Source organism: Aptenodytes forsteri, unplaced genomic scaffold (genome assembly GCF_000699145.1).
Source record: "Aptenodytes forsteri isolate BGI_AS27 unplaced genomic scaffold, ASM69914v1 Scaffold166, whole genome shotgun sequence".
Classification (NCBI taxonomy): Eukaryota; Metazoa; Chordata; class Aves; order Sphenisciformes; family Spheniscidae; genus Aptenodytes; species Aptenodytes forsteri.
Window position 1 is genome coordinate 8414507 of NW_008796110.1, and position 56628 is coordinate 8471134.

General features: G+C 39.3%; 1 protein-coding gene across 1 annotated transcript; it reads left to right on the forward strand.

Moving 5' to 3' along the window:
- The first annotated feature begins 23407 nt into the window (after positions 1–23407).
- Positions 23408–51082, forward strand: PPP1R3A (protein phosphatase 1 regulatory subunit 3A). The gene is made up of 4 exons (XM_009286825.1): positions 23408–24262; positions 45233–45291; positions 45402–45538; positions 47767–51082. Exons 1-4 carry the CDS (start codon positions 23469–23471, stop codon positions 50314–50316), a joined length of 3540 nt encoding a protein of 1179 aa, XP_009285100.1. The 5' UTR covers positions 23408–23468; the 3' UTR covers positions 50317–51082.
- Positions 51083–56628: the final 5546 nt, after the last annotated feature.

Below are 56628 nucleotides of genomic sequence, written 5' to 3' on the forward strand. Positions count from 1 at the left end.
GAGACGCGCAGGGAAAGATTCCAGGACTGAATGGCACTTAACAAGAAAATTCTTTGGGTTTTTTTCGTGTAGAGTTACATAAAAACTTTGAAGAGCGGGGCCTGCTAATGCCAGAGGAGGAGATGTGCTGGCTGCCGGTAATTGGATTGCAGCTTTGCTTCAGCTGTGGTTGAAGCACAGATGGGGTCATTGTGCAGCCCCACGATAACGCACCGCTCTCTGCGCGCAGATGATCCACTACCAGCAGTCGTGTTTCGAGTGGAGGTTTGGGGTGGCCTGTCATTCCTGGGGTGCAGCAGACTGAAGCGTCTTCTTTGTCTACTTTTTGTAAAATATATATTCTCATTTTTTGCAAGCTATATATTCTCAGGGTGCATCTTTTAGAATCATTGGGTGCAATGTTTCTCCTAACATTGCGACAGAAATTGCTTGTAAAATGTTATAAAACTAGAGAACCAGGGAGAAATCTCAGGGTAAATTTTGACTTCTGGAATTGGAAGAGTCTTGAGGTGAATCAGTCATGTGCCGCCTCGTGTTCCATCTGGAAGCCCTGAGCCTAATTTGGAGAGCATGTTAAAGGTGGTGTAGTTTGGGCTGTTTCTCTCCACCCCATTTATTGCGATAAGCAATGTCTGAATAAAGTCCAACAGAGAAACTAGGAGTAAGCATAATGCTTGCTGGGGAAAGAAGAGTGACCACTAATTTTATGATGCACCTGTACAAAGAGTAGCAAAAGCTTCTCATAGTGCAGCCATTTACCTATTTGGCCCAGCTCTTTCCCTTCCTTCATGGCAATTAGTGTCTGAGGAGCGGTATCAACCTTCTCTTTGCAGTTAGGGCATGCAGAAAATCCTGTGGGCAACTGGTTGAAGGACTATGCGGGCCCTGAATACTCTTTATTACAGACTTCATTCTTGGACCTTTAGAGTTGAAACTTAAAGTCTGGGTTCCTGCTGCTGAAAGTATATTTCAAGTGTTACTTGCTGTGTGCAAATATTTAGAATGTTAAGCGTAACTCAAGGCTGCCTTTCCTGGATTTTTTAGGCTTTTTTTTTTCTTTGGAAAAAATCGCTTTGCTTCTGAGCCATATTTTGTGACTATGATCTAAATTTAAGAAAACAGACTGTAAGGCTAAATCCAATAGTACAAAGTAAGACTTGCTGTGAGTTCAGTGGCAAATTTCATTTGTGCACAGGAAATTCTGGTCTCATTGAAGGCAATGACAGAAGTTCTAGTTTCAAGAGTGCAAGAATTTCCTGCTATCCTTTGTTTGTTTAAGAGAGTATTTAAGAGAGAGCCCAGAGAGAGTGACAAACATTGCAGCGTTTCAGAGTTATTTCTGGAAATAAATTCACCAGAAATTCACAGGTGTTATGTATGCTCCTGTGTATTATTTCAACATGTGAATCAGTTTTGGGACTGAAGAAAAAGGCTCTATGTGCCTTATTCTCAGGTTAAAGTTAATGTATAGTAGTGTAAAGGTTATATACTGTCTCAATCCATATGTACATCTTCTAGTCTATGAACAAAGCTGCTTGTTCATAGCATTGGAAAAATGCATAGAAAGATTCATATTGAAAAAAATGCAGACACTGCAAGCCAAGAGAGAAAGATACCAATGCCATGTATTGCCTCCAAGAGGAAAGCCAGGACCCATCGTATACGGGAATTCAGCGATGACCCATCTTGCGTATCTGAACGTCTCCACGCTACTTAGCGTTGGCATTAGCTGAGTCACTTGCTACTTTCAGTTATAGCTCCCTCATAGAGAAGGTATATTGGAAAAATCAATAGAAAAATCGATACATTTTAGCCAAGTTATCAGATGTGCTCCAGATGCTTAAGTTGCTAAATAGCATTTGATTCAAATAAAACGTATCTCACATCCTTTGTATTAAAGTGAGAGTTGGCATATACTTCTCTTCCCTCCCTCTCCATTCCCAGTTGAGTAGCATTTGCACTCTGGCACCAATTTATGTGGAATTTCAATGTGTTTTTGAAATAAAATTGATTAGCATTTTCTCTCCTGAAAAACTGTCTTAACATCATCCCAACAATTATGGGGAATTAGGTTGTATAAAAATACTTTTTAGTTTTATTTCCCAAATAAAGAAATAATGCAACATAATGAAGGGTTGTACAAGAGAGCTCTAGGAGTACTTTGAAAAAGCAACAGTCAGTGAAGTGGAAAAATGAGGGAACAAAGACTGGATTTCACAGTATACTGTTTCCATTGGATTTCATCTCTAGATATTACATTGATATTTTATGTGCATACAAATTATATTCCATTGGAACACTACGGGGTAAATTAACAGTGCATTGCACATAGATTAGACATGCAAATGACAAAAATGGGAGGTAAGCATGTAGAAAATGTATCCCTAAATCAGCATGTACTTAAGTCATCGACAAACAGGAGCATCAGGAAAGCATTTTAAGACATACTACATTTTGCAGGAAGGTGCATAGCTTTTGGTAAAGATGTTGGTAATGCTCTTCTCAAATTCTCTCACAACAGCATTAGTCTTTAATGCAAGACTGATAAGCACTTCTTTTGGCAAGCTGATTCTTACAGTAAATCTATGAAAAAAGCCAAATCCAGGGCTGCATGGTTTCATGGTGATAATAGGACACAGGGCCTCTCATCTGTAGGTTAGAATCACACCCTGGTGCCCCGTTAGTGAACTTCCAGTGACATGGGAATTTCAGTTATTTCCAAAGCTTAATAACCATGTCACCAAAGAAACCCACCGCTGCAATTTGCCATGATCTGCCTTGCTGACAGATCTAACCAAATGACCAACATTTGAAGGAATGGGAACACTGAAACTATGAAAGTCTGGGGGAAAGGAGGAGGTTATCTACATGTGTAGGTCACCCATGCAGTATGAGTTGCGTCTGTTTAAACAGACTTGCATCCATGCAGTATAATTGCAGTGATGTAGCTAGCAGATTACTCTCGTGGTTTTGCTCCATTGGAGTCATCAGAGATTTCATCTTACAGCAAGTTAGCCAGTACTGATGATTTCTGAGGCTAGTATTCACTGTAAACTCTTGTCCTGACTTGACCAGCTGGTCTGCTTACCTGAACGATCTTTACTACTCCAGCATCATGGCGGCCAGAAGTTACATCTCATTAAGTGCTGGCTCGTATTTGTATGTCATATCTATATTTATGCTTCCGGTGAGACCTCTGTGAGCACCTTGAAGGTCCTCAATTTCTTTGTAAAAGTAGAGACAAGGAATTCATAGAGTTCAGAGGTAGTCACTCAAACATTTTGGAGGAAGTTGCTAAGAAAATGGCAGTGCAAAGTCTTCACTGCAATGTCATATAGAGCTCTACTGAAACAAAGGGTATGAAGATGTTCTCAGAGAAAGCTAAGGACTTTTCATGTTTGAGCAGTTAGTTAGACTGTTGTTGACACAGACTGCCAGCATCAACCAGTATCTTGTTTCAGACCGGTCAATGCACAAAAGGATTGTGTCTCCTGACTCAGCCTTTTGTGTCAGTCTTGTGTCACTTGCCTCCATGACAAAGACCGATATCAGGCACGATTTGGGATACCAGGATGCTATTGATTCCCCCAGACCCAACCGGGAGCTCAGAAAGATTGACCTAGCACCCTCCCTTCAGACCCATTGCCAACCAGCCTTCTGCCTCTGAAAATATCTCGTTTTGAGCTGAATATCACTGCTGAGAGGACTGAAGAGCATGATTGCACATGCTTTAATTAAAGGTCACAGGTCTGGCAGGCTGTGACGTTATCTAATATCCAGCTTTTCCTTTAGAGCTGCAGAACACCGCTTTGTGAGCCAGTACTTTTTCTGAGCACTGTCCCCAGTTCCCTGACTCACACTGTTGACATGATGGGCCCAAAGTAGTGATGAAACTTTGAGAATGCGGTAGCTCAGCTCCTGCCTGTGCCAGGTCACTGCCAGTCTTCTCTTTTCTCCTGTCCTTCTGACTGAACAAGGTTTTCAAGAGGCAGCTGGAGTCTGTGATAAGCTAGAGAGTGAGCAAACTCGCTGATTTGGGAATGGACAGACTTTCTGCCAGAGCTATCCCTCTTCACCCCATTTCCTCTCTTCTCCCCACTGAACAAGTGTCCTCATCCCTGCCACAGGCTCAGTGCAGTGGCCCCATCTGTATAAAATCTTGTTTGTCAGAAGTCCTGTTCTTGGTTCCCTCAATTCCCCTTACACTGACCATGCTGTACACCTATGTGATAACTGCAAAATATTAAAAAAGAGAAAAACAATAGAAGCTCGTGGAGGCTTCTGAATCCAAGTCCAAAGTGAAGAGAAATTCTCAAAGACAACAATTCAAAGGACATAGAAGGAGGAAGGAGGAAAGAGGAAGGAGGAAGGAGGAAGGAGGAAAGGCTTTTCCCCTTTCCAGGGCCTCTTTGTGGGCAGGTAGCTGCCAGGGAAAGGATGCACTGCAGCCAGGACTGGAGTCCTGCCATGGCACAGGAAAAATGCCACAAATGGCCAGAAAGATGCTAACGCAGCTGGTGAGATAAAATACAGGGAAACTTTACTGAGGAACATGAACCCGCGTGCTGCTGTTGTCCTCTGCGTCTCTTCACTTCAGCATCCCTGGAAAGTCACATCAACCTCGACCCTCACTGGCTCCTATTCTACAAACTTGGGAGCATTTCTTTTGTTATCAGCCTTCAGTGCACATGCTGTTCGTTCTTCTGTTTCTCTCATGACATGCCTCCTTTTGACTCCTCTAATCAATCAGTGTCATTCCGAGCCATTTCAAGATTCTGGCCAGATCTGAAACATCTCCAGGAGGCTGGGACAATAAACATCTGTGAGATGATCTGCACTGAACCAGGGCTAAAGCATTTTGAATCCTTCTTTTATTCAAAATGATGGAGTTGGCACTTTCAGGAAAATGGAGATGGTTTGTTTCAAGTGTCAGATCATGTATTTGCCAAAAAGCCAGGTATATTGCATGTGTTGAATACGTCTCTGCCACACAGTTAAGAAAGTATACAGTTCTACATAGCAGGTACAGCAAACCCTTCATTTAGTCTCTCTCCTCTTGTAAGTCACAGAACATAAAAATTCATAAAAGTATATTTGAAACTGGTGTCTTCACTCACATAGCCACGGAGGCCCAGACTTTGTGTCATCACTGACATACACCCTTTAGTAAAATCCCAGACGCCCTTATTTTACAGTAGGTTTGCATATGTACTTTGCCTGGAAGAGTGACTCCCTAATGTGGAACAGTCTTAGGTACTTTGTTAAGGTACTATAGAGAAGTTTGCCATCCTGCAGACAAAGGGGTAATTTTGCTTTTCAGAGTAGCTGCTGTAACAATTTCCAGAAGAAGAAAAAATTTGCTTTTAAAGAACAAAGTTCTGTTTTCCAGTAGAATTAAAATTTTGTTTCTTATTTTAGTATTTGTCCACTGTAAGTTACTATTTAAATCACAGCATAAATTCACAGCAACATCCGCTAGCCATGTTAGGCCATATTTCTTCTTTGGTCTTTCAAGTGAGAGTATTCTATTGAAATACAGTTAGAAAAATTAGCCTTTCCAGTTGCTTTTCACATGTATATGTCAAACTGCCATTCTAGGAAACAATTCATTGGCCTGGAATGTTGGATCTTAGAAACTTGTCTTTGCTTTTGTTTGCTAACAGATTACTTTGTTAATTCCAAAGGTTTAGCGAGCACCTTGTTTTTTCCAGCAGAATTTCATTCATCTGTTCTTGTTGTATATGAATAGATGTCTTCTGGTCGCTGAGAGATAGGACTTTGCTCTCACATTCAAACATTTTCCCCTGGCTAATTGTTTGAAATGTTTGATACCCCAGATATACAAACAGTCTTTGGCCTCTGTGGAGTTTGTCAGACTGCACATTGGCAATGGATTTAAAAAATGCATTTAGACATGTTTTGAATCTGTAAAACAATGTATTCACTGTAATACACTGGGCCTGTTCTCTACTGCCCTTCACAGTCATTCACATTGGCACAAAAATCAGAGCTGACTTCCATGAATTAAGGATCAGGCTATTAAGGAAAAAAAGAAAAAAACAATATATTTGACAAGTGGACTCCTGGGTTGTATTCTCAGAGTTATCATGACCAGAGTTTTTTGTTTTGTTTTTTAATTTTCTGTTGCTTAGATTCTTTTCTTAACATGCTACAGTGCTACTGGCAATCTCAAACATTCTTAAGTCAGGTCCCCCCAGAAGACCAGAAGATTGTCTTGAATATGATCCATTTTGACTATAGTCTGAAACAATCAAAGAGGAAAGAGAATTGGAGAAAGTATAAGAACAAGTGAGAATCTGGCTTTGTGAGTATGGTTATGAAACTCCTTTGAGAAGCAGAGAGAAGATGTCTTCTCCAGATCCTTACCTACTGTGTATTTGGAGTAAATAGTGAAGGATGTGCTGCAGCAGGGACTGCATCTCGGAATTCCCTCCTTGCAGGAAGCTGCCCCGTGCCACTGGGCTGTGGGAACATACAATATCTAGTTAAGCTCTTACTGATTGTGTGTTGCGTAGCTTTGCAATGCAAAGGAGGAGCTTCAGCAGGAAAATCGGTGTGCCTGGGAAATATCCCATGACCTGTTGGGTGGTGCATGTTCCTCTAAACTGAGGTTCAAATCTTCCAGAGATACTAAGAATGCAGTTAAATGCTTTGAAATCGGTAGAAACCAAATTTTGATTTTTAATTTAAATAAATACACACCAAAAAATATCACTATTTTCTCAGCTTTAAGGTACAGCAGGTTTACCTAAGTCTCTATGCTTGTGATGCACAGTAGTCATCAGGCTGGCTGCTGAATTATTTCCTTATAAGATCATTTAACTTCAAAACTTCATGTTATACAGGTCACATGTTCTGGTGATATTCAGAAGGGAATTGTCACTTTCAGACAACTAATATCAGTCATTCTTCTATCTATATTTGGATTGCAGGCTCAGGAAAGTGTGATGGCAGTTATTAACTGCTCTCAAGAAATCCACTTGCAAGATGGATTTATTTCTTGATTAATGATGGAGATTATTCAAGTATTAATTCCAGTTTTTTATATCGCAAACTTGATATCATCCTTGTTCTCTCCACCCTTAAAATTACTATGATTACTCTAATTGTTAGAAAGCTATTATTTGATTCAGATTTGCAAAGTAATTATCAGCTAGTAGCACATCTGCCATTTCTTACTAAATTTTGGTATGTATTGTTGTATCTCAATTAACAAAAGAGCTACTAACTGAAGCATTGCTGTATGAATTCTAGTAAGGCTTTCAAGCATGACATAAATTTTGTCCTGATTGATTCTGACTCTTACTGTGTGCTGCTTAATTTGTTGCTTTGCATTTCAGAATTGTTCTGTGAACCCAGTGCTTGATGTTTTATACAATGATTTCTTCATCTGCAGCAATCAGATGTACATCTAGAGGTTTTAACTGATGGAGCATCCTTTATGACATTATTTTTACTTCTGCTTTGCGAGTTGTATTCTCATTACCTTTTTTCTTTGATTGTGTCACAGGCTACAGGGATTAAATAGAATTATAGTTTTTAATCTCATCTTTGAGATGGTACTGCTAACATAATGGGATAATTATCTCCACATGTCTAGCTTCTCTTTCATGAGTATGAGGAGCAGTGAAGGCAGCAAACACACCAGCTATTAATACTCAAGCATCATCGATTTGCTTTTTACTTCTTATATAAAGTTGTTCAACTTGTTGCAAAATTATAAACCATTTAAGAATGAGATTTTGAGCATTCATAAATAAGCACACATGGTTATGTACACAACCAGACACACACATATACTGCAAATATCTGTGAACATTTCCATATTAGAGAAACAATTTCAAAAACTTACTACTGAGCTGGTTGAAATGTGTCGTGTACAGGTAATATAAGAATAGTTCAGTTCAAGTGCAATGTTGCTTTCTTAACACTGTAAACTCTTCTGGATTATGAAGTTCAGCTTATGTATGTTTTCTGTAAAAATACTTTCACGACCTTTTTTAGAAGCTATTATCAGACAAAATCCATTTCAAAGTGTCTGCAGGCTTTTCTCAAACTCCTTCTACAGTCTCCAGATTTAGAACAATCTCTGATTACAATGGTTTCCCTTTACAGCTTCTTCTTATTTCAATAATTTTACTTACTGGTTTTACACATAACAATAGCCATGAAAATATTAATAGAAAGTTGAAAGTTAGAAAGAAAATTAATTTAATTTGTGGAATCCATATGTAGGTTGGGAAGAGTGGAATATATGCTGTTTCAGTTGCATTTAATGGCTGCTTTACTTGCTTATTTAGGTAATTTTATTGTCCTTAGTATTTACATGTATTACTGTCATACCAGGAACCCTAGCATGTTGCTTGTGTATTAGAATGACTAAATAATTCTGAAACCCTTGAACAGACTGGATTGTGATCCACAGCTTCAGAATGTTTATGGAAGAGGACCAAGAAGTATAGTAAAATTTTCTCTTATAATGGAGCTGTATATTCCAGGCTATAGAGATATAGGTATTTTTTGAATTGGTATCTAACCTTATCTAACCTTTTTATAATTTCTTGGGTTTTGAAGCAGTACAGTATTCTAGTTATATATTTTGATTTTTAACATGCTTATTTTAAAAATTGAATTGCATTTTCTATTATTAAAAAATCCAGTCTGAGCACATATGGTTAAGTCTAATCTGTTTACAGTACAGAAATACATACATATCTGTCAACATCAATAATAGAAGAGTGGAGTATTTGAATTGCTTAGAGTAGAATGCTGTAACACTAATTATTTCCTTTTAGACTTGCTGTGGAATTGGCTTCTACAACAGCAAAATGCTTCAATTACATGTTAAATCAGTTTATTTAGGGTGAAATTCACTTATCACATTGCTGTTTCTCATGTCCAAAATTCTGGTGTGTAGCTGTTTGGAAGAGGAACTGTGCTCTCCTGGGCATGGAGAGCTGGACTCTCCTAGGAAAGGCCAGCATGGGGGAGAGCACTGAGGGTCAGGAGTCTTTGATTTCATAGTCCTGCACAACATTCAAGAGCTGCAGCTTCTGTTACAAATTAGGTGGCCCTCTATTCCCTTCCCTCTTGCAAGTCGGAAAATCGAGTATATACTAACTGATACATAGGGCTTTCCTTTTTTTTTTTTTTTTTTGATTCTGGCTTTGTTAAGTGTCGTATCTTTACTAAAGTTTTCTCTTACACCCATTTGGACAGCATGGAAACATGAAAACACTTTTCCAGCAGGCAGATTAATGTCTTTTTTCTTACTAATGAAAGTGGGGAAGCTGTTCTGTTGCAACTCACTGCTTAAAAAGGCAAATGTCTCATTCTCCAAAACAAAACCAATATTCTTTAAAAGAAGCCTATTCTCAGGCTATTTTTCACTACAAGTTCAAATTTATCTGATGTTTTTTCCTGGTGCTGAGGATTCCCCCATTATTCTACTCCTTCACTTGGAGAGAGGCAGCCATTTAAAAATCCAGCAGGCCTGGCGCTTTGTCTTGTTTCTACCTGATCAGATGTTCATTCTCAGCTCCAGACATACCAGACTTTAGACACACTAACACTTCACAAGTGTAGTGTAAACCATGTACTCTCTTCAAAGGACACAAGTAGGTAAGCTCTATGTGCTGAAAATGCAGTACTAAAATAAATGTTAAAACAGTTAAATAAAAATGCTAAGTGTTGAAAGCTCCAAAGGGTTTTTGAATAGCTGACAGATCTATCTGGAGACAAGAACTTCCCAGGAGCAAGTCCTTTAACTGAGACTTTGCTTGCTGAGCTATCAGGTTGAGTCAAATCTACTACAGATTGTGATGAGAAATCTGTCGGGTGCACAGGAGAATTAGTACAGTATGATAGAAATAAAGTCCGCAAGCCTGAGTTTTACTAACTTTATGCACTGTTGCTTCCAGTGAAATTAGTTCTTGTTTCCATGGTTGTTGGTAGGGTCAGAATCAGGCCCTATATAATCTTTTTACATTGTTCTTACAGGAGTTGTTAAAGTCTTATTCCAGTATGTTGACATAAGTTTAGTTCTATCTCTGATGAACTGGGAATTTTGGGATCCAGGGTTCCGCTTTGACAGTGTTGGCTGAGCCATACATAAGAAGGTAACAGAGTAGGGCCACAGGAAAACTTGAAGTGGGAAATTCACATTGGAACTGGAAGACAGCAAAGTGAACGCAGACACAGAAGGACAGAGTGAACGCTGGAGGAGGAGGAGGAAGAGAGGATGAAATAATTAACACAGCTGGCCAGGTCCTCAGTTATACTGGGAAGAGGTAAGATGCAGAGGAGCCATTCATGGACGTTATATCCAATTTCCTACCTAAACATAGTGTAAACACAGACTAAAACAGCCTTAAAGATCACAGAAGAGTCTGACCTCCAGCTTCTTTCAGCCACATCCTCTATGCCAAAGTACCATTGAGGCAAGGTGGTACATGGGTGCTACGGTGGCTTTCTGCCATTTAAGACAGCCCTTCCAGGGCATTTCTCAGGTGCTTGGATGTACCTGGTCAGGAGTCTGTGTTGGCAAAAAGGTTCAAAACTTGGTTTATGGTACAAAAATTGCGTAGTTTGACCCATGTCCACATGATCCATTTGGCACGACACTACACCTTCCTAATACAGATGGAATTAAATTTGCAAGTAATTATCACTATTTGGCGTATAATGTAGATTAGGGATGTTACAATTGTTGCATAGTTTTAACATACACAGGCCAGATAATACAAACCTGGGAAGGTCCTGGTTAAAATTACACTTGAAAAAAATTCAAAGGTTTAGGTACAGGAGGGCACATTTAAATCAATCAGCCACAGCTGTGTCCTATAGTGATGCTATATTGTTCCCGTGTGATTGGGGCATTTTCGTAATCTCATTTCCGATTACACCAACTCTCAAAGAGGCTTTGAGTGTTTCCTTTTTTTTCTTTTTTTCCCTCATGGTGTCACTACAGGCCAAACCTGACATATCCCCATGCATCCATGTACACAAGCCTCACCATGCTGGAAGAGGTGTTTGTGCTCTGCTGCCTCCTAAGGGGAGAGTTGTCTTCCATGACCTGTTGCAGGGAGTACAAGAAATGGATAACTGTTGGGTGAGCATAAATTAGTGTGCATAATTTTCAGTGGCTATACAGCTTGGAGGCTTCTTTTTCTGCAAAGCTTTTATTTGTGCCCCCAGACAGTGGTTATTTTCAGTATGAAAGAAGACAAGTCTCAGAGTCAGCAGTGGTGCCAGGCAGCAAATGTATCAGAAATTAAACTGTATACTAACTTTCTGGGCTTCATAGGCTGAGACATTTTATCCAACTTTTAGAATAAATATTTGTATAAACTGGTGAAGGTCAACTGCAAAGGCAATGTTATTATCTGGCTTAAAATTATTACCTGTAAAGTGTTGTTAATAAAAGGTTCTCGTGTTCAGACCTAGTTCTCTTACTGCTCGTCATTAAGATACAGTTTATTGAAAGTGTTAGCAAATGTATGGTTCAAACATAATTTCATTATGCTGAAGTCATTCTCTTTAGTGCAAAAAGAAGAGGAGAGCAATTGGCAGTATTTATTTATGAGAGCATATGTGACCTCCATTTCAGCTATTTATGTCATACACTGGCATTTCATCTGTGTACTCCCAAAGTAGATCTGCTGTAAAAAGATGACTTCTGTCTTATTTATGGGCAAAACAGAGGTGACAATGGTCAAACTGCTGAGATTCTGACTTCCTGACATTTTTATCAACCCCGGTAATGCATTTCAGCTGGAAAATGCTGAACTTGTCAACATGCAGTTTTTGGATATTGTGTTCATGTCAGATTTTCTGTAATTCAGCATTTGTAACTGTTGTTTTTACTTCTAAGGAGTCTCTTACACCACATGTACTGCCTCAGACATTCCTGTACAAGCATGTAATTCATCCATTTAATTTTCAAGAACATTTCTGTCTTCTCATTAAATGGTAATTTCCTGTATCAGAAATTTAATGTCCTCTCTAGTTGTAGGATGATATTTCAAGATCAGAAAATTATTTATTTTTATATGCTAAGTGGATTTAGGGGTTTGGAAATCAGGTAGAATGCATAACTTGATTTGTTTCTTATTGCTTTTAAATTTTTACTTCAGGTTGTTTGCAAATTAGTACTTTGACATTTTCATCACAAAATGACATACTAACCCTACCCCTTCAGCTGTGATGAAAAACATTATTAAGATTGCAATGTCAAGCTTTCAGAAGCTAGGGGGAAAAAATGGCATCTTGCCTAAATTGTGCATTCCTAACTTGGCCCTTACCTCAGTTGAAGGCATTTACAATATTGCCTTTAATTATATGAAAAAGTCTATTTTTCCCTTGCCTTATTTAATATCCAAAGTAGACCTGTTTTGTAGATTAGTTAGAATTGCATAATGAAGAAGTGCTGGGTTTTGTTGCAGAAGTTGGGAGGTATTTAGTGAACTCGGTTGGGGATTGCAGGAAGAAAAAGGGTTGTCTCTATTATGGCAGTTGAATTTTGCCTAAAAGAGATGGATTCCTCTCTCTCATCTGCTGCAGTATTTCTGGACAGCTTATTGAAATCAAACTTTTCACAGATGGTCACTGATTTGCTTGTTGCTTGGGGTCATTGGAGATGTTCTGAACACTTAAAGCTGAAAGCCAGGGCAATGGAAGGTGGGCTTTGAGCACATAAAATGCTATACAATGATTTCACAAACATGATGTCCAAAGTGAGCATGTAATTTTGACCTCAGACTTTTAAACCTATGTTTCAAGATGTTCCTCATCTCAGGATATTTTGAAAGTAAATTATATTATGGCTTTCAAGGATAATAATAAAATAGCGATTGGGTAATTTTGTCTTCAGAGCAGTGTTTGAACCATGCACAGTAAGAAAGCCACAGATACCCACTGAATGATGAGGACAAAATAAATAGTTGCTCATTACATGAAAAGAATCCTCCTGCACTGCAGCATGCAGGTGCTATACAGACAAACAAAAAATTAAAACACATTGAAAAAAACCCTAAGAAAGCATACTGACAGCTACATAATCAGACTGGAATTATCTAAGATGGTAGTTCTCAGGCTACGGTATGTGTACCACTAGTGGTATGAAAACTGTTTCAAAGTGGTCTTCAAATAAAATCTGAGCATCTGAGCAGAAGAATGTCTCCTCCTGCATGTAAGTTCCTCTTATCGCATTCCCACAGGAAACTGGGACGAAGATCTGGAAGCATGTGTATGGTTTGGTACATGCCACATTTCCACCACCGTCACTAATCCGGTAAAATGCAATTCTTTTTTCAGAACAAACTAAAATGGTTACTCCAGGCTTAAAGGATGTCCTGTTAAGTGATAGGTCACACTACCTCAAGCAAAGTGCCATGTTATACACTTACTCCCCTCCTCCAACTCTTAATTAGCAGGGAAGATGAAGTCAAATGGCATTGTGTCCTTCTAGGAATATCCTCAGGTGCACTTCACAAGCTTTTGCCAAGTAAGCTAATGGAGCCAGTGAGAACAAACAGGAGTAACTTGTTGTCTTGTGTAATTTTAAAGTAATTTGCTGACAGCTAAAGAACTGTGAGTATTAAATTCCATCCCAGGCATTCTAGTACATAAACTATAGCAGGCAGACACTTTCCCCACCTGCTACTCCTTAAACCTGCCCTGACTCTTCTTATCCCTAGCTTTCATTTTCATCTGATTATAATTGCCTGGCATTCACAGTTTGTATTCCTCAGGCTTCTCACAGCTCCTTGTTCCAGCCCCAGTTCTCTCTGTCGTTTCCTCAGCCCAGTCTCCCCATCCGGCCGGCCCCTGAACCCCGCCTTCCCCCATCTTTGTCCAAGTCTCAGGTTTTCTCCACACGCTAGGGCTCTTTGTGACTGAGGCACAGCAGAGTCTTTAGGGCTTTAGTACTCAAATCTACGTTTTCAGTGAGCAAATATTTCAAAGCAAGTTTTTCTGAAAGTTTATAACGTGGCAAAAGCTGGATGTTTTCACTGGAATGCTTGCTACACTTTCCTGATTAAAAGTTCCTGTTACAATGAGGTTGCTGGATAGATGCATACATTTAACAAATATATTTAAGTGAGTGCTTTACTCATCGTATACTCTGTAACTATGTCAGCAACCAGGTACATACATATGACTATGTAAACTAAAAGCATAGATATAAGCTTAAGCAATTTTGCGTAGGTGACATCATCTGAAAAATGAAAATTTCTTAAATGGCTTATGTCAGACTAATGGATAAACTCGTAATTAGTCATGCTGTCATTAACTAATCATTTAAGTAGGTTAATTAATATGTGGCTATGCATTTAAGAACCAGATTTGAACTCAAACCCATATTAAAGATAATATTGCAATCCTATTTAACTTGAAATATTTATTCATCTGAACATTTATTCAAACAGAAGCAAGTATCCGCTTTATGCTAAAGATACATCAATGTACAGTGATTTTTGGATCAATACAATGCACTGGAATTAATAGCGCCAAGTGAGTCCTAACCAACATATAAAATTAAATTATTAGAATAACTCACTTAGTATTTCCAACAGTATGGGAGGTGACAAGTAGCATTTCAAAGACATTCACAACTGTCAAAGGAAAAACGTATTAATGCTTCCTACTCAACAGAATATAAAAGTAAATATATGGGTGTACATGTTTGAATATATAGTTATAAGTACACATACATGTGTATTAATTTGAATCTAATAGGGCAGTAGTATACAGTAATATGATTAATACAAGACAATTTAAAAATTATTTTATTGGGCAATCAGTGCTAATGGATTTACTCTTATACTAAATAGTCTATGCACTGCCACTGACGAGTAGCATTATTAAAAACAGTATTCATTGTTGTCATTTCAAAGCTAATACACTTAGGTAATAATCATTGGTAACCACTGGCTTACATAAGTAAGTAAGCTCTTTTGCTGTCTTTAAACATACACAAATGTTCAAACCTGAGCAGTATACATTAATATATTGTATCTTGACAGAGTCCCAGACAGATCTGCCTGTGAAGTTACTGCACTTCAAGTACTTTCTAGTACTTACAGATGTGTCTGAATGCTTCACTTTGTTGCTGCTGTTGAGAAGAGAAGGGAATTAGGGAAAGCCTGTTGAATATTTAGGAAAATATTCTGCTGCATAACTGAAGTAGCAGGAGATCCATAAAACCAGTCCACAGAAATGCTCTGTGGTTTATCAGTCTGTAGCGGAGGTGAAAACTTCCCCATGATTAAATCACTGTTTACATTCCATTTTTGATATTCATGCACAAACTGCAGTCTGTCAGCATACAGCATTTTCCACAGAGGATCCATAAAATAATGTGTTTGGTAAAGCCAGTTTGGTGCTGGGTAGGGGGGATAGTGTTCCCATGGCATGAAATAATTCACAGCAAGGCAATGCTCTAGCTCCTTTTGACGCCCTCGCTTTCGTGACCTTCGAGGTTGCCTGAAGTCCCCGTGAACAAAGTCATTTAAATTTGATGGGTGGATACTCCAGTAGTTTCCTTTGCCATCCTCACATCTTCCCACCTTGATGAAACAATCATTTAGTGAAAGGTTGTGCCTTACACTGTTTCTCCAGCCTCGACCTTTGTTCCTATAGAAAGGAAAATTATCTTCAATATATTTGTAGATAGCAGCTAAATTCAGTTTATTTGTAGGGGAAGAAAGAATTGCCTTTGCAATTAAGGCTATGTAAGATAGGGGTGGTTTTTCCAGAAATCTTGCTTCATCCACACTCACAGAAAGACCATTTTTGGCATCTATGTGAGAGCTGGGAATTCGGGGTGGAATCCTGTAAACCAGTTTTCCTTCTTCTCCTCCTACTGTATGGATATCTGGACTTCCTTCATTGTTTTCAGAAAAGTCTTCACTCATTATAGCAGCATGAAGTCTAGCATTTATTTTAAGCGTCCTGATGTTTTACTGCAAGTAGTCAGTTGAATAATAATTCAGTAGTCCGCTGAATATAACCAGCAGGAGAAATGAAAGTTAGACTTTAAATGTGCTGCTCTCACATATCCAGATTCCTATTTTATACTCTGTTAAGTCAACATCCTTAACAATGAAAACTGAACTGCCTATGTTTACAAAAGTCAAGGTGCAAGTCCTAGCTGAATGAAAAAAAAACAAAATAATTATACTATGTTAAGTATGAAGATAAACAGACCATGACGTTAGCCTCTCACTTCATTATAATCTGAGAAAACACCCTTCAGTGTTCCCCATTGAAACATAATGATTACTGAAAAATTGATGGTGGCTAGATAGAGTTGTGAAAGGATTAGACCCTCCAGTGATATGCAGAACAAATTGAAACCAACATGTTGGTTCCTGTGTTCTACACTTAGTCAAACATGTTGTATTTAGTACAGTAAACATTTGTTTTACGTGCTAAAAGAAAGTGCTGTGTGAAATGAAACTTGCTATCAAATTTTGTAGCTGCAGGTTACCTATTCTTGGTGAAATTGAATTAAAGCACAAAACCCCCACAGATTGCTCCCCATTTTTCTTATTAACTCTTTGATCCCAATTGTGCAACTAGTTTTCATGCTGAGTATGCATGTGACTGGTCCTGCTGACCCAGGAAACCACTTGAGGGAGGAAGTACCACTCAGAGGAAGCGAGTGTTGTGCTCTGCCACCCTCAAAGCATGAACTGTCGCTTGAACTTCGGCATCGCCCTCAGCCTCCTGAGGTATGACACTATTAAGGACAAGGTAGTCATGTGATTAGTCAAGGAAGGTAGTTAAATACGTTTAAATATGTTCTAAAGCAAAACATACGGTAGAAGCTTTGAAAGAAGACGTATTGTCTTCTTTTGGGTTACTTTTGATGTTCAAAATATGTATTCCCAAATGAGATTCCATGTTTCAAGGCATCAACAACAGCCTCAAAGATTCAACCTTATGAGGCTGAAGTTGATGATGTTGTTCAGGCTCTGATGGGTTCTGAAAATAACCCTTGGTTGCGTCCTTCAGATGCTAATTCTGGCAAAGAGAGAGAGAAAGAGAGACACTAGGGCACCCATTAAACTGATCTCTTTCCCTCTGAGCTTGAAGTTCACAGCCTGGCTGTTCGTCTTGATTGGGCACTTGCAAGCCTTTTCTCAGGCTTTCCAATCCACGAGCTTATGTTTCAAATGGTAGCCACAATGTTTTTAGATCAGAAACAAGACTCGCAATGTAATGCTGTAGTTTACATGGGTTATCCAGCATTTCTGTGTCAGGGCAGAATTGCCACCTACTTGCTTGCAAGATTTAATAGAGGACTTTTCCACTAACCATTGTGAATGGGATGTACCTGGTATTTCAACAGCCTTGGCTGTTCAAAAATCCTAGTGATGACATGATAAGCTACTAATTGTTTTTCCTGGGTCTGAAGTCTTAACAATGACTTCTTTTAAAGGCATTCATTTGACCTGCTCTGTCCCTACCAACAATTCCCTGCCTGGCACATCCCAAATTTGCCATCATCCTCCTATTACTGGTGGCTTTTCATAACCTTCTGATGACTACTTTACCCTGTTTGTTCTCCTCCTCTCTTATTTGCAGCTGAACGGTTGCCAGATCATAGCAGAAATTATTGAGATTAGCTCCGAAATGTGTGATATGGCACTTCAGACTATTTATTACAAATCATCCCATTTCTGTTGCTGCAACTGTAAGCAGGTCATGCCTAAAGGGGTTCCTACAATAACAACATCAAAAGTTTGATTTCAATCCAAAATATTGGATTCACGATAGATTTTTAGGTTATTTCTACTGAGATTTGTGTTTTTATGGAACACTGCAGTTGCAGACTGGAGAAAAAATGCTGCTCACATGACAAGGACTATATATTCCTTCCTCCATATCCCCAACAAAGAAACACAGAATCAACCACATGTTCTGCTATTTTAGTAACCACTTTGTAAATGGAGAGGATTTTAAAGAAGGACTGGGCACAGAGACTAGACTTTGAGTGCCTACAAATACCCAAATTAAATTAAGAATAAGCAAAACCATATTATTGAGGTTTTCAATTTTAAGGGCAGGTTTTCAGAAACTGAGGAAACTGGGGTTATTAAAGGGAGCCAGACTGAAGAGTTCAGAAATTTAAATGTAGTAAATGCCCAGAAGTCAAAAGCATGAAATGAACTCAAATCCTAAGCAAGAAGAAAAAATGTGTAAGAAAGGGCTCCTTACTTGAAAAGATGATCAGTCCTTTCAGTAAGTAAAGGAAGATTCTACAGGGAATGAAAGATAAAAGGGTGAGCAAAAAGAGCTACATTTGGAAGGGCTGAAAGCCCTGATCTTTGAGATAAAGATTTTTTTTTTTCCCCCAGATATGCCCTCAAGGAAAATATTCATCCCATACTTCTGGGCATCTTGCTTGTTCCTCCTTTCTCCACATTATTTCTGGAATTAACTTTTGTTTTCCTCTGAATCCTATCTTTAAAGGTGAAAGGGTGAAAATCTCTCTCTTTCCCCAAATTATGGTTCCTTCTAAAAAATGTAAGGCGAATTCCCTGTTTGATCCTTATTCTTTGTGGGAATCTTCTTGTCACTGCCTGAAATGTCTGCAAAACTTTCACATTAGAGGGAGAACCACCCTCACTGGCTCAATGGCTGAAGAATCAGAGGCAGGGAAAGCATACTGCCCACTCTTACTATACAGACTTTTTCCAAATCAGGGAAGCAGATTCTTCTTCAAATATTCACACACACCTTATTAAAGCAGCATTTTTGTTACTGCATTCTCTACAGTGCTGCTAAAACATTGGATGGTTAGAAATCTGAGATTTCCCACAAAACACCATAACAAAGATGGGGCTATCTTTATCAGCCAGACTAGTTAAATTGTTTGTAATTTTGATTTGTCAATAAATGAAATGTTCTTGAAAAGATGAATGAGGAAACCAGAGTATTTGGAAATTCTGTTGCAGTCATGCAATCTGTTCAGAATTTTCACTGTGCAAAGATTGTCTTTTCCTTCATCAGTGTTTGGCTCTCTATCATCAATTTAGGATAAAGAGAGTTTTGTCAGTGACTTAGCTGTGATTGTATGAATCTGGGCTATCCCCTTACAATAATTCTAATGTTTCTTTTTTATGTATTTACAAAGACTGCAATTTTTCTGCTTGGCGCTCTGAAAACAGCACAAATTTTAAAGAGTGAGCTGGTTTCTACTCTGGGTCACAGAGTAGACCAGTTGCAGTCATAGGACAAAGTTTTGTAAAAAAATTCTGACAGTGCATACAATCTGTAACTAAGAGCAGAAAACAATGGAGGGCAGCCTTTGTCCTCGCTCATCCTTTATTACTGACATTTAACTTCAATCATGTGTAATTTAGAGAGAAAACCTTGCTTAAGTGAAATGCTGTGCTTTCTTCTTAGCTGTACATACTTTAAGAATGAATTGCTGTTTCAAAGTACCTCTCGCAATATGCCAGCAATGTTTTTTTCTAAAGGATATAACCTTTAAAATCTTTCTTCTACCTCTTGTTCAGCACTTTTGACCATTCAACAGTCAGCTAGAATAGTGTTCTCTGCAAGGAGAAAATGTTTTTATGCCTTATCCTAATAGATGTATTTAATAGCAGTGAAGTAAGTAATACATCTCATACTCTCAGCTGAAGAAGTGCAGTTTTCTAGGGCATCAGGGAATACACTGTTAGGAAGCCAAGTGGAACCAGATTTTATACTGCTCATCTTTAGTCCATGCTTAAGACACAATTGTTTTTCAGTTGACACAGAAAGGTATATTCTCTCTCCTTCCAGTTAAGGCCAAGAAAGATCAGCTGGCCAGTGCTAAAGTAGGTATGCCAAAAACATAGGCAGGCGCAAATATTTTTTAATTAAAGGTCTATTTGGCTATTGCTTTTGTTGCTCTGCTGTGTGTTTAATTAAGCCCCAAGCCTGCTAAGTCTGTGACATTCTTCCCTGTAATGTTTACTATGCTGTTCAATAGAGAAGCTATCCCATATAGAGCCGTCTTATTTTCTACACAGTCTTCCTCAATTCTACATTTTGTTTCCACTGTTACTTAAATAGTATTTAAGAACACCTGGAAACCATTTGTCTTGATTCAACATTTGAATTTGGTGTGTTTAAAAAACAGTGAGGAAGATGAGGCTTTAGAAAAGAAGTGATTAGAGAAGTTGTCCCATTAAAATGTTCTAAAATTACCTGTTGCTGTTACAGTCTGAAAGGAAATAGTTCCTCTGTTGCCTCATTTAAATATTTTTGGGCACCATTTTGCAAGATGCAGAGAACAAATGATATTATTTTTCATTACAATATTTTCACAGTGTTAATGCAATTCTTATATGTATAACTATGCTTGCTTTGGTGTTACTCTATATACATGTTTGATAAAATACTTGCACTGTCATGAAAAGTTTAACCCAGTACAAACTGTCCAGGCAAGTCCTAAATCAGGTGGAGAACAGACGTATACCTCTACCCCTCTGTACTGGAGATGAAGCTTGTGGATAGGAAATTGCTTTCCACGAGAGTGTGGCCTTCCTCTGTTCTCAGCTATGTTTGTTGGTCTCAACCCTTATAACTACTGATATTTCTTTCTTGTGTGAAGGCAGAATCTTCTCCCTCTTTTATATTCTTTATAACATATATCGCTTATAAACATTTTTCTGTTTCTTATTTTAACTGACCTTACTAGGTACATGCTACTTCTCTCACTAGATAATGGCACGGGACTGAAGACTTTGTCGCTCAGTGGTAGCACTTAGGCTAAACTGCTAAATAACCCTTTGGTTCCCAGCTCCCATGTTTCTTTACATCCAGGACAGAGGTAAAGGATTTGAACTCAATGAATGGCAAGACAGTTACAGGTGCACAGAATAATCGGAGCCAATTATAGTCACTGATATTACTTGGTTTAAAAAATAAATATTTGAATACATCTTTGTTTTCAGAACATCCTGCAGCCCTTGTCATGACATGTAGGGATTTGATGGCTTGGGCAGATTGTCTAACCTAGTACCTGCTGAAGCCAATGGAAAGGGTCTCCTTGACTGAACTGGTGCTCGACTAGACCAAGACAAGTCACTGTTTGGTTTCAGCGAGCATTAAGAAAACAAAAATTACAACAAAAAATAATGAACAGATCAAAACCCTCTTTAACTGGACTTTAACCTATTTTCATACAGTCTAGCAGCAATACTAGTTTCCATGGTTTTTCTTTTTCTGCTTTTCTCCTTCCATTTTCAACTAAAAATGAACCCATTCTCAAAGCATGCCTTGGCCTGAGAGACACTCTTCTTTCCCCCGAGCACAGTCGGTGGGCAGCCCTCCTCCTTCCTGCACCTCTTACCTCTGTGACCCACCAGAGTCCACCGGGGAAGTTACCTTCCCATTTGCATTTGTCTGTGCAGCTTTTTGTAAAGAAACATACAGAATGAAAAAGGGGAAATGGCTTTTCGCAAAAATATGTGTAACCCTTAGGGTAACAGTGTCATAAATAAGTTCTTCCTGTTTGTATAATTACTACAGTAGTATTTTCTTAGATTATGTTGACAGAAGAAATTGAGTTGCCATTAGAGCAAGAAGCCTCATTTCCCAAAATGTACCTAATTCACACAGTACAAAGCCAAAATGTGCATGCGGCAAATCAGCTCTGCAGCTATGTACAGAGCAGTAAGCGGGAGCAGGCAGAAGTGATGCTTCTGGGATCCCACTGAGAAAAACTCTGGACTCTTCCCTGGGGGGAGCTCTGGAGATCTCACTCCTTTCTTAGACACTCATGAATACATGGCTGGATAGCACTACTGTCTATCTTTAAACAAGAAATCTTGAATGCTTTTACCGTTGGCCCTTGTTGAAAAATACAGCATTGTACAGTACTGGTTCAAAATCACTAATATCCCAGAAGTTTATGGGCTGAGGTATGGGTTTATGTAGTTTATGGTAGAAAGCTATTTTATCTCTCCTTATATGCTGTTGTCTCCAAGTATGATGGTGCTAGGGGAGTATGAATGTTTTTACAGTAGCAGGTGGGATGGCTATTGAGAGGTTAAGATGGAGAAGCATTGGTAAGACCTGGAGATGCTCTCATGGTGTGGGAGGATGCCTCATCAGAAAAGGGGATTCATGGTAAGGTGTGGTTTACTTTGTCGTCTGGTGATAGACATACCCAGGTCAGCTTTAAAGCTACCAGTGACACTGTAACAACAGGGAGAGGGATTCAAAGTGGCCTGCAAGACCTGAGCCATTTGGAAATGTGAACGAAGAGTTAGGTTTCTAGCCTGCACTGAGATCTGTGATGATGCCGCTAATTCTGTCAGTCTCTGACGTGGCTAATTCCAGGCAACTCCTGTTATATTTATTAGCTCGTACTGCACCATTAGATTATAGTGTAGGCTTACCCTTTGAGACAGACACAGGGGAAACAGGAGAGGTTAAGCAATACGAAAGAAAAAGGCGACATGTTGAGTTCATGACCTTTGTCCCATAAAGACTGCGTCTTTCCATGCGTGGAACACCATAAAAGTAAAAGCCAAATGCTAACTGATTAAGCTGATTGAGAAGCCACGGTATCATTTCGTATCATGGGAAGATGTCCTGCACAAAGGTTGAAAACCCTTTAAACAGTGTTTCTTCCTCCTGTTTATAGCTGTGTGGCACAGGGTTTGTGTTTCAGGGTTGGTTGCACAAGTTAATTCTGCAAGTTGCCTTTCTCCCCGTTTGGCTGGATGATGCTAAATGCAGTCTAGCACTAGATGATTTCATAATCTAATTAGTGGTGAATTCAGTCATATTTACAACGATGCATTACAAGTTCATCTCCAGTGTACTCGCTTCAATGTTTTATAGCATTTCTGGTTCATTTAGGTTGTGATGGCTAATCCTTGGCTAGAAAAAGCTGGCATAGTCCTAGGATCTGGCCCACTGAGTTAGCATGGTACAGAGCCAGGGCAGAATGTGACATTGCACTTTTATATTGGAAAACATTGTAAAAAAATGGCCTTGAAAATATATGCAGGAATAGTTTACAATATAGAAAATATTTACCTGGTGAAGTATACATCCTAATCAGACATGAATAGCTCTTCATTTGAGCAATGTGATGAATTTGTTGTGCAACATAAGTTGATCGTCTAAAAATAGCTCCATTTGTGCAGTTTAACAATGAAGTTAGTTTTTAAATACTGTTTTTCTTCTTAGCACGTAGAGTCACATAAAAATAGGGAATGCAATATTTGAAATGTATCGTTGAAATTATAATACCTAATACTGTCAGATGGAGGACAGGCCAACATAGCTCACACACCATAGCATCTATTAATAGGCCTGACTCCCTTTTGCAATGTCAACTGTAACATTAATCCTTGTTTTAAATCACAGTGTCTCAAATATCAGCTGCTACTAGTTGTACAGTTCTCTTTCAGTGTATATCAGAGAGCCCAATGGAGTCTTTTGAAGGACCTAGTCGGGTTAGCAGGGCTAACTTATTAGAAGTCCCCACTGTAAACGATTTCTCTTCAGAGGACGAAGATGTTAAACCTGACATTAAACATCGTTTCTCTCCACTTCCCCGAAGGCGGAATTCTGCTTCTTCAGAGGAAGAGGAGGCAGATGCCCCCACCACCGTTGCAAGAAAAGTTTCATTTGCTGATGCATTTGGGTTTGATCTTGTGTCTGTTAAAGAGTTTGATACCTGGGAAATTCCAAATACAGGACAAAATGATGACATAGAAGATGAAATTTTCCCTCAGGAGGAATATTTTTTCTCTCAACTGTTTACGTTACCTGCTTCACAAGAAGAACTTTTGCAAAAAGTACGAGAGCAGAAAGTACTGTTGGAGTCAATCGTGTTCCTGCCTGGGATTACCTGTATGAACGGCATTATACGAGTCCTCAATGTATCCTTTGAAAAACTGGTGTATGTTCGAATGACACTGAATAACTGGCTCAGTTATTATGATATCCTCGCAGAGTTCATGCCTAATTCTTGTGGTAGTGAAACCGATCAGTTCTGCTTTAAGATTTCTTTGGTGCCTCCTTACCAGAAAGATGGAGCTAAAGTGGAGTTCTGTATACGCTACCAGACATCAGTTGGTACCTTCTGGGCAAACAATGATGACAAAAATTACACACTGATTTGTCACAAGAAAGAAACTGTGCCCAAGGTGGATAACAAACCACACAAAGAGGTCACTGATAAACATCTTAAAGGCTGCTTAAAGACGACACAAAGCAGGTGAGGTTACACCTTAACTTTTGGTAATTTACAATATAGGTGGCTAATGCTAACTTTCTAAGTGTGCTTGCTGGAGCTAAGACTGCCCATGCTGGTTTTTTCTATTGTTTTTTTTTTTTAATGATAAATTAGACCTAGACTTGTTTTCAGTAAAGCTCTTGTATATATCAGCCAGTAGTTTTCTGCAGACAGATTAGTGGGGATCATAGTTTTAATATACGGCATGCATGCCACTCATTTGAAAAGTAGTGTGAGGGTCTATAAATTATGGGCTGTGTACCAATTTTGATCTCTGTAGGATATAAATTGAGCTGACATCAGTAAGAGCTTTGCTCCAGACTGAGGTAGCTGTACAGTTAAAACACTTTACATCACTTCCTTGGTAAGTCAACAAAAATTTAAAAGCAAAACAAGTCCTGGGTTTTCACATGATTTATTTCCTATTGCATTCTCTACATGCAATTATTAAAACAGAAATGGCACTGGTGGTTCAGGAAGCTGATAACTCAGGGAACAATCCTATTGCAATTTGAAGAGCTGGTACAAATTTTCTGCAAGTTGTTGGGCTATACTGCAAGTTGTATATTAGGGTAATAATTCCTTTTTCCTACTACTGGTTGATGTTTCTGTTTCACAAATAGTTAAATGAACAATGATTTATAAGGCAGAATTGGTAATATATTAAAGAAAAAAGATATATAGAATTTATCGCATATATATTATTCTAATTAAATGTACTATGTTAATTATAGAGTAAAGTGGCACTGGTTAACTTATAACAACCCCACATAAAGAGAGACACTCAGGTATAGTAACTTTTGGCTTCCTACTCTGTTTTTAATTCCTCTTCTTTCTGTAAGCAAAACAATGTTGCCCGCAAAAATCTAATTCTCAATTTTTTTCTCACCAAATTTGCTATAAATCAGTTGGAGTTCTGCAGAACCAAATCTATATTTTACCTGCAGCGTCCTTTGCAATACTTAGATCCCAGAACTGATTTCATGTTGAGTTTTTAGCTCCTATACTCTTTCCAAGTAACACAGTGCTGTTTGATTTCCCTGGTGGTCTTCCACCGGACCGAACTGGTGAAGAAGGGGGAACAAAACCGCAGCAGTGATGGGAGCTTAAGGAGAAGGGAGACAGCCAGGGCTTCCCCTGTGCGGAACCTCTCTTCCCAAAACCCAGACTCGCTGCGCTGAGAGCCTCTGCCAGCCCTAATCGCACGTCAGCCCTGTGAGGAGAGGCGTGCAATACCGCTTAGTGCCTGCATCAACACCATGTGTAATGGTGTAAGAGCAGCCCGGGGCTAACCTGAGGCCCGATTCATAGCCAGTCCACAAAGCTCTCCTGATAAGCGTCCCTTGGGCCAACTCTGGGGCCACCACGATGATGCTTCCACGGGGGTACGTCAGAGCAGAGGGAACGATGCCTTTACCTGCCATGTGGTCAGACCCTGACATTTGTGCCTGGTTCTGTACATCGTATCTGTCCTTCCAGAAGTATCACACAACCCATTCTGGGTAAATAAGATAGCCCGAGGTCCCCTGCAGAAGGCCTGTGATATCAAATACCGCAGGCATATGCAGGCAGTGTGACTTCAGCCTGAGTTCAGGTAGCCCACATGGAGCAGATGATGGACGCGGTGAGCTGAGTCTTAGTTTAGTGAGCCCTGGTCTTCCAGATGCTTTCAGGACTGATCTGCAAATTTAGATAAAATTGGGCATCTGAGGTCGAATGACTCCTAAGAGTTTAATTCCCTGAAGTCTCCTGTGACATACCTAGTGCTAGCATAAGTTGTAGAAGCGTTTCTTCTGGGTGATCCTCTTTTACATGTATATGCTAAATGTATTATACGTAAGTCAGACAGAGGTATTTTAAAAAAATGGGAAAGGAGATAACATGTCTACTCCTTAACATAAAACTACCTTGTTTCTAATCGGGGTGTAAAGTTGTCTCCCTCCATATCAGGCTGCAGAGGAATGTATATATGTATATATGTGTGTCTGTGTGTATACATATATATAGGTATATATACACATATGTATATATTTGTTCATATATACACATACACACATGTATATCTGTAATATTAAACCCAAAGTGGTCAGATTCTTGTTTACATTAAGATCTGTTACACATTTTTGGCAAACACTTAACTAATGTGCACTTTCAAGACCCTCTTTAGTGGCAGAAGGATGTAAAGAGACCTCACAGTAAATGCAAAAATAAGCTGAAAGTATTTTTGGAATATGGTTTCAGTGGTCATCAAGGCTTCTGAAAGACAGTTCTGGCAGATTGTAATCCAGGACCAATTTTATGCTGCAGGAACTTCATTGACTTCACAGGAGTTACAGCTTTCACCAGTGTAAATGAGGTCAGCATCAGGGCCTTCCGTTTCAAAAGAACTAAGATGCCAACCTCCATTGCTCACTTCTTTTTCAAAGTGTCTTTGTACATGTTGCCCCTTTGAGTGAGGAGGAACACCCTGCGGACATCTGCAAAAGTACCTCATTATTCTCCTTCAGACCCTCATTAAAACTCCTTTGCTTTGATGTCTAGAAAAAAGCACAAGAAAAACAAACCCCCCAAAATTGGCAAAGTGAGGCTGCTGATGTGCTATGACTCCTTCATATCACGTTGAACAGTGCTGCCTGTTTCCCTGCCCTCCTCCACCAGCCCGTCTCTCTCTCGCCTCTTGTTTTCTCTTCAGATGATGAACTCTGCAGCACTTATATATAGAATCATAGAATCATAGAATCATAGAATCATCTCCTCTGGACACGCTCGAGCACCTCGATGTCCTTCTTGTAGTGAGGGGCCCAAAACTGAACACAGTATTCGAGGTGCGGCCTCACCAGGGCCGAGTACAGGGGCACGATCACTTCCCTACTCCTGCTGGCCACGCTATTTCTGATACAGGCCAGGATGCCATCCATGCTGTGCTGGATGTTTATAGAACATTTAGCAAAGTGGGGGTCCTGGACCATAACTAGCTTGTCTGAGGAGCTGCAGCAATGCAAACAGATATACACAGAAGTAATAACAATTTTACCTATGGTTCACACAATAAATACACAGGTAAGGAATATTGCTATCCATGCCCAGGAGCTGGACATCTTAAATTAAAGATTTCTTTATAGCAATTTGAATAGAAGGATATTTTAACAGGACGCTTATTTCAAATTTAGAAACCTGTTATAACTTTTTTTTTTTTAAATCTTGGCTCTGAGATATTTATACTTTCTCTTAAAATGTGCAATTTACCTCTTCAGTTAAAAAATAGGACTGTTAAAGAATTATGTTTTTTAAGCAGGGAGTCTGATCCACTCTAGGGCATACTTGTGTGGCTCATTAAATGTCATTAGCGAGGATTAGTTGCGTCAGTTAAGTGAAAGGAATAATATGCACTTTCAGAGGAAGTTACTGAGGAAACACAATATGACTGTATCATGTTACCCTTAAGAATACGAGCCAGGACAAAGTTGTGTGAATGAGGGCAATGGGGTGGCTTCTGACACCATTATTAAGAAATAAAATAAAAATGGACTTAACCCTCAAAAGTTGCACCTGAAAAAAATGATAGTGAAAAGCAAAACTGTATGGAATAATTAATGCTGAAAACTGTCTAGATTTGGATATTCAGAACCACATGACTTAAAATCCTCCCTATTCATTACATGTTTCATTTGCTTTTGCTTCTATATCTAGGCATAAACAAATAGTCTTCTCTTAAAATTTCATAAAGTATATGCTTCTACCTGTATTTTTCCAATTTAAAAATCTTTCCAATATTTTAGCAATTTTTGCATTTTTCTAAAATCTTGAAAGGATTCACAGGCACAAAATATAGTTTGAAAAAATAACATTTGAATGAATTAGTTTATGTTTACCTGGAAGTGTGCATTTAACTTATACATACTTATAAATATACTTTGGGGAAAAAAATTGACTCCTAAAATTTGAAGGCTGTCATTGGAAAAGAGAGCGCTTCTGTCAGTAAACAACCCTGATTTCTATCATATATATACACATCTAAACATTCAGAAAAATGTAAATTAATTGTATCAGCTCCACTCTTTTCTCTTTTTGTTTGACTCTTGTGCTTTTGGGACATGGATAATGATTCTGAACACAAATTTCTCCTGGTCCTCAGGTGTGGACCACATGATTTTGTTGTGGACCCCAGGCTCCTGCATCGGTCTGATCAGACAGGAGCTGGTTGTGTGTTGCATGAGGCAAACTCCTGTAGATCATGCTGCACGGCGCAGTGATAACTACCTGCAAACCATTCCCCCGGTCACTGGTGAGGCTGCACCCCATTTCTGTGCTTGGTCCTGGTTTGCCATCTGTCAAGAGAGCAGTGGGAGCAAGAGCACAAGGAAAATGGTTGATAAGCATGAGAAATGTTTTACAAAAGTGTAAAATGCGTATTTAGACTCCTGTCCTCCGACAAGGAAGGGGGAGGCTAGTATTTTTATCATAACTATTAGACTTATCCCCCTCTTACCTCTCTGAGCGCACAAGTGTATCACTCTGAACTGATGTTGGTCCTGTGCTTTTTTTCATAATTGCCAGACTGTACCTTTCTTTGAATGGTAGTACACCAATTCACTTCCCTCCGCGATGCCACTTTAAAACAGAACACAAAATAGGGCGATGTCTTGTACAAGACCTGCCCTATGTACCATGCGCGATGAGAAGGAAGAGATTAAAAACCCCGAGTCTGTGGGCTGCCAGTGCCAACTTCAGCAGCATAAATACTGAATGGTTTTAAAGCAATTGCCAGTGAGAAAATTTCTTCTGAGCATGAGTACTCTCCCGTCTTCAGCTGCTGTCTCATCCCCTTCCTGATGGAAGGCGAAGCTGCTGAAGATCCATCCTGGCAGGACTGCACTGTGCTCAGTCAGTCTTCCCCAGGCAGATGGCAGACCAGCGCCTAGGTTGCCTCGAGAAATGCAGTTCTGCATCAGCTCCTCTCGGCCTTTCCCACAAACCCATGATGTGATTAAAAAATCAAAGACTTCTAAGGAAGATGTTTGGAAATAGCTTCGCATATACTTTGCTATGAGGAACAACTGTACTATTCCCAGCTGGTCCATTTAAAATATGGCATTTAAATTATGTTCCCTTTTAATCCTTGTTCTTTTGATTATTGCACATCATAATCGGAAAGGGAAAAGGAGAGCAGAAAAGGTGTTAAAACACACGTCTTCTTTGTGTACTGCTATTTAATCTCAAGGTTGTTTCTGGCATCTCAAGTCACAAGTTACACCTTCATCAGCATACAGATATGGGATTTAACTAAAGTTTATTGCTATTATTAGGAAGTGACTGCAGTCACTGTTTTTACCAGGAGAGCAGCTGCTAGAGAAGCTATCCATTCACAGGGAGCCAGCTAAAAGCAGCACTCCTCTGCTGTTCAATCTGACCTAGTATTCCCAGCCCTTCTCTTGCCTCCTGGTCATTGCCAGTCTTTGCCAGTTGTAGAAGTAGGTAGCACTGGCACCAAAATAAGACTTCTCCAGGTACTTGAAGACCGTGGTTATCAGGGACACAGGATAATTTTTTAAGCTGGTCTAAAATATATTATTCAGACAAGTAGGGTAAAAGCAAGCTGTGGAACTGAGGCTGAGTATTAGGACATGCTTCTCAATAGCGACTCGAGTTATCTTTTAGGGAAATTGCTGCAGCCTTACTCTCCAAAGTAATTTAAAATAAGTTAAGATAAACCACTTGAAAAATGTTCTACAGGTAACAATCCTACTTGGCCAGGAACTACGCTCAATGGTCTTTTTTCTATCTGTCTAATCATAATATTTAAAAATCCTGGCATACTTACTATATTTGAATTATGAAATACATTAAAGACCCTAAAGATAGATATCTAAGTTAACGGCATAAGGCTCTGAATGCTATCACAGAAATGCTGAAGAAACAGGTGGAGGTTATGGATGAGAATGGCATGCACAGAGCAAATAGACACTTGCTAACCATACTTGTGGTCTCCTAATTGGAGAGTACCTGCAGACTGAAAAACTGTCTCATTTTTGCTTTCGGTGATTGTGAACTGTGCCATCCATTTGTTGCACTGGAAATACTAAAATAAGCTTCTAAACTTTTAGGTAACAACATATGAAAATAATACGTTGCTTTGCTGGCGATCTTAGTGTAGTATTTACTCTGGATCTTATTAGTATCAGTGGTTTCTCACTCACTTCCATGATCTACCTTAGAAACTGCTCTCACCAATGTTACAAAACAGAAATGTGTGCTCTAATATATGGGAAATACTGGCTGCTATAAAGCTTTTTTGCTTGTTTGCATAAAACCATATAAAACTGATGCTTTGTGATCTGAGTATCATTTCTCAACCATATGATAAGTAAGTACTTGTAATTATACATGCATTGCTTGGCTTTACACTTGTAAGATTTTTTTTTTGCAGTTGCTACAATTTCATCAGTTTATTTAAATATGCCAATACTGTAACACTATTACAACTGACTCTTAGAGCTCTTTAAGGCAGCAACTGGCTTGATCCTGCAATAGGCACAATAAATAATTTAATGTACATCAAGAGTCTCACTGAGCTTGGTAGAACTCTGCATGTGTAAAACTATCCTTGAATGTTAATATTTACAGGACCAGAGCTTATTTCTGTGCTCTTTCAGACCACCGATTAAGGACCTTTGGACAAACAGAAATATATTGCTAAAGAAACTCCTGTATTACATTGTTCAATGACTCTTTTGTTTAGTGAGATATCTGTTTTGCAAATTGAACCAGGCTGCTAATGAACATTTCAATACTCTGTCTGCTGTCCACTGTTCAGGTATCACAGTTCATAAATGTTCAGTTGGAAAAAAATTGTTCCATTACATTCACCTTGACTTGGCTAAATGTTAGTACTGAAAAGATGTTTAAAGTCAGTGAAACATTAACTGAGAGCACTGGAGTCATATTTAATCAATGCATTCACTAGCAGTGTCATCTGAGCTGTTTATTCTGATTATGAACTTTAAGCCATGATCCAGCTACAGCACTGCAGCTCTGAAATGGAAGCAATTGATTCAGCTACAGTGTAAGTCCAGAGAACCAATCGCCCATCGTACTTTTAAGATAAAATGTGTATTATCTTCTCAGTTACAAAAGGTAGAAAAAATGGTCCAACCAAATACTTTGCAAGTTAAATGCAGTCCCTGCCTTAGGGCAAAGGAAGAGATAAGAACTTTTAAAGACCGCGGGAGCATGTTAGAAGTGCCTATGTGATCCCTAGGCCTTCAGCGACACACAAGAAAATATTAGTTGATATGCCAAAGCATAATGAGGGGCTTGGTTTTCTGACTGTCTCTCCACTCTCCTCCTGATCTGTGGAACCAGCTGGTACTCTGACACTAAACCCAAAGATTTATTCCTGCTGGTTACAACTAGCAGTCCTAAAGACAACTGAAGAGCACCGAGCTACACAAGTGAATGTGAACTAGGTAAAGCTGTCAGGTTTTTCTTACCTTACACTTAGGTGCGCCAAGTGGATTTGCATTTACATTTTGCTTTGATGCATAATAATTGTCCCGGCAATAATGTTTATGGCTGTTGGACGATAAGCATAAGATGTTGAAGCCTGGATCACTTCATGTTGTGGTAGAGGGTTGGGGAGTTTGTCAGTCTTTCTCCCTCCCCAGCTACTCTAGTAAATCCGCACCAGTGTCTCCTAGGTTATATTCCAGGTCTTCTTGATAGAAATATTGATACGTATCACACAGCTGCCTTCTTGCTGTGTGGTAGTAAGATAGCATGTGGAAAAAAAAAAGGTTATAAAAGTCTCTTCTTGTCATGCTAACACATGGGAATTTTATCCTCTTGAGATACTTATTGAATTTACAATTGCTTTCCAAGATTTAGATCATAGTTGTCCTTTCTCAGGAATGACTAGCTAAGTCTTTTTGTGGTCACCCATTCTGTTCTCCTCCCCGGGGGTGGTATCTGTGTCTTAGTCTCACCTGACTGCCATCTATCTATCTACAGTCTCTCCAAGGCATCTGTCACCTTCTTGCATACATGCCTCAGCATATTGCAGTCAGCCTCTAGGAAATTACTCTCTTCTGACGTGCCAGTAGGGGACTGCTCCTTCTCTATTTTTTTCCACATGAGATCCAGGGAAAGACCAGGTGCCACATAGACTAAGGTCTTTTTCCTCTCAGATGTATCCAAAATAGATACAGTTTGGGAGAAGTGCAAGACCTGTTGATGGTACTTGGTTTACTCTCCTTCCATCTTTTAAAACAGTGGGAGAAAGAAGCAAGAGAAGAACAGAGGGGTTCTACCCCCAACTCCTTTCTACAACACCATTTTGATATTTGGCCATGGGCCTTCCAGGCAAAAGAGCAACCTAAGAAGTGTCTCCTCTGACCTCAGGCCAAGCTTAGCCCTTAGGAAACTTGACTCCTAAGTCATCTTTTCAGTAGCCTGGCCCTGGAAATAGGCATCCCAATAGTAAGGTGCTGCATTAATAATTCACAATGGAGCTGTCAATAGATCTTCTGACCTTGTCCAGGGAAGTCTTTCCTAAAGAATTTCCTTGTTTCTCAAATAGTTAACCCATTCTGTTGAGGGATTTATGCAATTTTCTGACCAATCTGTGTACAAAGCAGCTGTGTAAAAAGACTTCTGAACTGGTTTATTTTCAACATTGTTATGTGCATATCATAAGGTACAACAATCATGACAGAGCTATAAAAGGGTCTGATAAAAGTTGCACTCTTCCTGTTCATACTTTCTGTAGCTTAATTTGAGATATAACTGACTTATTATGCATGGCTTTTTCTGCAGTCTTCATACCTATAGGCATGAGAACTGGGGATAGACAGGGCTATATTAAAGGTTTGAGCCTGGCACGAAATTGATGTTGGGCTCCTGGTTCAGACTGTATGGAACTAAAATCTTCAAATGGACAGATATACATCTATAGTTTTAAAAAAATTGTACTAATGTTTTGCCATTAAAACTCAAGGTCTTTTTTAATGAGCTAGAAAATAAAGACTAATTTCTTGGGACTCTGCTTGCTTTGAGGCTATGATTATTCTCATCCCAAACCAGACCAATGCATTTTGTTCTGTGCCACCTATGTCCCTGCTTCAATCATAAACTAAGACTGAAAAATGAAAATGTTAGTAATTGGAAAATATAATCCCCTGGATAGCACCAATCCAATAATCTTAATAAAAATAGGTTTATTACAAACATTGCCTGAATCCTACGGGGAATTATCTTTTCAGAAAAAACACTCAAATTCCCTTACAGCTGCTCTCTTGATCAATTGTCCCCCTCGATACTATTAATCATCATACTATATACTGCTTATTCTGAGCATCTTTTTCCACTTTGCTTTCCAAACTTCCTTTCCAATTTCTCTTTGTTTAGAATCTACTGACAGTCCTTCATTGTCCTTTTGCCTTTCCTCCTATTCTGGTGTCAGCCCCTTTTCTTAGAGGAGATGACCAAAACTAAGGAGTATTTCCTCAAGGTGGGGAAATACCACAGATTAATATTTTCTTCCTCAGATTTCAAATACTTAAGTAGAGTTTCCTTGTGGCTCTATTTTTGTGCACAATGCTTGTGAAGGTTGTTAGGCTGGCTCTCCTGATAATGCAGTCTTCTATTCACAGCATAGTATCAAAATGGTAGCTGCAGTGCAAACCTTCATTGCCATGCCAGCGTGCGAATATCCTCACCTACTGCTCTAATGATGAGTGGGTCACTCCATCTCTGTGCCTCTATCCTCTGTGTCCTGACTATCAACAAGGGAGCTAATTAGTGTCAGTCCTGTTTGTTTGGTGACACCTATTTACTAAGAACTAGATTGAGCCTTCTCTAACACCGCTGGTGGTTGAAGGTCATATAAGAAAATCAATCATTAAGGTTGCAAAAGACTTCTAAGATCATCGAGATTGAGAAATCTTGCCTAGATTTGTAATAAGGGCTCTGATTTTATGTACAGCTTAATTCTAATAGGATCACTTGTAATGGCATAATATTTTAAAATATTTTTCAGTAATTTCTAATTAATGTTCGCACAGCTATTCATTTATGGCTGTTGATTTTCTTTGCAGCTTTTGCTTTAATTTCTGAATCTTTTCCTGTGTGGTCCCAATCAGTTTGGAATCTAACAACGTAATTTGAATTTTCTGCATTGTTTAAATAAAATTATTTTTCTGTTGTGCTTCTATTTTTTAAATACCTCCTGAAAAAGACTTAAACATATAAACAGAAGGCAATGATACTGGGACACGTGACATGCAGTAGCAATGTCGTGGTTCAGGCACACATAACATGACATCTCCACCAGGAGGGATCATTTGAAGCTGAAATGCTCTTAGGTAGGAATTAGCCGTATATTCAGGTAAAGCCATCTGGCAAGTAGAAATTCAGGTGTGTGCGTTAGGAGCCCAGAACTGAGGAACGGTGCTCGCTGAGCTTCAGTCGCCCTCTGCTTTGTTGTCAGCACGGACAGCAATGCTCCACGCCGCGCTCACACCGCTCTCTGCAGTTTCTTGGTCTGTCTGTAATTTGTGCAGCTGTTGGTTTCTGCTCTACCTAAGGTCTAGTTCCCTGGACTCTGCCTCGGGTTTTTGTAGGAGGCAGTTATTTCAGGCTGAGGACAGCCAGCTGCCCAGGCCCGCAGCCCAGCCACCTCCTGAGCTCTGCTCCCCAACACCTCCCTGAACTTCGGTCAGGCGCCATCGGTTTCCAACACAGCTGTGACGCCCCTACCTAGCATTAAGAGCAGCTTCTCTTAACAGTATGTAAAAGCCTGCAAACAGCTTAGAGCATTTCCCTGAAAGGTGGTACAGCTGAGTACTTAGTTTTCTTGCAACTTTCTTTCAAAGCCACTTTACTGCTTTCCCCCCCCCCAGTAATGGATTTGGTAATTCAGAGCTTACACATGCTGCAGTGTCGACACTGACTGCCTTTTGCTGGTTGTCGTCTTCGCTCTGCTGCTCACTTTGTCCTCTCCTCGCAAACCCTGGGCAGACTGTCCCTAGTTCTGATTTTAGGTGCCCAGTACTTCTGCCTTCTTGGCCAGTCATAATTCTGTGTCCAGCTGTTTAGTGTTCTCCCTAGGGTCTAATATTTGAATTTTATCTCATTGGGTTTTATCCCTATGTCCTATCTTAAAAAAGCAGAGGACCGTTTAATTTTCTCATGCAGTAATGTCACTTTTCTTGTATTTTCTTCATATCTACCCTAGTCTATCGCAACATGTCTTCTTGTAGGGTGCACATCTTTTTTTATGCATCCTAATCTTCATATGCTGCAAATCTGGTTTGAATGATTGAAATTCTTTAGCAATCATAAAAAACTTTTTTCTGTATTTAGATGATTCCTAAGAAAAAAATGTATTCCCTTAATTTCTAGCAAATTCTTATCAATACCTTTATATACAAATTGTTATAAAGATAAGCTATTGTTATCTAATGGTTTCTAGGAGTTTAAGACTGTCTCAGCAGGAGTTGCTGAGGGATGAAACTCTAATGATGATTTAAAGCAGTGAAGTGTGTAGGCTGAAACTGAAATAATTATTGCTGTAACCCTCTAAGCACTCTAAGTTCCTCAAGAGAAAATACTTTGTTCAGAACAGACCCTGAAAAACAAAATGCTAAAAAAGTAAAATAATAATAAAAAAAACCCCTTGGAGCAGGATGATAATTTAGAACTAGAATCAGTATAATGTGAGGATGTTCTCAACAACTGCTCACAAATGCATCAGACATCACAATTAAAAAGGAATAATAATTATGGCCCCATTCTAAAGTATGTAATATTCTATTCCATTCAATAAGCCATGAACACTTTAAAACCATCAGTGTAATCCACAAACCTATATTTACAACATTAAACTGGATGTTCTGCCTTTTCAATAACTGTCATCTCATCTCTATTATTTTCACCTCAGACTCTAATTGTTTCTTTTATAGGAGCTAACCTACCAGTGTCCTTGGCAGTACAGTTTATGGCTCATGCATTTACAGTAATTGTTTGGGCAATTTGCCACACAGTATAACAATCTTCACATCACAATCAGTTTTTATAATAAACAGCATTAGTTGTGAAAAATACAAGTGATGCATGATTCTTATGGTAGAATAAGGGCACTGAAGATGCCCTTTAGAAAAAGAAAGGAAAATGCTCAAGCCTTGAACTGCTTGAGAAAAATACTGATGTCACAATAGAGCTAATTAATTTGATGGTACAAACAAGAGGGGGAAAGGGCCTTGCATTCATTAGTGTCAATTCCAAATGAGAGCATACCGTTCACAAAAATAATATTCTGCCTTCGTTTAGACAAAATGTGCAGGTAAACAAATCAGAAATAAGCACCAGTTCCTGCAGTAACGATGATTTCGCTCCTTAGCTTTATCAAGGCTCTTTCTCTTCTTTAGCCGCAGGGAGCTCAAAGCCTGCGGGTAGACCTCTGGACGAGGTCGGATCCTGTTGCCCACCAGCCTGGCTGGCTCCTGTGTGGCCAGCACTGCCGGGCGCTGCTGGGCACTGGAGCCTCTGTGCATGGTACTGGTCTGCTCCTGGGAAGCTGAGCGCTTACTTAATGGCTTCTCTCTACAACCCGTAGGTGGTTGCACATAAAGATGCCCCACCTCATGCGGCTCTACTGAAGACATTTTGTGGCCTCTCGATTTTCAAGCGCCCAGAAATAACAGGTCAAGCGTTGCTTGGTGGGGAGGCTGTTTGACACACCTCCAGCAGGCAGTCTCTCCCGCGTTAGAAATTCTCCAGAGAAATAAGGTATATGCCCTTTTATGCTGGTGTACAGGCAGGTAATCCTCAGCCTCCCTGTCATCTCCACGCCACCTGACAGCCCTGGCTTGTGCTGAGGCACAGTGAAGTGAGGCCCCAGGAAGCACAAAGGTGGCTTCAAGCCAAGGTTGTACCTCCCGTTCTCGAGCTAGGCTGTGAATTCTCTGGCAGCACCAGGGCTTGAGACTAATATTTATAGGGTGCTGGAACCACGTGTGATAAGAAATCGTGGAGTGGTTGTATTATAAGACTATAACTTCAACAGTTGATAACATGGGCATCAATTTAAATCAGTAGGAGACTTGTCCCTATAGTGAGTTTTGGACTGAGCCTTATGGAGGCAAGGAATGAGTTTATCTTTACTTGTTAAATATTTAGTTCATATGTTCAATGAGGGAGATAGATAGAATAGAATAGAATTAACTATGGACACCCCTTCAGAAGAGGAGTCAAAGACTGCACTTTGGAGATACACACCGGGATTCTCGGTGGCTCCCAAACCCCTTTTGTGAGTTGTTGTACAACGGCAGAGAGTCCAGGACATGGTCTGGATCCAGATCCCGGAGGATGGGTGGGATGTATCTTCAGTGGTAGTCTCACCATGATAATAAGCCCAGAATCAAGCTTATGGTTTTAACATTTTTTTTTATAGTACCGGCTTTTTTTCCCTTCTTGCATTTTCTTCTCTCCATGAACTGGTTTTGCTAATATTTTGTCCCCTGTCCCACTGGTATTTTAAGACAAGTATAAATAGAGCAATATTTTAAATGCAATTTTCCAGTAAGCCAACCGTTTAAGGGGAGTTATATTAGTAAAAAATGGGTTGAATTCTTACTCTACTGTGTCTTACAAACAATTTAAAAGAACTTTAAAGCTCTGCTTAGAACTTTACACATACACAGCCTTTCCTACTCCTTTCCAAAATTTCTTCTTCCTTAGAAATTTATTTTTGTTGTGTGTTCAAGGGTTTTGAATGTCATCATTGCATACAATACTACTGAAGTTCAGAATTACATGTGGAAAATCCTTTATTTAGTTTCTCATAAATGTTCTTTTAACCCAACTCCTCCAAACCTTTTACAGGCTTTCTGCTTCCCATGTGCATGTAAGATTTTTTAAATAATTTTTGTTGTTGCTTTTTTTTTTTAAATACATGTAGTTATTTCCTTTTCTACTTCCCTTTGACATGACATCTGCTGCAAAAGTAACCAAACCAAACTACCAGCCCTTCCCTCCCCACTTGCCCCTCTTCTTCCCAGCTTTGTGGGGTTACAGATCTGTGCAGGATGCCTGTTTGGCTCCAGTGACATCTAAAACCTGAGCGCTTACCTGCACTAATTTACTTTTTGCTCTTCTGCTTCTCAGTAAAACATTGCTGACACATTTAACTACTTCTTTTCAAGCATCTCGTATGTTGTTTACATCCCAGTGGCATCATTCTTCAGCAAGGCTGGCTATTTTCGGCACTAGATCCAAAAGCACTAGTTGTATTGAAGGTTGCTGCTGTATTAGGCTCCTCTTAGGTTTAGAAATCTGACCTGAAATTAAAATAGAATTACTCTTTGGTTAGCAACTTCAATCTTGCCAGCTCCTTTCATGAGGACATTTTAGCTTCATCTCAACTTCAGGGTAGAAGAGGATTGTTTTGATTTTGAATGCACCTTGAAGTAAAAACCAGAAGCATGAAAGATTCTGTGAGAGCCTAAGCCTATCTGAATTTTTAAATAAATTTTATTGAAATTTTTTTTCCCTCTTATGTGTTTTTAACTAAATATTTGAGAAATATATTCTTTAAATATTTTAATGTCCCCATGCCTTTTTAAATTTCAGGCTAAATAATATATTCCCACGTTTTCTTTTAAATATGAGATAGTATAAAATTGTTCAGGTTGCATTAATTTCAAGAGTTTTACAGGTACATTTTCATCTTTCCATACTCTGTACTCCAAGAATTTTAGCCTTTTCCCGCATTCTGTAAAATAAATATCTTGTGATTTAGGTATTATGATCTAGCACAAGTGGATATAACACAGAACAATGTGAATGATGCTGTGGGTTATACAAACATACAGACACAACTTCTGCCAAATATTGGTGTGTGAATTAAAACCGTGACAAGCTATAACAACCTCACCCATTATGAAGAGATTAGTAGCTCCTGGCTATAGTCCCAAACCTATTTCAGACCAGACCAAAGCACCTGTTGTTCCACAGTGAAATGTGCGCTCCTGAAAGCATAACTCTCAGGGCATATAGCTGCATAGGAGCATTTGAAATAGGGCTGGACTGGGACTACGGGACCATGAAGTGCTTATCCCTTAGGAAGTATGTTGCATAATCCCGTTCAGAAAAAGATATCCATATTTCCATACTGAGACCTTCTCAGATTCTTGCGCCTGGTACTTGCACTGAAAAATTACAGGATATACTTTTGTAATGGTTACGGATCTTCTTTTAAGTTTCCACAACAAATGTTTTTGTGAACTCTTTCTATTAATACATTAACAGAGTCTTGCTGCTTAATATTTTTTTTGCCTTCTCAGTATTTACCCCTTTGCTATAGTAATAGATGGCATTTATTTCTCCTCTCAGACTTTATTTTGCTAGGCTGAAAATAGAAATACTCAGTTTGTCTCCTTAGTTAATATAAATTTTTCATCCTGCCAGTCTTCTTGTAGTTCTTTTCTGCACCTGTTCCAGTTTGAATTAATCTTGAACACTGTATACAAATGTTCCAGAGGAGCTCTTACTAGTGCCTGGTGCCGCGACATAAATATTTCTTAGAAATCTTTCATTACTGGGAATACCTACTCCGACACATTACTGCAGAACTCTGTTTGCCTTGTTGCCACGGCCATGTCACACTGGTGGCTTCGAACTGTTTTCTGCCAAAAACAAACTCAGATTTTTCTTGTTCGCCTGTTTCTTCCAATTTCTGACCCCTCATTTTGTGGCAGAAACTCTTTCTAGTCCCTAAATGTATAACCTGGCACTTTAAAATTTTGAATTTCATCCCTTATCTATTATTCTGATCCTCCAGACCAGCCATTTCTTTCAATCCTCCTCTGTGTTGATGATGTCTCCCAACTTCCTATCTGTCACAGATTTAATTTAACTTTGACTTTTTGTGCCTTGGTCTGTAATAACATGACTGAGTAAGTCTGATCACACGACTGGTCCTCTCCAATTCCCCGGTGGGGTCTGCCAGCTCTGCACAGCCCAGCTCGTGGGGCCCCGCTTGGCACCGAGTCCCTCTCCCACCACCCAGCTCTTGCACTCATCTCCCTCTTCTCCAGTTTAATTAATAAATTTCCCATGTGGCTGCACAACAAATGCTTTAATGAAGTCCAGATAGATTAGATAACTGATTTTTAGACAAGGGAAATATAGTATTCTTATCAAAGACAGATATTATCAGGTGAGTTTGGCATTTTTATGCCATTTTCCATTTATCTGTATTTATTCTCTCATTTAAGTTTTGTTCTAAATCTATTGTGAAAACTTTTTGAAGACACCTGGGCCTGTAGTTGCCCTGACACCACTTCTCTTCTTTTTCCTAAATATAGATACTACTTTTCCTACTCTTCTGATACTGTTACAGTAGTATCAGGACCAATTTGATAGATTTGAATAGCAAAGATTTTAAACCAATGTGTGATTTCCTCTGTTGGGTCTCTCAGTATTTTGGGTTGGAGATTATCTGCTCCTCTTAATTGGAGCATATTTAAACACCAAGTTCTGCTCCCAGACTGGATGAAATAATACAATTTTCTAAATCTCATTTCCTATCAGTTGTGCCCTGTAAGATCTCTGTTCCTGTAAGATTCTGCCCCACTACTAGCACTGTGGTAGAAAAGTTTAGAAGTCTTTTGTTTGTGGGGTTATACATAGATTATCTGAAATCTTGATAAAACCTCACTTCTAAAAAAAATACCTATTTAACTTAAAAAGACTAATTGCAAAGCATTGACATGTCTTACTTTATCCCAACCCTTTCTGAAGTCAAAGCAATATTGTTTATTGGCTAATTAATTTTTTTTTCTCATCACTTATTCGTTGTCTATCTACTCCTCACATATTTAGGGTTCAAGTCTGACATTTTTTCTCTGTTTGGGATGCCAATTCCACATAATTTTGGGACTTCTGAAATCATTTGCATAAAATCCATCAACTTTTCAGTCTTCTCAGTCCTACTAATTAGTCCCTGGACTTCACATTTGTTCGTTCTAAATGCAAAATTATAGTGATAACCTGTTTTCATTCCTGCTTTCTTTTTATCACTCAGTCCAAGTGAATGATAATTCCATCAAGAATGAATCGTATGAGCATAAGTATTTTTTTTGAAGCTGGTAGAAATTCTTAAGTTCCTGATGTACTTTATGAAGATGTGCCCCATTCAGCTGAAGGAGAAAAAGCAACTGAGTTTCTGCAGGTATACAGGTACTTATGTTGGAGGGGAACTGCATCAGCTGATATCATGGATTTTTCTAGCTTGCATTGTTGTCAGAATGCCTGGATCACTTACAAATAAAACTGAATGTTTTTAAACAGAACACAATTTTTGTGTCTCTCACTACACAATGTAGGCACATTTAGATCACCCTCCACAACACAGTGAGATAATTAATTTCAAAAACAAAACCTTAATTAATATTATAATTAAAAAATCTGCTCATGGAATTCTGATAGTGAGCTAGGAACTTTGCATAGAAATATGGAGAGAAGTCAGTCAAAAAACTTGGTAACTAGACAAACACCTTCTAATTGCCACTGTTTGATGAAGGGGCTAATTTTTGTTGGCTTTTGGGAAGTATTTCAGTCTTTAGGGTGTACATATATGTTTGAGATTGTTCTGTAGTTGTATGCACCCGTAGTCTCAGCACCTTCATATTACTTCTTAGACTGAAGTAGTGCTGTTAAATGACTATTTTTTTTATGCTCCTATTGTGATCCTCAAAGACTGCAGTATCAATATCCTCAATTTAGGTTAATTTTAGATTTCCCACTAGAATAATTATATGAGGACAGGTATTTCTGATGTAGAAGTAAAATAAGGAAAATAGCTGTTACACTGACTTTCCCTGTACTCAGGTATTTGCAGGACAGGTGTGCACAAATAATGGGTTGTAAACCAGCAATCTTTATAAAATTCAGTGCAACATGCAAGAAGTTACGTTACAAGCCCTGCAGTGTGGATCCAGGCTGTGAAGCTGTATTATCATTGCTATATATTACCTATGTTGCAGCTGTGAAAAGAAACTCGGGGACCAGGGCTCCAGATGCTACTAGAACAAGAGTTAGGGACAAATTCAACTCTAATCACAACAAAAGTAAAACTGAGGGGCTCAGGTCATTCACTGTGTGTTACAGCCCCAGCCACTAAAACTCAATAGCTGCATTCCAGTTTGAATTTAGAGTTACAAGGTGAGATTCACTCAGCTGATTTCAGTTACCTAAAACTTATGGTTCCAGCCTAAGGCAGTCACTGTAGGTTCCTTTTATGGTCAGTCTCTTCCAGAGGCAGAGAAGCTCCTTTGAAGGATATGTCGCTCTATCTCACTCGTGGTGTCCATGACAGAGGAAATGAATTTCCCTTCGGAAGCGTTAATCTCTCACTGCTGATGATAGGGATGATGTACACGACTGCCTGAGCATAGGTGCTTAGAAAACTAAGGCTAGATAAGGTAAACCCCATCCTGACACATGCCCATAAGCATCCAGCTTGAAGCAGCATTATATTTGTTCATTTAAAGGTTCAGAAAATAGGTACTCCTCCTTAGCATCCTTATTCAAAGACTGTGTCTATATTTTACATTGAAAAGTTGTTAATCAAAACCAAAAATAATCACTGGATAGGGAACATAGGGAACAGGAGACAGAATCCGGTTTCTCTTTTCTCCAAGGAATGAAGAGTAAGCTGAAGAGTAAGGATCCTGCTTGTACATCCAACTTCAAGAGCAGTAGGCAAATCTGCCCTCCAGTTTGTCCCCAAATGGTCTGCATCCTGGTAATTTGGGTATTTTTTGGATGTGTGTGCAGTGGGATTTTCAATCCCATCAGGGTGTGACAGAAGCTGAAAGTGCCACTGCATCTCGGATGTGAGCTCTGACTGCCAGTAGACTACTATGTCAGATGTGGGCATGAACATCTCTCCTTCTTCTGGGAATGCTTCTTGAAAGAAAAAAAAAGTGTCAAATTCCATTCCTTTAAGAAGTAGATGAGGGCCCCTTCTAGCCACAAAGGATGCCATCCTTCCTTCCCAAGAGTTGCATCCACGTGGCTGAACGCTGCAGGTAGCCAGCTTTGAGACGCTCTTTTTTTCCCACTGGATAGCAGTAGAAGGCTTTGAGACACTCTTTTTTTCCCACTGGATAGCAGTAGAAGGTTCCCTGCTGTGCCCATGTGGTTTTGGGATCATTATTTTGGGGTGACTGACTCAGCTCATGTGTTATACATGTCTTGGCTCCTAATTTGGGGCTTTTGCAGACACCCTATTAGCACCTAAATGCGTTAATGCATCTGTCTCATGGTTAAGCCCCAACCTACACAGTGTCTAGGCTTATGGAAGCAGGTGGGTGAAAAAGATGCAAAAGGGCAGAAGAAAACTGAGAACTAGATGTAACACTAAGACAAGCATTTGAACAGTAAAAAATAAAAAAAAGTATAAATAATAAGCAGTAATGATGTACCTTAAAAACCCCACAGATCTACTGAAAATAAGGGCCTGGCTCTGCCAGCCTTTTAAGGATGAAATGCAGATTATAGCAACTGCTGGCAGGGAAAAGTACAACTCGTGAGTGGGAGAGTGAGAAACGTGCGGAGGCTATGCATGTACCAGAATTCGAGAGTGACATGACATTCATATGGATAGCAAGAATATTCAGCATTATTGCAATTAATGGTGAAAAAGAACTGTTGAGAGAACGTTAAATCTTGTGCTTCAAGGACAGCTTCTAACAACAAAAGGCCAAGAGGAAATTTAATAGGGCAGTGCAAATTATTCGAAGTATTTTCCTACAAGAACTTTACGTCTTCCCCTGAAGTGTCTGATGGTGGCCAGTGTCAGAGATCGGATGCTAGACTGGCAGAATCTTCTGTCTGCTTTAGTCTGGCAATCCCTATAAAGGCTGGGTTTTAAAAAGTTGGTGACAGTCAATGTCTAGGTTCTTTTAACAGAGTATAAATTTAGCATCCTCCTTCTGAATTAAGCATTTAGGTGGCAGAGTTAATGTTATATCAATTCAAATGAAAGACGCTAGGAGAAAATAGAAGGGGAAAAGATTAATATTTGAAAATTAGAAAGTAATTTTCAGTAACAGAGGTGGACGGCTGGTTGAAAAATGCATAAATTAAGGCCTACAGAAAAAAAATTGCTCCTCATAGAGAAGTCATTAGGAGTGATATAATAATTTACATTTTACATAAGTGACATTCTTTTTACATTTTTTTTCCCTTTTCCGCTAAAGGTTACATCCCTATAAGCAGGCAATTCAAACTGCTATCACTTTGCATTGATATTGATGAGGACTGCAGGCACTCAGCATCTCTCTGTAGGTGTTTGTCGTGTTGGACCTGGCCTTTGTTTTCACAGCCAGCAAAGCAACAGCAAAAATTGCACTAGCTGCAGGGAAGCAGAATTCATTCCTGCCGGCCAGGCATAGCTTAGCAACAGGATTTATACTGTATACACGCAGGGAGAATCTTTTGATTTATTTCAGGTAACAAAGATGTCTTTTTCCAGGGATCTCTGTATGCATACAAATATTTGAAAAATATAAACAAGAGAGAGGCCCAGTCTCCTGAACACATATATCCTTCCAGACCCTTGCCTGACCCCAAAGTTACACTCTCCTGTCACTGACCCATCTAATCACCTTTGTGCTGCTTTCTCAGAAAAGGCCTGGGAAAACCCATCAGCTTTGCAATGTAATCTGAAGGTCAACACATTTTCATTTTCTTGGCCAATTCTTTCTTTGACCAAGACTTAATATCAGGTCACTCAAAAAAAGCTACATTTTACAAAGCTGTTATTTTAAGAATTTCAAACAACATTCAGAATTTCATGTAATTAACTACCGGTCTTTATAGCTGAGTCTAAGAAGAATGAGAACAATAATTTTTGCAGAATAACACAGGAAGTTTCTTTTTGTTTAACAGCAAAGAAGAAATATTGGCAATGTCTGACGATGACACATGGAATAATTCAAGGACTTCAGGTACAACACCCGCTTTAATTAGTTCTTCCTTACTGCACAAGTTAATTAAAAAATAGCGAAACAAACAACCTGATGGAAATTATTCAAGTATGTTTTTGTTAACTCTTCAGACACAAAGATTCCAGAGATTGTGTATTCACAAGCAGAAGACAAAGACACCAAACCAGCCAATGAAAATATAAAAGAGAAAAATGCAGAATATAACCAGGGTGATCATGAAGAAGATGAAAAAGAATTAGAGTTGCTGGTAAGTGTTAAACAATTATATCTACAGTATTAAACAATATGAATCCATTTACGCTTCAAAGCTGGTGAAATGCCCGCTTTTAACAGAGCTGACTGATGCACTAATTTACAAATGTAAAGCCTTGGTCCGTACTTTCATTGAATCTCTAACGTTAGATTCAACAATAGAAGGTGCTTTGATTTCAGTACAGTGCGTCAACTTTTTCTGGTCTTAAATTAATGACTTCTCCCTTTTACTTCTTTACCAGAGGCTCTCAATGACAGTTTGAAGGAATTAGAAGAGTAGCATTTTAAAAATCTCCCCTCCTAGCCTCTAGGATGGGAATATTCTTAAATAAATGCTTTATATTTGGTAAAATTCTTATATTTATGGTACTGTTTGCTTTTGGGGTTTTTCAAAGGATAACTATGTAACATGCTATGTGAGCAAAATAAATATATATATTTATATTAGCAGATTTTTCTATATCAGTGTTTGACATTAAATTTTTTATAATAAATTTCACACTCAGTGAACATTCAATCTATTTGGATTTGTGTGTGTGCGTGTGTGTGTGTGGTTTGGCTTGCATTTTTCAGTGTGAAAGAAAAAATGGCAATAAATGAGACACATACAGCAATCTATTATTCTCAGTGTCTGTTCTCAGCTCATATCATTTGAGTGCATAGATTCATAATCATAGATTATAATAGCTATCACCTGTGAAAATGTGAATGCTGAATCAGACAGGAGAGGAAGATGAGAACCATTCTTTTTTTTTTTTTTTCCTTATTGATAGAGAGAGAATAAATTCCTCTTATTTGAATATAATTTTTTCTTGTCTTTTACTTTAAAAAAGTTGAAAATTGTTGCCTATTGTGGGACCTTTCACTGCCTGAAAGTCAACGTCTTTTTTTTTATGGCGAAACATAAAAAGGAGGACCTCTAAAATCCCTTGTTGTTCTCGGTCCACCCTGTTACAAAAAGCAAGATCAAATATAACCGTTTGTTTATCAATTGCCAGGATTGTCCGTACAATAAATGAAGGGGGAGCTATAATTTAGATGTTAATTTGCACTATGCGCTCTTTAATGAATTAAACAATGAAGGCTTATAATAGATGGAAATACAACCAAATCTTTGAAACGCACAGGCATTGGCTCACAAGACAGCTGTGCAGTTGACAAGTAACATGAGCCTTATGTGAGAAGAAGGGGAAATCGTAAGATTTGCATATAATTATTGAGATCATGCAAATGTCAGTTATGAGGAGGGGAAAAAAACACAGGCATCTCACTGTTAAATCCTGACAGTTGGCATCACCGAAGAACTCAAATACACTTGAGCACTGGTTGGCAGAGGGTCATTAAAACAGAATTTGCAGAGACATTAGCTCCCTCACTTTTCTTTGAGTGACGTTTTACTATTAATAGTTTGCAGAGGCTTTGCAGAAAACATATTAATAAGAGAAACTGTAATGGGGGTATCTACAGCAAGTGCAAATGCATAAAGGGGTGCCCAAGAAGCTAGCCTCTAATTGATCAGCTAGTGCTATCACTGTGACTATGCTAAAGTGAGAAGAGAGTGTAATGACAAGCAGGCATAGTTGAACAATACAATATGATATTTGGGAGCTAGGAGGGAGAGTGATTAATTTCTGGCCTTTTACTTCGCTAATCTCATTTCCAACTCATGTCTTACCAGATTGTCTAAAAACAGTCTGGTTTGAAGCCTGTAAAATGGTCCCTGAGAGAAATGAAGCACAGATAATCCTTACAGTATTTGTCAGTGTGAAATGTGTCTTTGTTTTACTGGACAATACTGTACATTACCAGGCTTTGATGTACTGTATCAATGCCCTCATTTAAGCGCCAGTCCTCCCCCCCTCGCCCCACATCTCCCTCTCTCCAAACCTAGAACCGAATGTATAGAGAATGAATTAGCCTTTAAGGAAATATTCTCTTCAGATTTAATTTGTATAAAACGCACTAGCAGCTTACTGAACTCATGAATAAAGAGAGAAGGTTCTGAATGCTATTTTATTTCCTGCTCCTTTCAGCACCACCATAAAGCTCATTACCTATGTTAAAAAATACATACAATGCAAATTTTGCAAATGGTTTGGAACACGTTTCCATAAAAGCTTTGTTACTGAAAACAAAACTTTCCACAACGAAATCCTGCCTCCTTCATTTGGAATATTTTTGCAAAGCGCTTTTTGATCATTCTTTTCTATTCTATTGTTTCAGCTAAATCAGCACTTCACAGGAGCTAGAGGTACCTCTTCCAGAGATGAAAGGAATTTATACACAACAGAACCAGTTAATTTTCCAAGTGAAACTGAAAGATTGGAGAAAAAGCTAACCTGTATAGAAAGAAGCAGTGACGTGCTAAGGTACCCTGTGCCTATCAGTTCCTCATCTGAAAACACTTCACAAGAGATAGGAGGAGAATTAAAAGATAAAGTTAAGTATTCCCTAAGAGATTATAATAGTCGGCCATCAGGCAAGGAAGTTGCTGCTGGCTCAGTAAACAGCGGTGAGTGGTCTTTGGAACATACTGGTACCAGTGAAAGCCTTTTACCGGCAAAATATTTTCCTGGGACAAAGCAGAATGAGGCTATCGATATTACGGCTACTGTCTCAAGCCGACAAGGAGAGAGCCACACAGATATTTCAAAAGGTGAAACACATAGAGCCTCGGGAAGTAAGATGATGGAGAGGTTATTCATCAGTGAGGATGCTGCTGATACCTCGAAAGGGGCCTGTGAAACGAGACCAGAAACCATTTCTCCAGAGCATGATGAATCCATGCAATTAAATGCATGCATAGCAGGAACGCTGGATGGCAATGCTAATCCAGCTCCGGAGCACCAGGCGCCGCAAATGTCTCACCAAACTCTGGATTCATTGTTGTCAGACGCTGACAAAAATGAAGGAAAAATCAAGATGATTGAAAGCCAAGTTCGGGTACATTTAAGAGGAGATTTATATGCCGACACTTTTGCACATGCTGATGTCTCAATAGATTCCACAAAAAGCCAATATATGCAAAAAAAAGAAGTTGGTGGAATGTCAGGAAAGAACTATAACACTGATGCAGGGAAGGAGAAGAAAGTCATCGAAGTTGCAGACTTAGCACTAATCGGTGAGGAGGAAGCACCCAAGCCTTTCAAGTCACGTAGAAAATGTGCCGCCAAAGCATTGAATACAACGCCTCTGTCAGCCGAAGACAACAAACAGGCACCCAGGCCCTCACAGGCAGATCCCCCGGCATCCTCTCCGGGGGATGAAAGGACAGCTGAAGACACTCGGGAACACAGAGGATTCACGAGGTTAAAAGACAGAGGAAAGTCAGACAACACAAATAAAGAAGGACTAATAGGAAAGGAAAGCAAAGCGAACCCTGCGGAGCAGAGGTGGCAAGAATTGGGTAGCGAGGTTTGGTGGGGAGCGAGGGGGAGCACAGGGCCTCGGAGTACGGCTTCCACAAAGGAGTTGTTTACCTGCCAGGAGGCAGAGAGTTGTGAAAAGTCTTCTGTCTCCGAGCAGGGTATTACAGAGGAAGCAGAGGCAGGTACAGCTTATATAATTAAAACAACATCAGAAAGTGCTCCAGAAAAAATGTCTGCCAGTGAAAAAGCAGTAATTGCTATGCTACCTCAAGAGACTGCACTAAGTGACAGGCCCACAGAGGAAAAGGAAACAGCGTTTGATACACATGAAGGGAGAAATGATGGTTCACATTATGCTCTTTGTCAACTCAACACAGTGGGTGTATTATATGACACTGAATTTGAAAAGGAATCAGTTTTAGATATTTATAATGCACGCGTACATGAAACACTGCAAGGAGAAACGATGTCTGTATGCAATAGCAGGGAAAAACGTGCCAAAGCACAACCAGACATCGGCAATATTCTACCTGTAGAAGAAGCAGTAAAGGCTTCTGCTACAGGAAAGAAAGAAGATCTGCAGCAGGGTTTATATTCAGAAGCATCTAAACGTCCCTCGAGTGCCCAGAAGCATCTATACAGTGAGGAAGCAGAAGCGCTCTGTAGGGAAGAAAGCCATGTTGGTGCACCTTCCTATTTATGTGCTGAAGCTGAAACAAAAATGCCACCTTCTGGTACAAGTGCTGTGCCCAGTTGCCATTATAAAAGCTCTTCAGTGGCATCTTCTGAAGGGTCCACTGTGGTAGGAGGTATGGAGCATCTGTATAGACACTTTGAATTCAAAGTCGTTGACAAGGTTGCTGCTGAGTCAGGGTACGATTTAAGTCTACCGAATGAAATGACATGTATTAATAAAAACCTCTCTCCTGAAGCTGAGAAAAAAGAAGTACCTTCCACTTCAGACATAGCAATTTCTAGAGAAGGAAGAGGAAGGAATATAGGTCAATGTTTCCATCAAGCAGAGTTCAAACAAGAGAAGTCATTGAGGCCAGAGGTTTTAATTAGTAAGCTTACCGAAGAAGTTGGAGGGACAAGCTCTCAATCTGACTGTTTAATAACTGAGGGGAAAATGCTCAACTGGCTTGATGACTCACAGAAGGAAAGCCAGCACATTTCTGATTCCGCAGATATTTCTAACCAGAAGAGTGAAGCACTTAAGTTACCCAGTGAGTCTCCAGGTTTAAAACATATTGCTTGCAAAATCTTTTATTTCTTCTTCTTTCTTTTATTTGCTACAACACTCTACCACTATGATTTGATGGTTTGTCTTGCACTCTACCTGTTCTCCTTGTATTGGCTATCCTGCGAAGGAGGAAGAAACAAGGAGTCTGTCAAGAAGGAATAACATTGATTGTCAACTGTGCTCAAGATCCATGGTCAATAGTCTCCAATTCCTCCAAAGCATTTTCACTGTTAAAGAGCTTATTCATTGTTAGAACCAAAGCAAGTTTTCCACTGAAGCATCTTTTTAAAAGATTACATATGAAGTTGAGCCTTCATATAAGTAATTATACTATATAGGACCATTATGTTTGGGTCATTAAATACCTATATGAATATGAGTTCTGAAGCACGTCAAGTTAAAATGAAGTACAGCTGTTGCTCCTTAGCAGGATATGAAGAAGCAATGCTTCATATCTCTTTAGTACTTAAAAACACCATTTTCTTGCATTAATTTCTTTTGCAGTAAAGCTTCATATTTTTCTGGGAGTTTTTTCTAAGGTTTTGTGTAGTACATAACAACACAAGGAACGGTATAAAAACTAACTCAGTATTTTGGCACTGACATTGCAGTTGATAATCTGCTGGTGTAATTAGCCAATGCTCTAAAAAATGTGATATTACATCATGTAACTTTCAGGATGTAAATGCGTAGCAGAATAGATGTGCTGTTTCCACCCTGAAGAGACCGAAGGCCACAGCCACAAGCCTCTTACCATTCACTCACATGCACAAATGTTTTTAGTTTTTGTAAATGAGGACTGTGTAACATGACTGAGAATTTCACTGAACTAAGTGTTATTCCAGACAAAGCCTTTGAATGACATTTTCTCATCAGTGTTGCTTAAGCATATCTACAAAGCATTAAATAAATTTTATAAAGGAGTGCTATGACTGTGTTGAGCATGTCTGAATTAGGTTTACTGCTTTTTTCTATGGCTTGTTACCTAGAGCTAATCAAACACCAAGAGAAAAAACAGAGCATAGCTTTGGCATTCAGTGAGGCTGCTTTGTGTGGTTTGGGTGAGGCAGAAAAGCCTGGTATCTGCCCTAAGGAGAGTGCAGGTTGATCCTGTGCAGCAGGAGTCCCACGGGGCAGGCACACTGGCAGCTCCACTGCTCCAACATCGTGGGTCTCCCACATAGGGTCATGCCCAAAGTTTGTCTGGAAAGAAAAGGATGGACAGATTATGTTGCGCTTCAGCCATTTTCCAGATGATGGTCACAAATGCCATCATAGGTAGTATATTAAAAGAAGCACCAAGGCTACATAATGTTACTGGAGCCCTAGAATTTAAGAAGGAAAAAGAGTTGTTTTTAAGCTGTGCTTTTTTCCCTCTCCTCACTCCCACTGTGAAATACCACATCAACTGTGAAAGGCTTGGTTGCAATATATGGCTGAAGCTATATAATAGTGAAGTTATTTAGTTGTTAGCTTAGCTCTGAAATAAATCTTTTAAAGTCCATTTAAAACTTATTCACATGTTTCAGGATGTTAGGAGACTCTGCTACAGGAAACACCTTGGCATTCCTGTTCTCCAGGGGGGCAAAACTTTGGAGCATTGTGGAGCGGTGCATTCAGTGGGGTGAGCAAATGTGTGGGTGATCTATTGCTGATGTGCGTGCTGACGGCTGGATACCTTGACAACTTTTCACAGCAGTCCATGAATGAGTTATAGTGATGGGCTAGAGGCATTAAGGAGTGACACGGAAGGCTGTAATACTGGTCCAGATATTCAAAGGTATATAGGAGCTAAATGTTCATTGAGATAAAGAAATTAATTCAATAGGCATTAGGAGCTAGATCCAATAAAAAGCTTACGCTTAGACTTAAAGCGGGATTGAGGTTGAATCTGTGTAAGTCCAAAATAATGATCGCAAACCCTTCTTTACCTGGAGACCACAAATGCTGAAAGAACCTAGCCTTTTCATGATGTTTATTGGCACTTTTAAAAAAAGCATGACATTCTCTTACTTTTGGTGGTTCGCTCTCTGCAGTGTGGCAAGTCCCTTGGTCTAAGTGGTTCAGAATTTCAGCCTCACTGGGATAGAGACATCAGATATTGCTTTGCTTCCCAGTACAATGGGAGCTCTCAAGTAGTGTCTAATATATTCTGACAGGATCAAGGTCCTCAGTTAGAGGGCTAAAAAGGTGAAGAAAGCACCCTGCATCTGTCCTGATGAAACTGTCGCCGTGCAGTCAAGTACCAGACTCCTGGGGCCAGAGAGGACAAACACGTAAGACACATTTTAGTCTAATAGTTAAAACCACCATGCCAGAAAGAAGAATTTTTAGATTCAGTTCCCAGTTCAAAGCCTTCTTCAATCTAATTTACCCTATAACTGTTTAAAGCAAAATTCATAAAATTCAGAGCAAGGACCAAAACCCAGGTTCCTGTCCCATTAGGTAGATTCACTAAACCACAGGATTCAAACCCATGTTTGAATATCTTCAGCTTTACCAAACCTGGGCCTTCCATCCAGCAGGATGTACTTTAACCATTGGAATACTATTGTTGTCAGGAGGATTCTGGTCCCCAGGGTTTGGAATTACCTCTGTGCATAGGTGGGTTCCTACTTTCTTGACTGAGTTAAGCTGAAAGTAGTTCTTTGCTCAAAATAATAGCTACTTTGCTTTCCATTTAAGGGTAGAGATTTTCATTTGCAGCTCACATCCCGGGGGAGTTTTCTTCTCCCAGAGCTTTGGTCCTAAAAGAGATATGTAATGTCTATTTCTTACAGAAATCTAAATCAGACGTAGTCCAAATGCTTAAGCATCTGAGATAGCTAAATAACTTTAAATATCTTGGACACAGGCCTTATTGCAAGCAGAGGTGAGCAGTTCAGCCACCATGGAAGTGGGAAAGCCTGGTTGCATTTTTTACTGAATCTTGGGGACTCCAAGAAGTGTGCACTTTGGGAAATCTTTTGCTCTTTTACCTGGGAGCCATGACATGCTGGAGCCATGGGAACCTCTGTGTGGTGGTCCTCTGTATGTAATTTGCAAGTTGAAAGTGTTTTCTCTCATTTATTTAAAGCCAAAATATTTGGTCAGTTATCAAAGATGCAGCTCAGCTGATTGGACAGCAAGAAAAGGGGTCAGGGATAATCAATGGGCCCAGGACTATGGGTGGAAGAAAGTCATTGGATTGAATCTGTCTCTGGAAAACAGCAGAAAAATGTTACGGAGAGCCCAGGAGGGTCAATATGACCTGCAAAAAGAATGCAGGGGTTAAACAGAGAGGATCTATTAATACAGACATTAATTAAAAATCAGTGGGCTTTTAGTGTGTGTCATAATATATTTAAACCAGTTGCTAAACATCAGCTAAAATTTAGCTAAGTCACTTCAAGCTCTGCAGAAAGCTAGTTTCAAACAGCTGTATTCCTGTGTCCAACAGGTTAAACATCTGGGTCTGCCATTTTAACCCATACAGTCATTCAGAGTTGGAATTTAGGGTAAATATTTGAATGTTAGAATAAACATACTTCTTCTACATGCAAGTGGAATACTGTTAGCATTTCTCAGATTTGGAATGGGATTTTATGTTCTATATTTAAGATATTTAGTCAGCGTAGCGTACCTTATGATTGCAAAACAGGACTCTCGACTGATCTGTGAACACAGGTGCCCGAACTTCTAAGTACTTACGTACTTAAAACAACAAAGCAAGTAATTTAATCTTTTTTATTTATCATTTGATAAGCTATCTTTTTAAAAATCCTCTTATTTTTGTTTGTAGTATAAACACAACACCTTTATAACATTGGCAAAATATTCAGCTTTTACTTATTTCAGGGAATAAGTGATGTGTTGCATTTTTGCAATGATTCATATTTAGCTTGCCTACTAGGCCTCAGTAATATATTTCTAGTTAATACTTTCATTTCTAGTAGTTTCTAATTATTTCTTTAGGCTATGCAACAGAAAGAAGGTATGATCCTATGTGGCTGGTCCGTGGTCATGAAAGGCTCAACTATGATATAATACAGAGATTAAAAACAATATAGTGGGAAAAAGCTTGCTTGCATTGCTACAGGTATATGAGGTATACACATCCCATACCAAGGGAGGTGTATCCCACGGCTATTATCTGAACTGTAAATGTAACAAATACATTAATTTTCATATTGTGACATCTATAATCTGTTGAATTTACTTAAATCTAAATTCAGGGCAGCAGGAAGAGGAGTGGGAAGAAGTTCTGTATCCAGGTACCTTGCTAGCAGGTAGTGAGAACAAGCCGCATCATTAATGCCTCAAATATTTGTTGTTGCTAATTGTTTGTTGCTTCTTATCCATCAGTGACTTTTGGCTTGACAGTAGATAGGCTACAGAAACAAGCTACAGGCTTTAAAGGTCTATTCAATATTGGAAATGAAAAATAAGGAGGACAGAGTATGAACTACATCCCTAAAGGAAGTTTAATATGCTAATATTTAGAGTCACTACGCTAAATTTTAGGTGCCTAGTGGTATCTGCACCCCTGAATAAAACATCTAAGCTCTCTAGTCATCGAACATATGAATGAGAATCAAAATAGACAATGTGTTGAATAGGGAGCTGCCAAAGTTATCTAATAGGAAACCCTGATGGCAGAGTTGGGTCTTATACCCTTGCCCTGTCAGAGGGATTAGATACTTAATGCTGGGTTGCAGGGACATGTTTTTATCAGATCAGGTTTCATATCCTGCAGCCGCCTTGCGCACAGAGGTACCTAAGCTGCTGCTTTCGGAAACAAAACACTTTGCAGAAAACAATTCCAGAGTTTTGGGACTGGAGAAAGGAGAAGTTTAACCCCTTAAAGCATGGATTGGGACATTCACCTAAGAAGGGATATGTGGAAATAATCCCTGTTCCAAGAACAACTTGTGCATTTTATGCGAAATTCTAGTTAGATAAAATACAAAACTGACACCAAGACCTTGATGTCTCCTCGGTGAGGTCAACTTCTTCCTTAGTCTATAAAGTCGCTCTTCCAGGCCTACACCAGTGCCTCACAAACTGGGACTGGAGAATTGTTCCAGCCATGAAGCTATCATAGGAAAAGGGGTAACATCTCCAATGGCTGAGCCCACTGCTTTTTGAAGAGCTTGATCTTATAACTGTACTTTAAGGTCAGGCCCCTCCTGATCAAGCACAGTCAGGATTGCTCTGCTCAGTTACATAGACTGGACCAAGGAACTGGACTGGTAAAATGTGTAAATGTCTAAAGATGGTGGAATTTGTGGATTTTTCTCTTAGACCTACAAATGTGCTTAAATCCCAACACAGTCCCACTTCCAGCAACCATGTCCTTTTGTGAATCTCAGCTGAGCTTTCTAAGACTTGCAGCTCTTCTGAGAGCACTGTCTGCAAAGGAGACCATGGAGATACATGGATAAGGACAAGACTCAGCATGCTTTGTTGATATAGGAGGTCTCGATGCTGCTGAGGATTCAGAGTTGAGGTGGTAATCCAGAGCTCTGGTATTCTCTGGGTATCAGGGGAGATTTTTTGACCAAAACTACATATGTCTGAGTGAGGACAATATTTGTGAAACAGGGTGGGTAGGTTGAAGGGAACTGATAATTTCTGCATTCTGAGCAGGCATGAACTAGGTGAGCTGAGTCATTTAATGAGTGAGGTATGTATGACTTGGTGGTACATATGAGATTTGTGTGTGCGTATGTGTGTGGGTGGCACTAGGACAAGTGGGTGGAAAGGTGAGAACTAGATTTCATGGGTGAATGGAGAAGAAATAATAAACAGAATGGCTAATTGGAAAGTTTCTGAACAGCCTTCTCTAGAGATGTAAAAGTTTAATAAGTTCTGAGTAGGTTGGACAGATAACACAAATACGGTATTAGCTATATAAAGTAGTAAAAATTAAAGTATATGCTAACTTCTTTTTGTAACATCAATTACCACTTAATGGAATTATAGTGGAGAATATCTTGCCCTTGACCTTAATAGTCAATGATTCAAGATTAGAGCGTAGCTCTGAGGACCAGAAACACAGGCTCCTTCTCAGGATGCTATAGCCCTCCAGGGAGGGACAGCCTCCAGCTGGAGCCATGAACCCCTTGTGGCCATTTACTCAGGTCAGTCCCCAATGACATGAAGCTATGTGCATGTGGTGGGTTAACCTTGGCTGGATGCCAGGTGCCCACCAAAGCTGTTCTTTCACTCCCCCTCCTCAGCTGGACAGGGGAGAGAAAATATAACAAAAGGCTCATGGGTCGAGATAAGGACAGGGAGAGATCACTCACCAATTACAGTCATGGGCAAAACAGACTCGACTTGGGGAAAATGAATTTAATTTATTACTAATCAAATCAGAGCAGGATAATGAGAAATAAAAAAAAATCTTAAAACACCTTCCCCCCACCCCTCCCTTCTTCCTGGGCTTAACTCTACTCCCAAATTCTCCAACTCCTCCCCCCACAGAGGCTC

Coding starts and splice junctions, on each gene's coding strand:
- PPP1R3A (XM_009286825.1), top strand. CDS start 23,469: ATGGAGTCTTTTGAAGGACCTAGTCGGGTTAGCAGGGCTAACTTATTA. Junction 45,292..45,401: donor GAATAATTCAAGGACTTCAG/GTACAACACCCG, acceptor TTAACTCTTCAG/ACACAAAGATTCCAGAGATT. Junction 45,539..47,766: donor AAAAAGAATTAGAGTTGCTG/GTAAGTGTTAAA, acceptor CTATTGTTTCAG/CTAAATCAGCACTTCACAGG.